The 70,863-nt window shown below is 38.8% G+C and overlaps 4 protein-coding genes across 7 annotated transcripts in view; 2 read left to right on the plus strand and 2 right to left on the minus strand.

Moving 5' to 3' along the window:
• Positions 1 to 341: 341 nt before the first annotated feature.
• Positions 342 to 21,735, minus strand: RAB22A (RAB22A, member RAS oncogene family). Of its 3 annotated transcripts, XM_082773546.1 has the most exons (8): positions 21,597 to 21,735; positions 19,690 to 19,769; positions 15,974 to 16,055; positions 11,825 to 11,896; positions 11,621 to 11,727; positions 9,661 to 9,770; positions 8,317 to 8,447; positions 342 to 1,194 (listed from the first exon to the last, which is right to left on the minus strand). In XM_082773546.1, exons 1-7 carry the CDS (start codon positions 21,630 to 21,632, stop codon positions 8,350 to 8,352), a joined length of 585 nt encoding a protein of 194 aa, XP_082629672.1. In that variant the 5' UTR covers positions 21,633 to 21,735; the 3' UTR covers positions 342 to 1,194; positions 8,317 to 8,349. The 3 variants fall into 3 exon arrangements, with proteins under 3 accessions (XP_082629672.1, XP_082629671.1, XP_082629673.1); XM_082773545.1 differs by having other exon boundaries at positions 342 to 8,447; XM_082773547.1 differs by lacking the exon at positions 342 to 1,194 and having other exon boundaries at positions 8,331 to 8,447; positions 9,645 to 9,770.
• Positions 21,736 to 21,947: 212 nt separating this feature from the next.
• LOC309884507 (serine/threonine-protein phosphatase 4 regulatory subunit 1-like) lies at positions 21,948 to 46,841 on the plus strand. 2 transcript variants are annotated; one of them, XM_082773543.1, is made up of 20 exons: positions 21,953 to 22,080; positions 22,213 to 22,257; positions 29,041 to 29,173; positions 29,531 to 29,637; positions 29,888 to 30,030; positions 30,520 to 30,666; positions 32,038 to 32,145; positions 33,292 to 33,357; positions 33,903 to 34,061; positions 34,555 to 34,748; positions 35,097 to 35,533; positions 36,957 to 37,189; positions 38,212 to 38,304; positions 38,848 to 39,033; positions 39,373 to 39,534; positions 39,622 to 39,722; positions 40,807 to 40,927; positions 41,613 to 41,747; positions 42,491 to 42,632; positions 43,616 to 46,841. In XM_082773543.1, exons 1-20 carry the CDS (start codon positions 22,074 to 22,076, stop codon positions 43,768 to 43,770), a joined length of 2,874 nt encoding a protein of 957 aa, XP_082629669.1. In that variant the 5' UTR covers positions 21,953 to 22,073; the 3' UTR covers positions 43,771 to 46,841. The 2 variants fall into 2 exon arrangements, with proteins under 2 accessions (XP_082629670.1, XP_082629669.1); XM_082773544.1 differs by lacking the exon at positions 22,213 to 22,257 and having other exon boundaries at positions 21,948 to 22,080.
• An 873-nt stretch (positions 46,842 to 47,714) lies between these two features.
• Positions 47,715 to 55,421, plus strand: ANKRD60 (ankyrin repeat domain 60). The gene is made up of 4 exons (XM_082773259.1): positions 47,715 to 48,310; positions 49,052 to 49,182; positions 50,705 to 50,870; positions 51,380 to 55,421. Exons 1-4 carry the CDS (start codon positions 48,130 to 48,132, stop codon positions 51,661 to 51,663), a joined length of 762 nt encoding a protein of 253 aa, XP_082629385.1. The 5' UTR covers positions 47,715 to 48,129; the 3' UTR covers positions 51,664 to 55,421.
• A 15,171-nt stretch (positions 55,422 to 70,592) lies between these two features.
• Positions 70,593 to 70,863, minus strand: part of CIMIP1 (ciliary microtubule inner protein 1) — a gene marked incomplete at both ends in the record, with an annotated part of 4,495 nt that continues 4,224 nt past the window's right edge. The window contains one exon of the mRNA XM_082773390.1: positions 70,593 to 70,748. Coding sequence (XP_082629516.1) covers positions 70,593 to 70,748 — 156 coding nt within the window. The remainder of the gene's footprint in view (positions 70,749 to 70,863) is intronic.

A 70,863-nucleotide genomic window follows, 5' to 3' on the forward strand; every position in this document is an offset into this window, starting at 1 on the left:
CTTGCACTGGCTGACAAGACTGTGTGTGGCCTGCAGTTTCTCAGACATCATGCTCCAAAGAAAGGAAGTGTAAGACAAAAGCTGCATTCTCCTTACTGTTTCTCCCCATCCTTTTTTTGTACAAGTTTGTCTGTTGTCTGTGTATACTTACGCCATGGAAAAGCTTCAGTTTCTGAATGACCAGCAGTCACTGCTTTTAGAAAACAGATATTTGAACTGTCACTTAGATTCACTTCTACTGTGGTATTGCTTAGCATTCCTCTTCTGGAACTCTATTACTATAGAGACTACTTTTGATGATGTTGAGAATTTTGGAACCACTTAAAAACAAGGCCAGCAGGTTTATAAACAAAGCTTTTTATTAATAAAATGTTTACACCTTTTTTTGCACAATACATCGGACTGGTAGTGATTTAGCACGTTATTACACTATAAAAGTTTATTATGGATGCTTAAGCTGAAAATGCTGTTTACATTATGCCAAACCAACATTTCTTTATTTTCAGTCTATGCACTATATGGGAGTGTAACAATACAAACAAAAAGGAGAGAACAAAAGTCTGGTTTTCCTCATTAGCATCTACAAACCAACAATACAGACAAACCTGTACACACCCTCGGGACCAGCCCAAGAGAAGACTATAAAAGTCTCAAAAACATTCATAAGCTTGAGAATTCATCACTATATTTCATCACTCGCAATCTGACTACATTTCATGCAGTGAAGCAATGGTTGTAAATTTGTGCAGTTTACAGTGCTGCAAATGCTCTGTAACTTTGAGCGGCTTTAGTTTGTCTTAATAAGAGATATTATAATAAGAAGGCACAGACCTTTCAATCTTTTTTAACAGGTTAACCCAATACTATAACAAAAAGACAGAACATTCTCAGGAGGGACAAGAACTGCTGATACAAAGGTTAACCTTCACGCTTAATTTTACAGGCACACATTTAGTACACTGCAAGAGCTATATGCATATCAGGTTATTTTTGTGCCCTGAATACACAAATGCAAATGCAAAGTTTTTGTTTTTTAACCTTCAGAATTATTTCCTTTTTTCTTCATTGGACTGGGGGCCAAGGAACACAAGGGGGAAAATTGCCAAGAAGTCTTAAGTGTCCTACAGCTACAGAAATATGATCCATTCATGTTTCGTATCAATTCATTCTGCCACAATTTCAATGCTGGATGCACTGTATTCAGAAATAGGAAGTACAGAAGTTAAAATACAGAAGAGTTCAAATTATGTTATTAGGGCTTTACTATAATTTACTTCCTTCAGGTGAATGTGCTTTTAGCCTCCTATCTAGTGTAATAAAATAGCGGTATGTGTCTCAGCTGCTATGATTTCTTAATTTCATAACGCTGTACTAATGAATTACCACTTTGTTAAAAAATATTTGCTGCTGTGACAGATACTTCTTGAACCTTTAAGGAGAAAAAAAGACACTTGCCACATCTTCTTGGCTAGATCCCATAAGGAAACAAAGAACAAATTCTCAAGAAAAGAGAACGGATTTAATAATAGGAAATACATACTGCAACGTGAGTAAAAGTAAGGCAAGAAAGTAGCAGTGAATCTGAACTGGACTGCAACAACTGGATGGAATATTACACCCACACAAATGAAGAGAATGACAGAAAAGGTTGTCTGTATCCTTCAACATCAGAAAAGGAGTAGCAGTTGGTTTGTTCAACAAAGCACGTGAAAATATTAACATGAATGAAACAAAGAAAACCCAACCTCCTTGAATAAAATTGTTAGTGTTTAAGAAAAAATTTAACCCCCCTCCCTCCCAACTTGCAGTATGATGCAATGGGAAAAACAAATTTCTTTCTTCTAGAAATTCTCTATTCTAGAATTAGAACAATTTCAGCAAATACTCTACTGAATTTTAACAGGACACATTCATCCTAGTGCCTTGATTTCCTATGTGAAATAGGAAGCATCAAATAACTCTAAGCCACTAGAAGTTTTGTAAGCATTTTTAAATAGCTCTTTATAGCACGCACACTCACAGTACTTAAAAATTCAGGCTTGGGTGGGGGGGAATTGAGAGGGGAAGGAAGAAAAAGTTGAGCCTAGAATTCCTTTGACATGTCAGAGGAAACCCATAAATATTCTTGGGTTGTAGGATAGTCTTATAGGCCTTGAATGACTTTTTAATTTTTTAAAATCTGTGACACTTCATGGATAAAGTTTGATAATGCTTGTTCAGCTTTTGCACATTGAGTGTTTTTGATCCTATCTGACTTTAAAGTTTGCATTCAAAAGTCCAGAAAGTGATATATATAATTTTTTTTTTTAAACAAGCATTGGTGTCAGAAGGCCTAACAATTAGAGAGAAATATGTTTTGGCACTTGAATTCTCGTACGAGAAACAAAGATGCAGTTTCAAGCTTATTTCTTTTGACAGGCTGGAGCCATACAACTCTGAAAAGGTCAGCTGACAAATCTTATATTAAACTTTTTTTTTTTTTTTTTTTTTTTTTTTTTTTTTTAATCTTAGATTGGTAATTCACACCTGGAATAATAAGTCTTCTGTTGCCAAACATTAGTATGGGTATGATCTACAAATAGAGATGCAATGTGAGCATAGAATAGTTCAGTTGAAAGGGACCTACAAAGCTGATCTAGTCCAACTGCCTGGCCACCCCAGGGCTAACCAGAAGCTAAAGCACAGTATGGGTGGCATTATCCCAAAGCCCCCTGAACACCAACAAGCACGAGGCATCAGCCACCTCCCTAGAAAGCCTGCTGCAGCATTTGACCACGCTCCCAGAACCTCCCTGGCACAGCTTTGTGCTGTTCCCTCATATTCCACCGTCAGTTACCAGGGAGCACAGACCAGCACCTCTCTCCCTGCTTCCCCTCCCCAGGATTTGTAGAGCACAATAAGGTCACCTCTTGGCCTTCTCTTCTCCAAACTAGACAACCCAAGTGTCCTCAACCTCTACTCACAGGACATGCCTCCCAGACCATTTACCATCAGCTTTGTTGTTTTCCTCTGGATCTTAACATCATTTCTATGTTGTGGGCACAGAACTGCACGTGATATTCAAGGAGAGGCTGCACCAGTGCAAAATACAGTGGAGAATCACCTCTTCTGACTGGCTGCCTATGCTGTGTTTAATGGACCCCAAAATATGGTTTGCTCTTTTGGCTGCCAGGGCACAGTGCTGGCTTGTGTTGCGCCTGCTGTCACCAGTACCCCTGGGGCCCTTTCTGCAGAGCCATTCTCCAGCCACTCATCTCCCAGGCTGTACCCGTGTCCAGAATTACTCCATCCCAGTGCAGTCCAGCATTTACCCTTGTCAAACTTGGCACTGATGATTGTCCATTGCTCCAATCTGCCTAGATCCCTCTGCAAGGCCCCTCACCCCTCCAGGGAGTCAACAGCACCTCCCAGTTTAGTGTCATCAGCAAACTTGCCCAGGATGCATTCCACTCCTGCACCCAGATCACTGATAAAAATGTTGAACATAACTGGCCCTACAATTGAGCCTTGGGAAACATTGCTAGGGACTTGCCACCAAGCAGACACAGCCCCATTTACTACCTTTTTTTGAGCTCTACTGTCAAGCCAGTTCATCACCCAGCGCAGTGTGAACCTGTTTAACTCAGCTAGACCATCTCTCCAGGATATTTTGAGGGACAGTATGAAAGACATTATTAAAATCCAGAAAGACTGCATGCACTGCCTTCCCTTCATCCATTAAGTGGTTGACCTTGTCACTGAAGGAGATCAAATGACTAAGGTAGGACCTTTCCTTCATGAATCCATGCTGACTACACCTGATCAAAGTTTTGTTCTTTTATTACCTTTCAGCAGCACTCAAGATAATCTTCTCCATAACTTTTCCTGGGACTGAGGTTAGACTGACACGTCTGTAACTTCCTGGGTCCCCTCTAGTGACCTTCTCGTAGATGGGTAAAACACTGGCCAGCTTCCAGTCAGCAGGGAACACCCTAGACTACCAAGACCTTTGGTAAATTGTTGAGAGAGGTTCAGACGTTACGAGTTATCTCTGAAGAATGTTATACAGATCTTTGAAAACCTTACTTCCACACACACAATTCTCATGCTTTGAGAAACCGACTCATCACATACAAACACAGTCTTGGGTCATTGTAAAACAACTTCCCATTAAGTTAAGAAAGTTCATCCCTGTCTCTTGTCCATGGGAAGACGAGCCTCTTTTTAGAGATTTGAAGTGTTTAAGAAAGATACCCGAAGTATTTTAGAAAATGAATAGGCAGTGTAGAAATTGATGTTGGTTGTATATTCAGAGTCTCCCCATGCTTGAGATATTTTTCTACTTTTATGCAGTTATTGCTGCTTATAAGCGAGGCTCCCTACAGGGTGACTAGCCACACAGTTTATACAGCTTCTGTCCTGTAAATCATCAATTCCCAAGATAGTCTTTGCAGACTGCTGACATAGCACGCCACAAATAGACTGCCTCATCCTTAATAAACACTAAAGAGTTTCACAAGAACATCATTCAATCATCACTAATAAAGTTTTCTTTTCCAACTAATACTCAATATGTTATATTGGAAATGAACACTAATGTTAAGGAACAATTTAGGATTAGCATCATAACAAAAAGCTTGTCAAGGCCAACTTTTTTAAACCATTCATGATATTGAAAATGGATTATTTTTTGATCTCTAAAATGAAGCTTTAACCATGAATGAAAGCAATTCCCAATGAATCTCACATCTCTCGACCAGGTTAAAGGAACAGAATTCAGGATCAGTGAGTAGGCATGGCTGCCTCTCCTATTATTCTCTTCCCAGGCATGTAAGTATTCTTTCCTGAGCATGCCGGTAGCATTAAATTGGTACTATGTATACACAAACGTCAAAGACAAGTCTGCATTGAACACCCCTCTGAACTGTTAGCTGTCTGATACTGTGGCACTTAAAGGAAAGGTCTCACTGATACCAGTAGGAATTTAAAGTGCAATGATTTTTGTTTCAACATGGATCTAATAATATACAGTCTTTACCTTCCTGGAAACAGCAAAAGTTGTTGGAATTCTCTTAGAACTTTTTAAAGCACCTATTACAATTTTCAGTAGTTTGGCCACTAAATGCCTTTGTATTTTATTAAACAGAAGCTTCCCCAACTCACCTATCTAGGCACTTAGCATGCCAGTTTCCAGCATGTATCTAAAATATGCTACAAAGCTACCCATATAGCATAGCAAGCCATTTAAGAAGCTTATATTTTATAGGGAATGATGAAGACACCCTCCAAAACTTGGGCAGCACATTTAAGTAACTCCAAAGCTTAGGAACAAACCATTTGTCAAGTACAATTTTTATAGACATCTACACTTTTGTACGAAAGAGTTGGCATTGTATAGAGGTGGAAATAGTAGCATTTTGTCAATTTAAAAATGCTCTAAATCAATTTTATGACATGCACCTCATTATCTTTTTACAAATTTGACACTTGTCCCTCTCAACTATTTTTTTTAAGCCATCAATTCCCTTTCAGATTATTTTAAAACCAAGTCTCTATGATGATCACAATTCATGAAAAAGAAAGGTGTAGCAGAATAAAACTCAAGTCCCAAGCTTTTTTCAGTAACTTCTTAACAAAGTTACTAAAAAGGTTATTGGAATGGTTGATAATCAATCCTTCAAACACTCAAAAGCTAATTTTTCTCCAAATAGAGAGGCTATGTTAGGGAAAAACATAATCAATTCCAGTAAGCCTAGTGCAAAATGATAGCAGGTGGCCTAAAAAAAATATTAGTACAGAAGAAACCATTTTTCTCCAACAAAAATGAGATCTCAAACATGCACATCTCATCCAGGCAAGACTGCATTTCAACTTTTAGTTAAGGCCAACTGATCAACAAGAAGTTATCTTGGCCCAAATGAACTGACATCTACAGGCTGTCATTTTCCATAGGCATGGTCTTAAAAAGCAGTCTCACTTCAGTGTTTCTAGTTTGGGCAAACCCTGGTCACTTCCATGTCTTCATTAACTGGAGTAATTCAAGATCAGGAGCGCAAAAAAGCTACGAAGTATGCTTGTATTCCACCCAGGTTAGTAACATGTACACAAAAGGAGTCTGAAGCATCAAGATTCAGCTACATCGGTGAAGAGCCAGGTTGATGCTGCTGCTTGCTTTTTTTGTTTGTTTTAAGACTAATTGTGGTATGCATCAAGTAAAAGAATAGCTCAGAATGTACTTTATAAAGATTTCCTAAGAGATACTATACAGGATCAGTGAGATAATAAAAGTGGTGTAATAGTACATGATGCAGTATAACTAGAGACAGCTACAATAATCTCAGTGTACTAACCTAGCTCTGTCCCACCTAGAATTCAGTATTTCTTCTCAAGTTAATAAATATTGGATAGGTAATATTACATGATTTTTATTATCTCATGGAAAAGAAGACAAACTTCATTTTTATTCCATGCTACAAGCAATAAACATAATTTAGCAAGTCCAAAAACCTTTTTCTACTAACCTGCATGGAAGATATTCCTGATATTTGGTATTTTCCTTTTCTTACTATATTTTCTAGTTCAAGAAAACTTCCAGATTTATTATTTAATAAATGAAATATTTTATATATGAAGCATGAAGCCTGTACAATGATTTTAAAAACGTAGTCAAATTTCATTAAAATATACTGATCCATTTAAAATTTCACCCTAACAGTTTAACTGTTCTGCTCCATAAGAGCTCTACAAGAATTCTGATTAATACAAACTAATCTGAATTGTAAATTCTTTCATTTTTAAAAAACTTTTCTCCCATTTCCTTAAGAGAAAATACTTGAGATGATAGAAAGCCAGATTATAGAGAACAAATATCTCACCATGACCTCATTTCAGTTGGAAAGCTTAACAGCACAGTAGTATATACTTGAGTATTTTATGATCTTTTTCTTCAAAAGTATAAAGTTCCTCACTACTGCTAGTAGGAAACAAAAAGCAAAAATAAATAAAAAAGCACAAAAGGGTATGGTCAATCTATAGTTTAATTGAGAACATACTAAAACCAACACAATATAAGCTAAACACTGATTTACTTAAAAGTCCTCACAGGTGAAAAAGCCCAGGAACCAAGAGGTAATGATCTACATTACCACATGTCTTAAGGTTACTTCCTATTTGTACTTTTGTGCCCAAAAGAGGAAAGACTGGGTGCACCACAGATGAAAACTTGTTCAACAGACAGACCTGACATTGCACCAACAGCAGCCTCTATTAATTGGTTCTTTCAAATGGGATTTAAAGAGTGAATTTCAGCCTGTCTCTGGATGAAGTCACCAACAGTGACAATAACATAAAATGCTGGAAAAAAAACAAACTGATAGATAACCCCAGAAGTTTATCCATAGGTGTGGAATGGAAGGAGTGAATAAGATTGCATTAAAAAAAAAATGTTTTTACATAATTTATAATACTTTAAACACTGGTCTCTTAAATATAATATGAACACTTTACACATGCTAAGCAACTGAAAGCTTTCCCCCCCAGCCTTTTAAGTCTTACCAGAACTATTGGCAGCATCTGTTTACAGCATCTGTTTTTAGTCAGTAATCACTTAATTTAGTCAGAACTACAGCTAGGTTTTCTTCAATCAACATCTTAATATTAAAAACCTTCTATGAACAAGAAGATGACTATAAAGCATATCAGTTTGCCTTAAAGTGATTAAAGTCAGCATGGAAAAAAAGATTGTCCATGGTTTAAGACCTCTCGTTTGTGTCCCCATCCCCGGTGTGTATCATCTTTAAATAAAAAGTGCAAATGGGTTCTGGGGAGTGGATGGACTGATTTGCCTATTATCTGTCTTCAGTTGCTTATTCTGTAGCCACCTCAAACCAACTGTCCCATTATACTTTGGATTAGCTACAGTTAAATCTCAAATAAGGCTCACTGAAGAAAAGGAAGAAATGACATCTGACTAACTTTCAAAGTTCAACAGACTCCTCCCACCCCCAAGTCCCACAAAAGTGCTCATTTCCCTTTTTACAAAAAAACCAAAATCTTGATTACAAAACTACTAAGCATTTCAGTTCTACCATCCATAGTCACCTTCCTTTTAAGCAAGGCCACAAAACTGATGATGGATTCCCTTTTAATACAAGAGATACTACACTTTTTGTAAGTAAACAGGCTGACATTATGATTGCAGTCTTTTCTGCGAGCATACAGATGTCAGATGAACTGGTCCGTTTTTGTAGGACCTTGGGCGTATGAACACCAGCAGATAGAGATCTAAGACTGATAATATAAACCCAACGTGAACTATTAACTTCCAAGACCACCTACTGTATAAACAAGTCTGATTTTCTAATGGATCAGTCAACAGCAGCTGCGCTTTGTCACCGATGGCTGTCTTCTAAGTTTGAATCCCTTACCACTAGTTGGGGGGTTCGTGTCAGTTGATGGAATTCTACGACCTGTAAGGAGGCAGAAAATAACATTTATTGCAAACATTATACTTGGAACTAATTGTATGCATTCAATGTATGTTTTGTCAGATGTTATTAATGACGATATTCCCGCATAACAGAAGGATGGCAGTTAACAGTTTATACAGTGCCCATAAGAGGTACAGTTCCACAAAAAAGAGCAGAGGCAGCTTTAAGCTAACTTTGCACTTCAGGCTAAATCAGTCTTAAGAGACCTAAGTTATGGAAGCACCCAGAGAATAAACTTTGCAGCACACAATACCATCTGGAATCTCTTTGTCGAGATCTATCATCTAGACCTGCATTTCCACAGCAGATCACCCGTGTCAGGCTTAACACTGAAGCGCTTGTAAAGGTAGCTACTTCAGTCATCTAGTCGGTGTTTGAAGTTGACCATTCATGGCTGAGAATTCTTTTTTGAGAGGTTTAAGATGTTTTTTCAATGTTTAAACTAGGCCATTTTTTAAGATTATAGAGAGCAACTATAAAGTCAGTAAACCATGAAGCTTAACTAAAGTGCATATTTTTGACATCAGCTTCAATATACTCATCTGCTTTCAAGAACTTTTTTTTCTAAAATATAACATTGTTGTAGTTACCCGAAGTTAAATAATAGTGCATACACACACAAATGGACTGTTGGTTCTAATTTCACAAGCAGACTGATATATCTGCATCTTGATGTTGCTGCTTGAAATACATCTTACAAACAAAAAAAACAAGATATCACAACAGTACTGGTGGAAAATCCACACACTAGTTGCTATCTCCCAGGCAGTAATCTAGCACTTCTGAATTCTTCTGTTTTTGAAAACACACTGTTCTAAACTAAGCACAAACATTAAGAGCAAGAATCAAATTCTTTTTCTCAGTTGTATAAAGTTTGGATAGTTCTCATGCCATTTGCTGTCCCTTCCATAACCTTGGATGTACCAGTTAAATCATTTAACAATGGATATAGTAAGATGACACTGACTTCTGACATCAGTGCCCTGCTTGCTATTTGTCCAGCAGCATCACAGTAGGCTTAAAATCCCTACAAGGAATCTTTAGAGGTCATTAGATGACCAAAAATTTACACACCTCAGTTAGCATTTACATCAGCATACTATCACCTAAATAGCACCCCCAAAAAATTACAGTAACCAAATTTCTACTTGAACGTCTTTCAGAAGAAAACATTACCTGTTTAAATACTTACTAATTTCTATAAAGAGTTCATTAATGTTTATTGCATTTTTCGCACTTGTCTCTACAAATATTGCATGAATGGAATCTGCATAGTCTTTAGCATCTTTTTCCATGACTTCTCTAAAAAAAAAAAAAAAAAAGAAAGAAAAAACTGAATGCAGAAAAAAAAACAGGATTCAGAATTTTAAGTGTCTCACTTAGCAAGTATTTCATATTACCCATTTCTCATCACCCTGCTCCCTCATCCTGAAGTTGATGCTCATTCTTTACTGTATGCTTTCTTCCAGAGGTACAAGCACCACTGAAGCACAATCAAACTAAATGACCTCAATCCATCTGACGTTACAATGGAGTTTGTTTCTTGAGTGCTTTAAGCACAGGTCTGCAATCAGTCATTTGGGGTACTTTGCTCTTCACACACACACGTTTTAGGGACTCTGAAAAGATCCTTAAGTTTTCATTCCGCTAATCCAGTGGATTTCCTACAACTGCTCCCCAAACTAGATCTCTCTGAACACTGCATGGATTATTAGTATACCATTTAGTTTATGTGAAGCAATGAGGACGTTGCTATGAACAGAAATGTATTTTGACTGTGCTAACAACAAGACAGCCAAGTAGTGAAAAAAACTATTTTCCACCCTTAAGTTGATAGGCAAGTTGATAATGCAATGTTTCCATAAACAACAAGAAAAAAAAACAAAACCCAACAGCTGAAGGGAAGGCTATATGACTATATCCCACACAGCTTTACATACCATTTCTAAGACACATCTCTCCTGTCAGTAATAACAGGCTTAGGACATCAAAACACGCAAAAGCAGAGACTTTAGGTCAATGACACAAACACTGTCTCTGTAGTAGAAGGAATCTTGGCCATTAGCTTGAATAGCAATGTTTACATGCTTTATGATGCCACCTAAGTACCAAGATGTAAGCACAAGTGGGAGATTTAATACTGCATGCCTTAAAATTTTCTTCTAAGGAATTTTATGCCATATTTACTCCAAGAGATATGTTGTTTCTGAGAAGAGTTATTAGAGCTCACTAGGTTACTAAAGTATACTAATGATTTGTAAAACCACACTAAGAATCAACTTCGCAGTGGTTTTTCAAACATAACCAACCATGCTGTTGCCTCTGGACAGCAACAGTGGTACCTTTTCCAATGAAATCTAAAAACAAGAAGTTTGCACACACCTTTCTGAATTTTGGCTTATTTAACCAGGACATCAATAAAAAAGGGCTTCTTTTGTTTTTAACACATGCTTTCTTGAGACTTTGGCTGTCCATAAAGTTTCTCAAGAGTTTTTCCCACTTCCTGCAACCATCTCAACTACAGCCAATTCCACCCTGGCATTTAAGCAGAAAGGGTAGGCACCTGAACAAGCAAGTCAGAAGAACCTACACAATGCTTTCCAACAGGCTCGATGTTTTTCATAACAGAATGAGGTGCTACAGACTGACAGGGTACTTGTTACAAATGAGGTAAACAGGTCATATTACACCGTAGTTTCACGGGCAGTTTAAGCTTGTATAACTTGGCACTGCCACCAGAAAAGGTAATCCCGTCTCCCTATAAACTGCTCGTTCCTAACCCTGCTACCCTACCTCTGTCATGCTAGCAAGTGATCATGTTGTGAACAAGATAAATACACTTGGATAGGTTTTCCCTTTTTTTAATTGGTTAGTTTTAATCTGGATGCATTTTACAGCCTGATTTGCTGCCCAACCACACATATACTTGCACCAAAGGGGAGGAAGTGGGCAAGAAAAACAAAGGCAGACTAACCAAATCTTTTGGCAGTAGAAAACTCAGACTCCTTGTGAAACTCCAAGTTTCACGAGACAGTGCAAAACTGCTCAAGTTTAACTGCTTAAGATTTCAGAGCTGGTGAAACATATTAAGTATTTAAAGGTCTATGAGATTATCTCCTGAAATTAAGATTGAACCATCAACAGTTATTTACCTTACATCATTAAGATCACACTTATTTCCCGCGATAGCTACAACAATGTTTGGAGGTCCATGTTGTCGAAGCTCTTTAACCCAATTCTTTAACGTTGAGAAAGTTTCCTGATGTGGAAGAAGAACAGAAGGAAATAAGAATCAGAACTGGCCCATGTCACAATAACCAGAAGTTGTAATGCTGAGTCAAAGTCCAATTTCTTACCTCTTTTGTGATGTCATAAACTATAATGGCTGCTGCTGACCCTCTGTAGTACATTGGGGCTAAAGCACGAAACTGAAAGAAAGAGACCGTACATCATGAATCTCATTTTCACTGACCTCCACAGCTTCCTTATTTAACAGTACAGTAAGAGATAACTAGCTTTAAATGTAACATTAGGGGAAAACTTTTCGTTGCAGAGAGCCCGCACAGCGGACTACATAAACTTCCATGAAAATATTGTTTTACACAGGCCAAACAATAAACAGTCTAGGAATCAGCAGCACACCTGTGGTAAAAAAAAGCACGCAGCTTACCTTGACCTTATTTTGACTAGATTAAAATCTCTCATTTAAGAAGAGGCTGGCGATACAGACACAAACCTGCAGCACACATGCTCAACTTCAAATACTGAGCAAGGGGGAAAAAAAGTCAAAACTGAACTTGTTTCTTCTTGCTGGTGTTTTTGGACAAAAAGTAGTTTAAAAAAAACTAGCATGTATTATTGCTGATTTGAAAAGTTCATAGGCTGGTGTCAAACTCTAGCCCTACTGAAAAATGAGTAACTCACCCCATTCATTTAATGCTAAAAATGCTGTTTTCTCCCTGATCTAATTTATAGCATTAGGGGTTTTGCTCAAGTTTTTCCTCAAAGCTCAAAAATTTGAAGGATGTTTATATCTTAAAAAAAAAAAAAAAAAGTCCAAAGCTATGTGATCCATTGCAAATAAAGCTTTAAGAAACATGTTGGATAATAAACGCCTACAGTAATTTTATTGCAATATTCAAAATTAAACCTGTAACAGGAATATTTGGTTGGTAGTGAGTTTGCAGGGTATAAACCAGGGCTGTAACTTTGCACAGACAGTGTTTTGAATCCAGGATTGGGGGGGGGGGGGGGAAGAACACAATTGAAGTCGCATCTAAAATATTATTAAAAATTTCTTAACAAAATAACAATATGATGTTCTAATTGAAAAAGCACCATACAACTGGTCCAGCAAACTAAACTCTCAGCTGAAGCAGAGAGTATGCTACATGTGCTGTTTTGATGTAAGCATGTGGTACTTCGGTACTTCAATCTTTCATGCATCTTGCTACTCATAGTAAAAACCATGAGTAGAATACAGATTTCCAGGAAGGCTGATATTTTATTAGAACCAAGCAAATTTCCTTTTGCTTAATACAGTGCAACTGAGAGCAATATTATGAATCATAAAAGTTTTGGTATAAAGGCAAATTCCAGACCATTTACATTTAGATCTCAAATTCTGTGTTGAAAACGGGGTTTTGAACACAAAGTTCAGAATATGAAAATATTTAATAGTGAGAAAGGGAAACACAGGCAGGTATTCAGTTCACATTGGGGCATAATCCCTCTCCTCCATATAAATACTAAAATGCAAAGGGAAGCATATTTGGTAAACCACTACTTGGACTCCTTGCAACCTGGCTTTTTGATTATTTGACTGTTTACATTGGGAATAAACCAACTTTCACTTGCTGATTTGGTATTACTCTCATTTCCTGCCTAACACTTAGATACGTGTTTTTTTTTTTCCACCTAAGAGCAGTCAGTAGGTAAAATACATTAACAAAACACATGCCACCAGAAACACTAATTTTTTGTTTTGCTGCTTTTTCTAAGACTTCAGCTTGCCCTCCTGTCTCTTGATTGACGTTTTGACAGAATTATTAACAACGTAATTATCCAGACAACTTTTCTCAATTCTTAGGTATGAATGCAGAAATCCTAGCTGCTGTAAGTAATCTTCTACCAACTTTATATAGTTCAGAAGAAATGAGAGAACAAATAAGACATGCAGGGAAGCCAGCTGTGTGAAGTGAATTAGCACACGTTTCTACCTTTGGAGCAAGGCTAGTTTGTCACTTCCTGAAGCCATTTCGAACACGAGGTTGCCTAGTATAACCTAGACCCATTTGCTGATGGGCTTTAGAAGTAGAAGATAGTAAACATTCCTCAAAAAGACCAGGAATTGTGTTTGTTACTATCATAGCTCGTAAGAGAAATCATAATCCCAAGAACAGTTTGGGCGTTTTTGGTGTTCCAGACCACCGCAGATGGGATCCCTTCCAAACACCCTGCCAAACATATTGCTTACTAGAAAACAGCGCTGCAGAGTTCAGCACAAGGCATGCATATGGACCAATTGTAACCAGCAGTAAGAGAGAGCGTCAGCTTGGTTTTGGAGAGAATGTGTCTATGAAGACACTGACACCCTATCAAAGAAAATATTCTTGCTCCCAATTTGCTGATTTCCTCGGATATATTGGGCCCCACAGTGATGACTTCTTGTGTGGAACAAGCTTTAGAGATATCACAGATCTTGGGTCAGGGGCCAGGTAAGCCATCTTTTCTGACTTTCACAAGCGTAACATGCAACTTGAACGGAAGAAAATAAAAAGATGTCACAGTCTAAAAACAGACAGGGAATGTGCTAGTCATGTACAGATACACTTCCTCAGATTGTAGCGTGCTGAATCCAAATTAGGGCGTTCTCCCATTGCCTGCAAACACAGTTAAAGTGAACAGGATGGAATGCTACTACGTAATAGATATTTCCTGCCAAGTTGTTGCAGGCACGTTTGTAAAGCTTTCTGTTTAAGAGTACCAGCCTCTTCAGTCATGCTCTACCCCTCAGAAGCCTGATTCAAGCATTAACATTTCAGAATGTGCTATGATGTTCACTTAACTGTTGACAGCAAATGCCAACTGAACTCTGGTAATGGAAGGGCTGGGATATTTCTGATAACCTACATAAATAGGACATATCCCTGGGACACATCCCCAGTGACCTAAGTTTGCCTTATATCATGCCGCTGGGAGGAAGTAAGTAGTCATTCAGAATCTAGAACGCTGAATGCAACACAAATATACTTGAGTAACTTTTCTAGCCATGAAGGCTGTTATCACATTAAAAAGCCACCAAGTCAGTTCCACCAGGACTTCCAAGAGTTTGAGTGACTGCACGAGGTTGACTGAGCCTTTACAATATTTTCCCTTTTTTTTTTCTTGAGCCAATCCTGAATATACTATAGTTGCATTTGCCAGTTACAGTCTTAAAATAACTCAACCTGATCAAACTGACTCTTCACAGGGAGCACTGTAGTATCTATCTTTGTTACAGTCAGCACACATCCTGAGTAAACTCATAGGTAACTGACAGTTGCCAGTAGCTAACAGTCAAGAATCTGAACTGCAAGAGTAGGCGCTGTTAAGGGGGTTCATTTCTATCATTGTTACTGGCAGACCAGAAACAAACAAGTTAACTAGCAAACCTTTCCTTTCCCAAAGTAAAACTGATGCAAAGTAATTAACTGTGATTTCATTTGACTAGTCAGTTTCTTGAATGTTTTTATTATCTCTGCTCAGAATGCATGCTGCATTTGGCCCTCTGCACACTGCAGATATCAAAGTCTCAAGCTATCTAATTAAAATGTGAATTTCAAAATAGATTTCTTGACGTAGCTTTTAACACTACCAGATTTGGGCAGATAACTCCATAAAGTAATAGAAGATCAGTTCTCATCCAAAATACTGCTTGAAACAATTTTTGATCACCTAAACCCACATCCTACAAACAAATTAAAAACCTTAGTAGCACCTTAATAAGGTGCTGAACCTTAATAAGCTGAACATTTAAGCTAACAGAATGTGTTAGCAGTTGTGTATTTTTCCAGAATCAGGAAAAATAGCCTTACCTGTACAATGAAACAAGAACATTCGTTTCACTCTGATGCTCATGTTAGCAGTCACAGTGAGTGTTTAAAACTCAAATAAAAATGGTACCAGAGACAGGTGCTGGCTTTTTGCCCTCCCTTGTTTTCTTTCATACACCACTTACTTTCAGTGAAAATAATCCCAATCTTTTGTTTTCTGTGCTACTATTAGGTAATCATCCTTAACTCCACTTTTCAGCTCTAATACCAGTAACGGAAAATATATTTATATGACCAGTATCTTGACAGAAACCTGCACAGAAACTAATATTCTAATAGAAGTTCATAAAACCAGATCACTTCGCAACTTTCAGGGGTGGGGTTGAAAAGCACCCCAAACTCTAACCAGAACCACCACCACAAGTCTGATGAAAGATATGTGATTAAAGATATGTATAAAACTCTACTCACCCGTTCCTGTCCAGCTGTATCCCAAATTAGGAATTTATGCAGCTCATTTTGATACTGTACAGTCTTGGTCATAAATGAGGCTCTGGAAAAGAAAATAGTTTACGATTTTCAGAATATTAATGCCAAAATATAAATGCCTTCTTCAAACATTAGTACCATGAACGTTTAAAGAAGTCTGTATTTCAGCAAAAGTGCTTCTCCACCCCACCCCGACAAAACCAAGTAAGATTTTCATATACAAATGTTGAAATTAATTTGAAGAAAAGGGTACTGTTACAGAAGGACAAAATAGCTACTTAAATTTAAAATAAAGGGGAGCAAATATTAAATGTTTTCCAATGTTAAGAATTAATCTCCTTCCCATTCCTTAAGCTCAGACGGCTGGCCAAATAGTATCACTGTCCAAAGTTGGGTGTTCTTTTAAGAAGCCAAATATAAGATGCAACATCCCTACAAACTAAGTCTAACTACAGTTTACTTAAATGCAGGTAACTCAATGTATTTTAGCAAGGAGTAAAAATAAATAAAGTGATAGGAGCATCTGTAGTAAAGCACAGAGACTTCAATTTCCTTAAGACTGATGAAAATCAGGCATTAATTCCTAAATTAGATTCTCACTGAAAACCAAACTACACCAGTACAGTCAATTCGAACAGCTGCACTAATCCACGTCACAACTAAACATCCCAAATGGTGGCTGACTCCACTTGAAATTCTTTGAGAAAACGAAGATTTCAATGACGAGTAAGCAAGAGCACGAGAGAGAGAGCACACAACTCAGAGACAAGTTGCTTTGGGAACACCTAAATTAGTTACCCTTGACTTATAGTAAGAAGACTGGCAGTATCTAACCTAAATTTCCTATCTGCTTCTTCCAGCCAACACCATAACTGCACGAACAACATCTATACACATTCAAGAAGCCTGTTTAATGGTATAAAGAAATACTGAAGACTCTGCAGGCCCTAGAGATGCAGGAGTGGAAAGCATCCTCAGCACTGAGTACAAAAGTTCTGAAGTTCTGACAGGGTTTCTACAAGTTACCTATATTCAAATTTGAATCATGAACTAATCGTGAACACTTACGATGAAGTGTGATTGCTCAAATATTCTAAGACAAATAGAAGTAGGACAGGAAATGTAAGATTGTATCTCATGAACTCAAAAAGTAAAAGGAGTAAAAGCTTTACTTCTCAGCTTTCGTTTTGTAAGATGCTCTAAAACCTCTCTCTAATCTTTTATCAATCTTTAATCAATTTACTCTTTCCACCTCCTAGTCTCAATCAGAAAATTAATGCAAAGTCTAGCAAAAGTTTCAAAAATGAATTTGCTTAGAATTTTTGGGCTGCTTCTTACTGGAACTTCACACAATTCCTGCGTTTGGACGAGTCTTGATCCATACTGCTATACCAAAGTACCAACAGTACGAGTTGTTGAACCTCTTAATCATTTTATTAATACAGCTGAAAGACAGATTTTAATCCATCACTTCAAGAACCCATATGAATTCCACAACTATCACTAAATTAATGAAAAACAAATTAACTCCTGCAAATTATCCTAATTACCGCAATGGTGGGCAACTTCTAAGAGCACTGTAAGATACTGCGTAGCATCTGTTACAGACATTTCACTGAGAAAGTGAGTCCAGGTCATATCTTTTGGTTCCTGCCTTCAAATATATATCCCCTCCCTACGCAAAAGGGAGGGGAAAAAAAGTAATAAAAAAATCAACCATCACAGAAACAGAAAACTACAAGATGAAAATAAACTGACTCTAGAAAGAAGACAACAACATTTTATGAAGTTCATTCTAGTCTCAGCCCTTTTACCAGGCAAAATAAAACAAAAACCACTTGAGGTTTCTCCAGAATATAGGAAATTCTACTTCGCCTAAATAGAAGCATCACAGATCACAGCCTTTGCTCCGCAGCGTTATGCAGTCTCACAGACATGCACGGCAACACAGTTTTCCAGAACTTAAAAACTGACAGCAAATTTGACAAGGCTGGAGTTCATGTGTGATGTGAGGACATAATGCAAATTCCATACTAGTTTACTCAGAGGTTTAACCCAGGTAGTTCAGATGTCTGGCCATATACATGTAACTATAGAAAAGAGCACCACAGCCAAATAAATAAGTACTCCTCACATTTTCAATGCTTACGTCTGTGGTACCATGGCAGGTCACTTACTGCTTAGACTTTTTTTTTTTTTTAAATGAAAAAACAGGCACTACATGCACAAGCACGAACGCTAACTTTGGGCTGCTGTAGATAACACTCATATTAGCCAACTATTTAACAGTATAAGTTAAAAAAATAAAAAATAAAACTTCTTTTTTTTTTTTTTTTTTTAAGTACTTGGATGATTAGGAATGAAGACAGATTACCAATTTCTCATTAACCTCAGGTAATAGAAAAAATAAATTGATCTTGCAGTACTGTCTGTCTCAACAAAGAGGTTTGCTTGTAGTTGTTATTACTGTGTGCAGTTACTCTTAGCCTTCTGAACAATTTATGTTTAAGTGTTTAGGACAGCCTGGTCCCTACTTAAGCAAATAGCAGTCTGGCTACTATCCCCACATCAGTTCCATTGTCCTCCAAAAAACAACATCTACTGTAGCTAATTTGACAGTAACTAAAGATGTTCAAGCCTTGAAGATCTAAGACAAACAATCTAGCAATCTGTCTTAAAGGCTACCTTTGTTAACAGGGAAATTAAAAAGCATGGTTCCTACAGAATATCTTGCAGTTCAATACCAATTTCTACACAGAAAAACTGGGGGGCGAGGGGGTCTTTGAGGGGGAGGGAAGGAGAGAGAGCGCAAGGAAACCACATTCTCTAGAAGGGCAGGATGAGACACAGCTAATCTTTATCAACAGAATCTTTTCAGTCAAAGCTGTAGTAGAGGCTGTATGGCACCTTAGACAGGAAATTCTATTGACCCCCCACGCTTCTCAGCATCAAGTAAAGTCATGTCCTCCTGTAAGTAAGGAATTGCTTCTGAGCCAAGCAGTGCATAAGAGACTTGGAAAACAAACAGGACAGCAAAGGAAATAAACAGAAGAACTTCCCAGCACTCCAAGAATTCCTGACGTTCTCCCTCTTATCTATTTGAAAATTTGAGCTCAGTAACACTGCTCTTCTGAGGCTCATCTTTCGAACATCCTTAGCTGTGTGGCTGATTGCATTAACAATTTCATCAGTTACTCGAGCGAGTGCGTAACATATTGACGTATAATAATAGATCGAACTAAAGAGAACCTACAACCTGAATTAGTATATTAGCTACCTTTGAAAACCTAGTAGACGTTGTTGTACTTGACTTGTCAAAAAAAAACAACCTTCAACAAATCATGCAGTCACATAATAATCATACTTTGAAACTCAAGAATAGTGCATGACAAAGGCATGTTGTTCTTTAACAGAAGCATCTATAGTAGAATACTTTTAAAAGGATTTTATTAGCCATGATTAGCAACACAAAATGGGTTCAGATCTTACATATGAAAATGGAAGCTGCAGTAGGGCCAAATACACTCCCAGGTTTCCTAAGGTAGCTCAGGGGCTAATTAAGACTACAGTCATATTTATTACCACATTTAGCTGCCACACACAGAAAAGCCTCATATGATCTTTTAAAGAGGTATATATACGTGCTCCTACAATTTAGTCTGATCTTTGAACGAGTCACGTTTACTTTAGTTTCTTACCCTATTGTTGGGTTAATGTTGGGATCAAAGCTATCTTCTACAAATCTCCACACAATACTTGATTTGCCCACACCAGTGTCCTAGAAAAAAACAAAACACAGAACAATTGAAAGAGATATTAGTTGCTGTAAACCTTTTATTCTTTTTGGTCTCACATCTATTTTTCATGAATAATATGTTCCTGCAGACAATCTCAGAGAACTTGGATTAGATTCTGAAATATTTTGGGTATTAGCATATTGTTTACTAGAAAAATGAAAGGTCTCTCTGCTAAGTTATAGTTCTCCAAATTGTTATAAAGAAATTTTTATGGAGAATAAAAATCTGCATTCCTGCTTTTTATCAGTTATTCAAGCTTTCCTCCCACAAAGTATACACAAACCAAACTTGAACTAGAGCAGAGAAAGACCTACCACATTTAGTAAAATATAGAGCAACTGAATATTGTACTCCACCTTTGCAAGGCAATCGAGCACATGAAATTATACAAGTGTGACACACACATTTCAACTTCTGACTAATGCTGTCCCACCCTGCATAATGAAAGGCCTGAAGTGTCTTCATGACACACCTGAAACATGTTTCAAATACAACTTTGCAGGTTTATAAATGGTAGAAGAGGAGACTCAACATAAAAATTTCAGGGCACACATGTATTTGTACCACCAAATCAACTGGGAAAAGAAAGCAAGCAGTAGTGGGCATATTTAGGAATGACATAACAGATTACTAGTACTAAGACCATTCTCAATAACAGTTGGACATTTTAAATAGTCACTTAACTAAGACAGGTGACAACAAACTTTTTGCTTTACATCTACAGAGCGAACAATTTTAAGGAAAACCAGCACAAGCGCTGTTGAAGTTTTACACCGTTCATGTATTATCTTTAATCTTCTATTATAATAAAACTGGGTACAGCACGTACACTTATGTTTATCTTTTCAAATTGTTGTCCTTGCGAAGAACGTGTATGACCTCAGTTTTGTATTTTAGAGTGTTTGCAGTCTCAATGAACAACACAAACCTCAAAAAGAGAAATTTAGATGCAGTTTCTGGCTCTGGGAGTTCAGGAATCAGTTTTCATAGGTGTTTACTCTCCTCTTCTTACAGGAGAAAATACTTTGCAGGCAGAGCCAACTGTAGCTCAGTTACCTCAAACGTTTTCATAACATGAAGAGCACAGAAACAATTTTCTCTCTGAAGGGCAATGGGGCCATTTACAGGCAGACCATTCTGCCTGTCACACTCTGTACAGCACAGGATTTAGATGTAGAAAACTCCACCTATTCAAAAGGAGATTCTCCAATGAAGTCCTCAGGGTGAACCCAACCCAAGCCAACACATGGCTTGTCCCTGGAATTCCAAAACTCCTACTTCACTTCGCTTGATGTCTCCTCCTTCCTCTACCTGCTCCACTTAATGCACTTTCAAAGGCTATGCATACTGTTAAAAAATAAAAATCACACACAGAAAAAAAAGAAAGAACAGTTCAGCTTCCCTGCCTCTCTCCAGTTTGATTTCAGATGCTTTTACTTATTCCTTTTACGAACTCCAAGGCCGAGGAAGAGGGAAGCACACACTGAGCCTTCGCGCTTCCTCTCTGCTTCTCCTCAGAGGCCAAGGCCGAACGAGGAGGATGAGGATGATGATGATGAGGAGGAGGAGGAGGACGTCTCCCCATGAAAACGCCTCTCCCCACAGGGAAAGGCCTGGCCGCCCCCCCGACCGCTCTCCTCCAGGGACCAGGGCCGGGGAGCCGGGGCCCAGCTCTGGGGGTGCAGGGCCCCAGGCTCAACCCCAGCAGCCACCACCAGCCCGGGGAGCCCCTCAGCAGGGTTGGCGAGGGCAGGCAGCCCCCCGCCCTGCCTCCTCCCCTCCCCTCCCCGCTGCCCCGCGCCACTTACCCCCAGCAGGCAAACTTTCAGCTCCCTCAGAGCCATGGTCGGGCGGGCTGCGCCTTCACCGAGCGCCGGAGACACGGCCCAGAACGATCATAGCCCCTTCCCCGCTCGGCAGACGGACACCCGGACAGGACACACGGACAGCCCGACGCCAGCGCGGGCAGTCCCCCGCTCCCCGCCCCTCAGCTACGGGCGGATCTCCCCCCTCAGCCGCCGCGGCCCGGCCGCCATTTTGGGCGGCCCGTCCGCCGTCACCTGACTGCAGCCCCGGCGGGGCGACCGCGCTTCTCCTCCCTCTGAGGAGAGGGACGGGGGGCGTTTAGGGGCGATTCTGTTCTCCCCCCCACCCCTTTCGGGAGCTGCTGTTTGCTCAGCCGCTCGGGTTCGCCTCCGTGCGAGGGGCAGGAAGCACCGGCGGCTCCTCCCTGCGCCCTCCTCCTCCGCCTCCTCCTCCTCCTCCTCGCCCATGTCCATTCCAAGATGGCCGGTAAGTGGGGCCGGCGGGCGGGGGGCGCCTCACCGGGGGCACCGCCACGGCCCAGCCCGGCCGCCCTCGCCGCTGCCCCTCCGAAGCCAACCCCCCCTCCCCGGTGTCTCTCTTTTTGTTTTCTGTTTGTAGGGATCCCTTTGTATTTTGTGGATTTGCAGGATGACTTAGATGATTGTGAGTAACTGTCGTTTTGTTTTGTGTGTTTTTTTTTTTTTTTTTTTTTGTATATTTTTTAATTTTTATTTTTCCGCTCGCTGCTTGGGCCCCCCAGTCGCTCTCTTTTCCCTCTCCGCCTTTTTAATTCGCGACAGGAGCGAGCCGGGGCCGTGCGGAGCCTCTCAGCGCGAGCTGAAGGCTCCTCCGTGGCTGTGGGGGCAGCTCGGGGGCTGACAGGGCCCTTCCTTCCCTCGCCTTTTCGGCCTCTCAGCCCTGACACCCGCAGCCGTGCCCGCTCTGAGGGCCGGGAACCGCTCGGTGCCCGCCGCCGTCCTGTGGGGAAGGAGGGCCCGAGGTGAGGGGCCGCTGGCTGTGGGGGCAGCTGGGGGCTGTGGCAGCAGCGCCTTGGGCAGCTGAACCTCAGGGAGAGGGAAATGGGCCCTGTCCAGACCCCCTCTGAGAGGATCAGCCCCGTCCTGAGGCCTCAGGGGTCTTGTGGCTGCCGGCTGGTGAGGCTCAAAGGGGCTTTGGGGGTGGTTCCAGGCTCTGGGGGTTCCGCTGGGCATGCACCGCTGAGGTGCAGGCGTTGTCGTGTGTGTGCCCTTCAGAAATGGGAAATAAATGGAAATAAACGCCTTTGTGCGCCAGCTGGCTGGCAGAAGCTAGTGGCTTTAGGTTAAGTACCCTGTTCTTGGTGCTAGGCGAGGCGGTTCAGCTGGTACAGTGTGGAGTTTTGTTAGGGGATTAGAGCTGAATGCGGCTCAGACAACTTGAAGGAGCTGTTGCTTAAGGAGGTAAATCTGTAGCCGCTAATCGCTGAAGTGGTGTTGCTTTGGGAACCAGCTAGGTGCAGGGGGTGGTTTCGTTTGCACTTGGGATGCTGGATTGACATTTCCATTAAAAGACAAACTGATGCTTGAATTTGGTGTTTGTGAGAGACTTGATTTGTTTACCACATAAATGTTTGAGGGGGCATCTTACTGTGAGGGTGACAGAGCACTGGAACGGGTTGCTCAGAGGTGTTGTGGAGTGTCCTTCTCTGGAGATGCATCTCCACCTGGATGTCATCCTGCACAGCGTGCTCTATGTGATCCTGCTCGGCAGGGGCTTGGGCCAGATGATCTTCAGAGCTCCCTTCTAACCTCAACCACTCTGTTACTGTGTAATAGTACTTGAAAATGCACAACAGAAGGCTTTTGCTTCCCTGTCTACTGTAAACATTCAAAATTAGGAAGAAGATGATCTTGAGCAACACCAGGAGAAACATGAGAGCATAATGGAAGCTAAAGCCTTCTTTTGGAAGGATGTGCAGGGACACTGCTTCTGCAGGCAGGGGATCACCCTGTGGAATTTTGTTAGTTGCTGTTAACTGTTTTTTGCTCTCAGTGCGTCAGGTTTCAGCATTTCACGAGTAGGTAGCAGAAAAACAAATGACAGTTCTATTTTTTTAGATGAAATTAATGGTTAAGTGGTGAGAGCTGTTGGTTCATTTTGTGTCTGTGTCTTTTTGCGTGTCGCAGAACATCTTTGATGTTTTTCTTAGAATTAAAGTGTAACTGTGTGTATCTTAATGATTTTAAAGCCATCATTAGAAAGCATTTTCCTTCCTTAATAGTATCTATTTGGAAAGCTAGAAATCTAAAAAGTAAATAAATCAAAATTTGCAAACCTTGGAGTATAATGCTTGAAATGCATGTTTTTAGCATGTAGGGATTTGAAATCATGATAACATTGGAGGAAGTTGCTTAATAATGGGTACTAAAAGATATTGCTTGCTGCAGTAAGTAAATGAAAGAAGTCCGTGTCAAGACCTTAAATGGCTAAAAGCATGCATATGTTGAACAGGATTGAAGTGACAAGGAAATTAGGAGATGCATTTCAATGTGCTTAGGCTGATTTGAAGGCTGTTCTGCAGAGCTCAGCACATCAATCTCACCTGAGCTCCTCTAATCACAGGAGAGCTGCAACAGTTGTTGCAGTACCTTAAGACTTGAAAATTCTTAATTCTCTCTGCCCTAATTAAAAAAAAAAAAACAACAAACAAACAAACAAAACACACACACAAAAATCCCCTTCATAGTGCCAACAAATGGTTAGTTCTTTGAACTGATCGTGTTTTTCTGAATTGCTCCCAATTCCCTTTATTTTTTTTTCTTTTTTTTTTTAATCCATGTAATAAAACAAAGATAGTATTGAATTCTGTTTGCTCAGTGTAAAGCACAAACAGAAATAAATGCAAATTTCCCATAATGTTTTATGGATCTTGGCATTGATCTGGGAGTAGACTTCAGTAGGAGTTAAGCGTTCATTCTCCGATATTTTTCGGTCTTTGGCTGTTTCTTTGAGACTGTTGGTTAAAAATTAGTATGATAAGCTGATGAATAAGTCTGTTGCTTGAATGCAAAACTCTGGTTTGAGTCATGAAGTTAATTTAAAAAAAAATAAAAGGTTCGGATTAAAAAAAGGTTTTGCCGTATGCAGTCATTAATAAGCATTTTACATGGGTCACTTAACATTTGTGTAAAAGGAATGATCACTTTTAGGATGGGCATGTAAATAAAGGGAAATATATTTGAAAGCATTATGCAAATCTTGTTTATGCTTTAAAAATAACCTTTGATTAAGTTCATGAATTTGGCAATATGGTTAGAATTGGGGCACTCAAGGCGGTTTTCAATTTCTGATACAGTGGAGTTCAGGAAATCCTGTCTAGATTGAGATACTGGGCTAATCCAATGACTAGTCTCTAGCAAAGAGTTCATGGCGCATTTCAGGAAAATTACAGTCAAATAAGTAACAAGGACTGGATTTTTACTTTCTTAAGTTGATGAAATAGTGTTATCCACAGTGAGGTTCAGCTCCATGGGAACAGACAGCTGGGGGGATTCCATTGAATAGGGGGCAAAGCTATCATAGAAGCTACCTAAATTAATAAACTACAGTTTGACATCTTGTTTTTGTAAGGTGAGAAAAATAATTAGCTCAAATATCTCCTTAATAGACTTAAGAATATATATTTTAAAATTGGTTTTACCTCTAAAAACTGTGGAAGAAAAAAAAATTAACTAGTTGAGCTCATGAAGTTGTTACATAGTGAACCAGTATTTAATGTTTTGTGTTGGAAAAAGTGGTTAGTGATACAGTGACGGTAGCTGGTGATGTGCTGTGTTGTTAAATTCGGTAATGCTGTAGGTGGTTCTTGTAGGCTCTAAGCAGCTTTTGAGTCTAGGTCAAACTGAGGCATGGCAAACTCAAACTCAGCAGTCTTCAAGTAGATAGAATAGACTAGAATAGAGTTCAGTCAGAAGGGACCTGCAGAGATCTTCAAATCCAACTGCCCGGCCACTTCAGGGCTGAGCAAAAGATCTTGTTTATAGATGGACAAATTACACACTTGTTTGGTACCATTAGAGGGAAAACGCTGAATGCGTGGTTCACCTCTGAAGGAGTATTATTAGATACAGTAGAAGTACAAGTTCAACATATTTCTGTAATTTATTTTCTGGTATTATGTATTTTAAAATTTGTAAGTACCTATAGCTTCTTGTTTTATGGAAGAAAAATTCTTGAGAGAAGGCAAAATGGATTGTTTCTAACTTATGTGTACTGAGTCTGTGTGGAAAAAATTTCAGGTATTTAACTCTCTTCATCCTCAGCATAAGTAGTTTGCTCTGTGTTCCCTCAAGTCCTAGAAGCACTAATGTGTGCTTAGCTAATATAAATTAAAAATAAAACTGCTTAGGTAGAGAAGTAAAGCATGTTTATCAAGTTTCGAAAATTAGTCCTTGGTGTAGTGTTGTAGCAAGATTTATAATTGAGATTTACTTTCTTGTTTTTTGACCTGGTAGGAATTCTGCTGAAATGTTTGAAGGGACTAATAGTAAAGTGAAACGAGTTCATTTTTAAACTGTTAATTCTGTAACAAGTGCATTTCAGAAATATATATTATAACTGCACAGGCATAAGTATGGTCAGAGTTAGGTTTTGGAGGTGGACAGAGTGTTGCAACCTCCAAAAGGAAATCTACAATCTTAGTCTGGCTTCCTGCGAGCTTTCGGTGCTGCAGTGGGTTACTTCTGGAGCAGAAGCACTGGGTGCTGCCTCTTCAGGTGCTGTGCTTGGTGGGAGCGTTAGCCCTGGGACAGGTGCATAGATGATCCCTATTAGGGCAGTGTAATGTAAGTTACCTACACTTGTGCAAATAAATGTTTTGACACTGACAACTTGAAAAGTATATTAAAAAAAAAGCCTTTAGAAATGATAACGGCCAATTGAATGGAAATAAGGGTGTCATAAGAATCCACAGTCATGCTAGTTACTCGTGTCTTAAAATACGTTGCTGATCACGTAGCTGTGGAGTCGCATGTTTGTGTAAACATTTTCAACAACAGCAACACAAAATCTAATCCCCCAGTTTTCTTCTGTTTGAGTCCTGTTGAATTTTTTGATTGGAGCTCACTGTCTGCAAGAGCGCAGAATTGCTGTTTTACTATTCAAGTAGGTTTCTTGGAAACTGTGTTGTCATAAGTATAGTCTGCTTTTTTTTTTTTATTTTTTTCCTCCTGAGGCCCCCAGGTATAACCTTTTGTCTCAAATATGTTCGATGTAGTTTATTTTTTAAGCGCTGTGTTTCTGTGGAAGATGTTTTGGCTTCAGTTTGTGTCCGATACTAGGAAACCATGTTTCAGTTGTCTTCATCTCAGGCCTGTAATTTGTCCCAGTAACTTTTGCTTTCTTATTCATTGAGGACAGCAGAATAATATGTGTGCTGATAAGTATTTCTTCATTAAGTTAATAATAACTTCTGTGAGTTTGGAAAACAGTGTCTTCTAGAGATTCAGTCTATTTAAGGATACAAAGCAAAAACAAAGTATTAAATAATGGGAAATCAATTACAGGCATATGAAATCAGATTCTCTTGTAGGGAAAAAAGCAGAGGCTTGGTACCTCTTGGTAATAGAGTATTTGTATATAAAAATAATTTATAATGGGTATTAACACAGTTCATTGTGCAGGTTTCAGATTAAGGAGTTCTTCAGAGAAGTGTCGGTGACATAAACCTGTAGATAGAATAAGAGGATAGAGTTGAAACTTAATTATTCTGATTAAGGTACAGCCACTTCAATCCTGAAGGAGCTGTTGTATCAGAGACCTTGCAATTACATACAGACACCATTAAACCCACTGGCAATTTCAGAGTGTATTATGAAATAATGAAGGCTTCTCTTTAAGATGTGCAAAAGCGTTGTAGTGATTGGGCTGGCGCATTGAGAAGGACTGTGAGTTTATTTACCCCGAATACTGGAGATGGGGACGCACAGCTCTTTACGCACACATTTGCTAATCTTCTGAGCGCGTCAAAGGGAGAGGGTGTTTCTGTTCTTCCCATTTTGCAAGCAGAGGAAACTGATGCTATAAATGAAACAAGATTTGGTTTGCTCATTTGTTTAGCCACATCTCTGCTGGTTTCTAATGTGGAAGCACAGTGTAACTTCCCCTCCCTGAGGACAAGAGGCCTGTAGAGCCCTGGCTTGGAGTGCCTGGGCTTCATTCCTACAGGCATTGTTCTTACAGCCCATTTGGCTTGTCATTGTGCTTGCAAATTACTGCCAGTGTTGTGCTTTCTTTACCAATTCAAATACCTAATATTTTGTCCTGCCAAGTCAGAAACTGGCGTGTTTTCTTCAGTGGCTGTCACTCTTAGCACATTTGCTGGCCTGAGAGAGATTACTTCTCGCATATGTGAAGCAGTGTGGCACCATTTGTACTTCAGGAAGGTCACGGGTGTTGTGTGATTTGTGTGAGCAAAGTGTGCTTGGTTGGGGAAGTTGCATGCCCAGAGCAGTGTCAGCTACTCCAGTGTAACTTTTTCCTGTAGTTTTAGTTACTGTACATGTTCCTGTATCTGTTGCAGAAATGAGAGAATTTGTCTGGAAGATTGAGTTGCAGACAGATTTCTTCAGTGCCTATGCTTTAAGAAATGAGCACAGGAAATAATTTGACAGCGAAGTTATCATTTTTCCTATCCCCCTCACAGCCTTATTTTTTTTGCCTGTAATCTATAATCAAGGGCGTGTTACTGGATTCAGTGCCTGTAAGATTTTGGTGGTATGGGGTTGGTATAGTAATACTTGGCTAAAAAGTTCACAAATAGAAAAAAGGTTTAGAAAACAGTAGTTTTGTTTGGGGAATCTCGGTAGTTAAGAACATCTGCAGTAGAAGTCACCCGGTATGTTCACAAATAAAGTTGTTTTCTCTCCAAAGCCACCTGTGTGGTGTGAATGTTTGGGAGTCTGTAATTGCGGTGAGAAAAATGTGCCTTGGTAACTTTGAAACAGACACAAGTTTGCTGTTTTAAAGCAATATGCTTTTGCATTTTCTATCACTGAAAATGTCATTTTCTTTTAATGGGACTTACTTTCCTTTTGAATTTGTCTGTCAGTTTGTGGCATGCAGTTCTGTCAGCTGAGCTCTCTTAATTTTGTAGTGTGGCTAGTTCTGTCAAATTGCAAAGTAAAATGTGTTAAAAGCCAAGGATATTGTGACAGCTGAAACAGGTTACATTTCAGTTCCATTTCAAGGCTTGAATTTACTGGTCTCTATGCAAGTATTGCCCTTGAGTTCATTGGGTGTAACTAAAGATTTCTTCTGGTAAGCAGTTTTCAGTGATACACAAATAGTTTTGCTTTGAAGAATAGCTCTAAAAATAGGTAGAGGTATTGGCATATTTTATATTCCAGCATCTTTTGCGGACTTTTGGGTGATTTTTCTTTTCTTTTGTTACTCTTCTTGTCTTTCAAGTTGGATTTGAAGATTATGGACCAGACTGTGATAGCATGAGGATAACAGCATTCTTGGACATTCCAGGACAGGATAATTTGACTCCGCTGGCTCGTCTAGAAAAATATGCCTTCAGCGATAACGTATTTAACAGGTACAGTTACAACAATCACACCTGATGGCGATACAAGTTTTACAGCATGGTGGGTTTGGGGGCATTGCTGTTACTTTCATTATTTTGCTAAATGCAAAATTTCTGTTTGAATAACTGTTATGTAAAATTTCCATTAATAGCTTTTCTTTCTTGTTCATCGAATATCTCTGGACTCAGTCTTCGTTTTTTTGGGGGTGTGGCAAAATTGTATAGCTAATACGACTGAATATTTAGAGAAGAGCTTGATGTGTGTGTTTTTTTTTTAAGTGTCCCTTTCCATTTATTAAGTTCCTCCTGCATCTCACCTGTATGTTGTTGACAAGATATCAAGGCAGTTAATCTGTTGTTCTTCCACAGGCAAATTATTGCCAGAGGTCTTTTGGATGTCTTTCGAGATTTCAGTAACAATGAGGAAGACTTCCTGACTGTAATGGAAATAGTAGTCAGACTCTCTGAAGATGCAGGTTTGAATGCATTTATTTTAATTTTTCTAACTCTGGACTGTGGTGATAACGTGTAAGGCTATTTTATTTGTGTTTCCTTTATGAACTGGCAGTCTTAGTGGTGATATTTCCTTATGTTTCTAGTCTTTTCATCTTTTTCTGTTGTGAAAGCTTTAAAGCAAAACAAAATCCTAGCTTTTTCGTAATGTACTTTCTTTTTTTTTTAATTTTCAATTTACTAATGTAGCTTTTACTTCTGATTTATTGGTAGAACCAACTGTACGTACAGAGCTGATGGAACAAATACCTCCAATTGCCATTTTTCTGCAAGAAAGTCGACCAAAATTCCCAACAGCATTTTTTGAATACCTTATGCCCATAGTAGTGAGGTATCTAACAGATGTTAACAATCAGGTAGGTAAAACAGACTGTGAGTTGAATAGTTGGAAAACATGCTGTGGTTTGAACTAGAGATATGAGGAAAAGAGAATAAATTTCCTGTTAATTGATACCTGGTTATTACATATTATTGGTATGTGTTGATTTCAGCACACTTTGCTAGGGAGGTCTGAATATACATATTTTTACCCTAGTGGGTAATGGGAAATGTGTAGGATTTTCCTAATGACATACTGACACAGTCTGTTATTGAAGTTGTAACATACAGGTCCTGACTTCTACTTCACATTTTGGTTTCTCAGGATTTGATTAAAGGGCATCTAACAATTACATTAAAATTTACTGTTTATTACTAATTCCTTTTATTGTTAAAGCTGAGGGATTTTTTTCTATTTTTTAACTTGTACCTCTGTGTTCAATGAAAACAAGCTTTCTGTAGTTCTCGTGTCACTAAATGATGTTTTTACAGTGATAGACTTCTGTTCTGTTCGTTCTTATTACTAGGTCAGAAAGGCAGGTCAAGAAGCACTGCTCATACTGCTGGAACAAGATCTTGTTGCTCAGAGTGACATAGAAAACAAGGTGTGTCCAATTCTGTTGGACCTCTCTGCTCCTGACAGTGATGATGAGTACAAGGTGGAAGCTGTGAATGTAAGTGAATTTGAAAAACTCAGTTTGAAAGAAAGCTTGTATCTTTACCTTTTAGGCTTTTTATTGCTTTTGTTCTTTATTTTTTAGCAGTGCTATTACAAAGCTTTTTTAGAATATATTTATAACAACTTTGTGCAAGCCTTGAATAAGCATAAGGAAGGGGAAATCAAAATTGTACGTACACTTGTATTGGCTTGAGAGCTTTACATTAATAATAGAACCTAAACTTTCTATACCATTATTTCAGTTTCCTGTATTCTTCTATTCGTTAGTTGCTCTGTTGAGAATTGAAACACTGATGTGATATAGTTGAAGCTTGGATCTATGTATGTTAAGCTGTTAAGAGCTGAATTGGTAGGTTTCTTAGTCATTTGTAATGTTGAGCACCATTGGAGAAAAAAAAAAAAAAAAGACAATTCTCAAAGAATTGGAACAGGGTCAGGACTTGATACATCATGTAACACATCGTGTAACACATGCTTATGTTGTGTAAGCATTAAACTCCCAGTGCTGCGGGCAGAATAGTTGAGGAGAAAGGTGCATGGGTGCCCCTTCCTTTTTACCACTTCAAAAGTAAAGATTACAGCATGTTATTCCAGAAAGTGCAAGGTGAAAGGAGACCTAAAGTCCAAAGAACCTGATTTTCACAGCAGTAAAACAGTTTGCTGTGGTAGGTGCAGTTGGCAGTTTCTCAGAGAAAGGAGCTAAATTAATGAATTTGTTACTAACTAATTATGGAATTAAGATGTTAATTCTTAAAAGTTCTGAGTGTGATTCCTGTAAAGTATGCGTTAGCTTACATATGTGACTAGTTTGTCTTATTCTCCCTTATCTCTCTTCTTGTATGGCAAACTTTTGCCTTATCATGTTGTCTGATCCTATATAGAACTAGGATGATGCTTGTTTTTAAGCATTTGAGCAGTCCTAAGTTTGAGATATTTGCCATATACTTAAAGATTGTGCCTTTACGTACTGGCTGGTGCCCTTGCGTACTGGCTGGAAGACTTTGTCTTCCATGTATAAAAATACCGCTGTATGTATGCCACACTGTAAATCATATTGAAAATGTATTTATTAATAAAAGCCAATTCACTGTCTTTTTAATCCAGTTAAATAATGTAAAGAAATATTATGTTCAGGAGTGACAGTACAGAATGATTTTAAATACAGTATGGAATGATTTTAAATAAAAACTACAGTTGTGCTTTACATAAACAAGTGTACAAAAATATGAATAATCTAGAGCACTGAAATCTATTTGATGGTAGTTGCTTTCTTGCTCTCAGAAGTAATTTCTAAGAGGAGGTTTGGGCCATGCTTATAAGTTGTATATTTTTTTTGTCCTTCCTCATATCCCCTTCTTGATTTTAGATAATCTGTAAAATGGCTTCTATGTTGAGCAGAACAACAGTTGAGCACATGCTGCTTCCTCGTTTTTGTGAACTTTGCAGTGATGGGAAATTGTTTCAAGTCCGAAAGGTAGGTGTGTTTTCAACTCTGAAATGCTTCAAAGGAATTTGTATGTACACAGCTATTCAAATGTCTTCTTGAGGAATTTAATCATGGCTTTCACTGATGAAATTTGAAAGGGTCTGGAAGAACAGTTTTAATTTATTAGCATGGCTTATAGATTCTGTATTTCACTAAATAATTAGATAACAGTCCTTGGGGAATAGTAGGTTTTGCACCATTTAATAGTATTTCACAACCTATTTTTAAGCCACAATATTTGGTTCTGTGATGCAAATCAATTACCTGCTCTGCTATCTTATTTCAAAACCAGAAATTCAAAAATAGGTATTAGACATTCTTCCTTTTTTAAAACCTGTTATTGTTCAAAGGAGAAATCTCTGAAGTGCAAGATTCCTTTTAAATCATGGTCAAGTACAAAGGGAAACTTACAGCATAAGAAGTCTTAAAATAATTCATCAGACTTAAGGGTCATGCTGAGCTGCAGCTTGGTCCTTAACACAAGCTGTTGGTGTTGGAATTTGACCTGTGTTACGGCATTATAATTCTGTTTTACATTAAATAAATAGTATGTTAACATAGGCTCATGTAAATTCATTTCAGATTTCAGCTGTTTGGTGTTGTGTGGTTTTTTTTTGGGCAACAAGGGAATGTGCCTTCTGCATTAATTACAGAATTTGAATATAATGCACTGTAAATGGGACTAACTTGAGATGTTGATTAAAGTTTGCTTCAGCAAAGTGCTTAAGCCAGTTTCAGCTATAGCAAAGATAATTCTGTCTGTACACCTAAGTCCTGACACTCATATCATATTTTAATCTGTTTTGTTTTGACAGCTGCTGTTCAAAGTCATTAAAGCTTCCAAGTAGGCTTATTAGTCCTTTTTAATTATTACTGAAGTAGAAGACTCTCTTCACAATGCAGAAGCCTTTTCTGCTTGATTTCAAAGGCATGTGGTTTATGGAAGCCTGCTCTAATGAGTATTTGTTCAGAATGAGTTAAGGTTACAGGATGTAGTTACATGGCTGAAATTTGAATAGTCAAATGTGCATTTATTACAGGGGTTAAATAATGCATGGTGAAGTTGATGATAAACCTAATGCACTTGAAAGTGTGTTAGCCAGAATATTATTCATGATGTTTTCTGTTTCTTAGATTTGTGCAGCTAATTTTGGTGACATTTGTAATGCAGTTGGACAAGAAGCCACAGAAAGACTTCTGGTAGGTAAAAAAAAATCAAAATCCATTTACAAGACATGTATTTATCAGTTCAAATGGTTTAATAATATTTCTTCTGTTGTCTTTTCTGTTATATAATCTGTTTATGTATTTTTTTGAAATGGCTTTATTGGAGGCTTTGAATGTACTTATATGGCAAAACTGGGATTGAGTAGAAATAGAAAATTCTTGTTATGCAAAGCATTTTTAAAATGTAATTGATGGTTCATATGCATACTTCAGAATTACTGACTTTCTCTTTTCCCTGAACTAGATGAGTTAAATTACAACTTCAGGAAAAATAAGCCATTAATTCTATTCTTTCCTAATGTGTGTAGTCAAACATGAAATCCCAGTGAGGGGAAGATAATTTTTTCCAGTTTCTTCAGTTAATGCATTTTTTTAACCTGTCCCTTTTTTATTATTTTTTTCACTCATTTTATTCTGAGTTCTCATTGTCTCCAGTTTCCAAACAAATACCTTGATAGTAAGTTGCTGCAGCCTTTGCTTAGTTTTTAATTAGTCTTGGTTTTGTTTATTTTTGGCAGATTCCCAAGTTCTTTGAACTTTGCTCTGATAGTGTTTGGGGAATGAGAAAAGCTTGTGCTGAATGCTTTATGGCAGTGTCTTACACTACATCCCCAGAAGTCCGCAGAAGCAAACTATCCCCACTCTTCATCAGTCTTATTAGTGACACTTGTAGATGGGTAAGCAACTCACTCTATAATTGATGTGTCTTCCCAGGCAGACACGATAATGGGCAAGGTTTTTTTTTTTTTTTTTTTTTTTTTTTTTTTTTTTTTTTTTTTTTTGCTGCGATTAGATTCTTATCTAGAAAAAGCTAATCTTACCTAAGAGATAAGCCTAAGAGAGAACCTTGTTTTTCTTCTCTTTTGTTATTTAGAATTCCTGTCAATGTTTTTTGTAAGTGTACTGCTCTTCTGAGAGTGTGTTGCTTGTGTTTAAGATACTAGTTGAAGTATACAATGATATCCTTCAAATTTGAAATTTTAAAAAAATCCATATGTTTCTTAATATTCTGACACCCTTTGTGTAGGTGTCACTTATTGGATAGTTGGTAAAATTTGGCATTAAATGAAGCTATTACAGTAACAAACAACTTGGGATCAAACTTTATTTTTTAGCATTAATTCTATGGGAGTTACGTGAATCCTGAATGTTGTCTTTATACTATCCCAGGTTCGTCAGGCAGCTTTTCAGTCTCTTGGCCCCTTTATTTCTACTTTTGCAAACCCTTCAAGTGCTGGTCTTTACATTCGAGAAGATGGGACGCTGAGTATCCGACCATCAACACAAGATGTAAATTCCAATTCCTGTCAACCAAGCAACAATATAACTTTAATTGCCTCTAGTACAAATGCTACATCATCCAGGTAAAATCATAGGAAAGATGTGGTATAGTGGAAGGGAGAAGCAAGAAGGTAATTCCTTTAGTTGCTGCTTAGGGCTGCAAATCTTAAGAAAAGAGTTCCAGAAATGGTATGAAAGGTGAGGTCGTACATGTACGTCTATTTGCATGTAGCCATGTTATTGAAGTGAAATTAACTTAGATGGCTTGACAGGAAGATAAAGGGAAAACTGTCGAAGTAAAGTGTAGCCCTAACATTGTCTTTCTGTGGAGAAAGTAAGCTTCTGTAGTTGATGCTACCTTTTATGAAGTATTTTACTTCAAAAGTACTGTTAGAGATATTTTATATGGATAATTGTGTGTCTGTTATTAGTTCAGAACAACCAATGGAAATCAAACCAGAGCCTTCAACTGAGGAGACTTCAGCTGAAGTGAATATGCCGCTCTCAGTTGAGAACCTGAATAAAGACACATGGGAAGCAAGTTCAGATTGTCGTACAAATCCTGGAGAAGATCTGTCTAGGTTGTCTCAGGATGATAAAGTTGTTGCTGGTATGGTTGAAGTCTCTACAGACAGCAGTTTTCCAGGAACGAACTCAAGGCTACAGTCTGCTGAGGATGTGTTTAATACATTTCTATACTGGCGCCCTCCTCTGCCTGATATAAGTCAGGACCTGGAGTTGCTTCAGTTCAAGACTGAGAAGCGCAAAGACAGCTGCTCTGTGCCATGTAATAACTGTGTTGCTAGCAGTGAAATAAAAAAAGTTCTAGAAAGCTTACAGGAGCACATAGATGATCCAGATGTTCAAGGTGAGACTCTGTAATAGAATAACGTTCTCCCCCAGAAAGGTTTCTCCTGGCTTTTATAGAAACCCTTGACTGTGTTTTAAATGGTTTGGTACTCATATGGTGCTAGGACTCACCTGACAAGCCTGTCATCCATAGTCAACTGTTTCTCATTCCGCTAAGTCTTGAGTAAATTATCAATTTTCATCTGTCTGTTTATTCATTCATTTTTTCTGCATGCAACTGGAGTTTTATTTGGCTTCTTTGCTATGCTGTGAGCAGTGGCAGAGTGGCAGTATGGCATATCTAGTTGGCTCCTCATGGCAAGCTAGAAAGGCATCAGGAGAGTTTTTCATGTCTGAGAATGGAAAGGGGAAGGCTTAGAGGTGAAATATTGAAAATTAAAGTCGTGAAAGAAAGCAGAAACTGAAGTGTATGAATGAAAAAAGAAAAAAAGTGTAAATGAGTTTTGGAAAGAAAAGGGAGATAGAAAAGAGCAGAAGTGTATTATGTTCAACTAAAGCAAATGGAAAGATGTTAGCTTGACAGTTATGCAGTGGGAAAATGAATGGTTTGGAGAGACATGGGAGAAAGCAAGAACATGTCCATACATCCCCTTTTCCTTCTGACTTTAGTTGAACAGTCATGCTTCAATTCTCAGAATAAGGAGATGTGGTTATTAATCTTTGTTTCCCTTCTGCTTTGACATCCAGAACAGTTATAAAACAGCAAAAGAACTGATAACAGGCATATTTATAAATTGTCCTATCCCCTCGTTTCCAAAGTATTCTAGTATTCTTCACCTTTAAATTATGCTCTAACGTCTCTATAGTCTTGAGACTATATTTTCTTTAGGCCTGTGGAGATATAACTACCTCAAGGTGTTTGCATTCTGACCTCTTAGTAACTTCATGTTCTTAGCAGCAAAGTTTCTCCGACGTTTATTGGTGACGTAGTGGTAAACCCAACCGCTAGTGTTCTGTCCACTTCTGCAGATAAGTTCAGAGGTGGTTTTACTAACTCCTTCCTCTAGCTAGATTGTTGTGGGTTTTTTGAGAAATGTTTTAAATGCACATTATTGCCTTTTCCAGGTAGATGAAGCAATTCAAGAATATTAATAAAGAATTTACATTAATATGTTTGACAATATGAAGAGTGAAATGTGAACCAGTATACTGTGATACCTTGGGGGGGTTATCATAAACATGTTTCAGTGGGAGAAGTTAGTAGAATGCTCCTGCTGAAAATGTTAATGTATTCATGTCATTTCTCTTAGTTTATGTGAAGATTTCGTGGAAGAGTAATAGGCCTTTCTAACAGTAAATGTTTGCTAATATGTTTTTGTGAAGCTTAGATCTGATTTCTTTTTATCCTTTCAAATTAAGTAACTAAGTTTAATGCTTTTAAGTGCAGAAGGGATACTAAATGGTCTCTTGCTTTATAACAGCTCAGGTCCAAGTGTTGTCTGCTGCTCTAAGAGCTGCTCAGTTTGATTCTGTTGGGAACTGTGAGACCAAAAAAATGGAAGAGAGCAGTGGCAAACTTCAGAACAAGACTATTTCAGGTGAAACAGCTGTTTCAGATACTACCTGCAACCAGCTGGAGGAAGACACCCTTTCATCCACTGCATCCCAAGATGATATCAGCGATGAGTCTGCCACCAGTATACTGAAAAGCACAGTAAGTGTGCATTGGGCTCCATGACTGAAGTGAATTCTTACCAACTGAAGTAATGTGTATGTTGGTGTAGTCCCTGACATAAGTGACCTGCTTCAGATCTGAAGCCATTACTACATTGTAACTACTGTATGCTACTTATTTTAAAAAACAAAATTGAGTGCTATTATTTCTGCTTGTGCACAGGCTACTTAAGAGTTATTTTTTGCAGTAGCCTTGTAGTAGTTTTCAGGGGAAACGTATCAAGTATGGTCTCACCTCTTCCTGCAATCGATCTAAAATTAGCCTGTGATCTTCAAGCAGGAGGCTGAATCAGGTGGTGATACCTACACAGTTCCTGGTTACTATTTCTTGACAGTAATGTACAGATAGGAGTAAAAAGAATCATTTGTGCAGTATTTAATGTTGTTAGAGCTAATTCTGAATGATTAAGAAAAAATGTCTACAAAGAAAAATTGCACATAAGACCTGTACAAATAATGTAAATAGCCAAAAACAAACAAACAAGAAAACCCTGTGATCTTTTAGACTTTCTGTGATTTTGGTCTTTTAAACCTTTAGAGTCTTTCAAAGGTTTCCATTGATACTTATTTGGGGAGAGGTGTGTGTGTGTGCTTCATGATTTGATAGGCTTGGAGCTTCCAGTGGTATTTTCCAAAATAAGTGATGCTTTTATCATGATATTGACCTGGAGTAACTGCTCAGCTGCCTTGTTTAATAGTTAAATTCATGCCAAGAATAAAAAATCTCTAAGAGTATAATAAAAGTAACTGCACAAAGTCTGAATGAATGATGGGTTTGTTGCATTAAATTCTGTTCTCGAAGCAAATCTATCTGTGATCTTAACAGTGTTTGTAGTGTACAACTGTTGTCTTTTTTGCACTTGTATAAACACAGTGAATAAGGCTTTGTCTCTAAAAGGCTATTTTGTAACTGAATTGCTTTGTTCTTACTGTGATGCTTTGAAATAATTGCAAACACTGCTAAGTCTAACTCATTTCACTAACTAGTATGTCCATTTACAGGATTCAGGGGAACAACACAGAGGAAACAGTGTATTTTTAAAGAAAGACCAGGAAAAGAATCCACCATTTGAAGATGACAAGTCAAAGTTACAGGTGATTAAAATAGCATCTACCTGCTTTAGTGGAGTACTAGACACAGTTCATCTCATCCTTCATACAGCAGTAGCTTTTGCAGTTGATCAGTTGCAGAAGGTGAAGAAATGCTCTGGGCATTTAAAGAGAACTATTTTAAATCAGAAAACTAGAAAAAATATGTTTTTGGTAAACAAGCCTACCTGTTGTCTTTTTGGTGCTTTAGAGGCAATTCACGCAACAGACTTTAGGAGCTGATGATACTGCTTTGTCATTGGATTTAATGTTTGTCTATAGTAAAGAATAAATCTTCAGTTTGATTTGACGTAGTCTGTTCAAGAAGTAATATTTACTGTTCATTGCTGACATCTCTGGCCTAATGGGAAGGCAAATAACTACTCATTTGCAGTTTGTAAAGCAAAACCACAAAATGGGTGTCTTGCCACTGTTCTTATTTTGCTCCCCACTGGTTGGTAGGAAGAGAATACTGCAGCACAGCAGGTGTATTTTCTTACTGGTCCTAAATTAATGGAAATGTGTGTTGTTGCTGTGCTCTCTCTTTAGGATATCATACCTCAACCTTTACTAGACCAGTACTTGTCAATGACTGACCCTGCTCGTGCCCAGACTGTTGATACTGAAATAGCCAAACACTGTGCATATAGTCTTCCTGGAGTGGCCTTAACGCTGGGCAGGCAGAACTGGCACTGCCTGAAAGATACGTATGAGACGCTGGCCTCAGATGTACAGGTAAAAAAAAACAACAAAAAACACCACCACCAAAACCAACAATAAAAAATTCTTACAGCTTTCTAATGATAAAGCATAATTTTGAGATTCTTGTAGCTTTTGTTCTATTTGCTTTGCTGAAGCTATAACATCATATTCTTTTTTGTAAGGGATTTAAATGTGGAGTAGGAGTTTAAAATTCAAGATTTAAATCAGTCATCATAAATGTAACTAACATTTTCTGCTTCTATGTAGCTTGCCCCATTTGTCAGTCCCTCACGTAGGTGGTGTTTAAAAGCTGTGAGTTTTTTTTTTCCACTTATGGTACCTAATATGTATCTCTTCTTAAACTGTTTGCAGTGGAAGGTACGCCGGACACTAGCTTTCTCAATCCATGAACTAGCAGTTATTTTGGGGGATCAGCTAACAGCTGCTGATCTGGTGCCAATTTTCAATGGATTCTTGAAAGATCTAGATGAAGTGCGCATTGGTGTCCTTAAACATCTCTATGACTTCCTAAAGGTAGGAAAGTGTAATTTAATTTCTGAAGATAGTATCTTCAGAGTTTTGAATTTGATCAGCTTTATGCTAGTAATGTTTTTCCTTTAGTTACTTCATGCAGACAAAAGGCGAGAGTATCTTTATCAACTTCAAGAATTTGTGGTGACTGATAACAGCAGGAACTGGAGGTTTCGTTATGAGCTGGCAGAGTACGTAATTTTCTTAATGTCTGATTTTCATGTATATCACTAACTTGGAAATAGAGAATTATATTCAGAAGTTAGTGCACCCTAATTCTGAGCTAAAAGATCACAACCATTCTTTATTAAGGAACTTAATCAGGGAACTTAGCTACTGGCAATTTTTTTTTAAATGCAAACTGTTGCGATCAACCACAATAGAAACTAAAACATCACATGCCAAAATGGAGATCTGGTTTGCATGTAGCTTTTGAAATATGACAGTCTGATAGGTACTATTCACTGAGAGTTCAGATTTTACTCAGTTCTGGACTGCATGTAAAATTAGGGAAATGTATATACAGAGTCATTTTTGTATTACATATCTGCAGGATAGAAAAGACTTCTTCAAAAATATATATGTATTTGTTTGGTATTTCCATATGGCTGGGTATATAATGGAGATAGTGACATCTCACAGTTCTTTTTCAACAAGCCCTGTTGATATTTAAAGAACCCGAGGAATGTTTTGTGGACGTGGTTTGCAGCTAAAATCTGACCTTCGTCTTTATCTCGTCGCTTTATTTGGGCTGTTGAGGATTTATTCTCCCTTTTGTTGTTTGGCTCAACAAACTGAATCTTACTCTGGTGCAGTGTTGTTGTACAGCAGTCCTCTGACATCTAGTGGAGAGTTAGGTAACTTTGTGTTGTTTGTTGATGTGACTGAAATGAGTCCTGTGCAGTTTTGTAGATTTAAATAATTTTTAAAATGTAGACTTGTAGACCAGAGCAAATCTCTGATTTTTACTTTGAGGGAAGGTACATGACACTGGTCTGAAGTTACAGAGAAACATCTCATTGTACTTCTGTTTGTAGGTTTTTTTGTTATTTTGATGCAACAAATGTGATGCTTTGTTGATACAGCTTGATTAAAAGTTTCTTGCATCTCTTGTGTCTTTTCTAATATGTGTTCTCACCTTTATAAAGAGAAGACCTAACCTCTCCAGGTGCTTCATAATAACCATGGCCTTTTCAAGGCTCCAAGTGATCGTTACTGAGTTTCAACAGTTGGTTAGTGCTGCACTTGGTTGAGTTAATAACTTCTTTGTTTCAGGCAGCTGATCCTGATACTGGAACTCTACAATCCTAATGATGTCTACGACTACTTAAGACATATTGCACTGACTCTCTGCTCCGATAAAGTTTCAGAAGTTCGGTGGATCTCCTTCAAACTGGTAGAGGATTTAGTTCACTTACTTGGAAGGACAGGAGGAATATTATTCTTGAGAGGGATATCTGAAATCACTTATTGTTATATCCTCAGGAGCTTCTGTCCATCTGTAGGCAGAAGTTACCGGCCTTTTGAACTTGCTCTGTTTTGATGCATGCGGTTAAAAGGAAACTGTATAAAATACATTGAGTTGTCTGACTTCTGCATGTCCTAAAGCCTTCCTCATTTGGCTGTATGTGAGTGATAAATGTTTTTAACTGGATAGAAACCAGGAAATAAGACTTTTCAGAAGAACTTTCCCTGAATTCTACCTTTAGAAACAACCAAAGAAACAAAACAAACAAAAAAAACCACAACTGACCTTTCCTCAAAGTTTGTTTAATCTATGGACTTCATGATAATGCCATCATCCCGTAGATGAATGAGTAGAAGGATTTCTTGTTTGTGGAACCATGGATAAAGGCATTATTTTAATGGTGGTTTTATTTTAATTTTGTTTGTTTAACTTGAACATCATCTTATGCTTTCTCTACAGAAGGCTTTTCTCCAATATAAATGTAATAATTCATTAAATTCTTCAGGCAGAGCTGGTTATACTGTATATGTTTGTTGTTTCTTTATAAGGTTCAAATACAACGATGCCTTTTCCTAAGGGCTAAAATTTAAATCTTTCTTCCTTTGCTTCACAGGTTGTAGCAATACTACAGAAGTTCTATGCAAACAATGCAAATGCACTGGGACTAAATTTCATTAATGAACTTATAGTGCGGTTTCGTCACTGTTCCAAGTGGGTTGGAAGACAAGCTTTTGCCTTCATTTGTCAGGTTGGAGCATTCTTTCTCTGAGGGTCTACATACATTTAATTTGGAGCCAGTTTGAGAATTTTCAGTAATGTAGGCAAAACTGAAATTCGGACTTGAGAATTTTTTTTAGTGATTCTGTGGGCTGGGCTGGTGTCAGTAGTAGCAAATGGTTATTCAGGTTTGAAGCTGTGGTGAATTTTGTGCTACGCCTCCTGCTGGTACAGCTGATCCTTGTTCCTTTCTACCATCCTAGTAGCCAAGTTAGGAAGTAAATCCTAAAGGGATAAACATTTTATAATACCTGTGTCGATGTGCTGGGATAAGGGTTTACAAGATCTCTTTGAGCTAACAATCGCTGCCGGATGCCAGGAACTACTTTGCTCTATTTTCATGCCTCCCATCCATCACACTTCAGCCCCCTACAAAGGTTTGCTCTAATAGGGATGGAGAAGAAGGGGAAGTGAGTTTAATACTGAAAGGCAAAGGAGTGATGACAGGCAAGAGAGCAGTATTTCCTAAAATAGAGCTGAAATTAAGTTATCTGCCCATGTTGGGTCATCTTCAGAATGGCAAGATGCATTTTTAGAATGTTTTTCAAAGGTTGCACTGCAATATAAGGTGTGGTTAAACTCTTAGTTAAGTTAAAGTTAAACTCTGTCTTTTCTAAATGGTCAGACAAAATTAAGGATAAGATAGAAAGGAATGGCAAATGCTGTAATTTTAACATAAATCTTGCTTTCTCATGTTCTGTCCTTATCCTGTAGGCTGTGGTGGAAGAAGAATGTATGCCTGTTGACCAATTTGTTGAACACTTACTCCCCAGTCTTTTAAGTCTTGCTTCAGATCCTGTGCCAAACGTAAGGGTTCTGCTCGCCAAGGCTCTAAGGCAGACGTTACTGGAGAAAGGTGTGGTCATTAATTTCCTCTGAAAGAATTAATGTCTTACAAATGCTGTCCTTCATCTGCCAGTGCAGTTCTTTATAAATTGGCTCACTCGACTAGTAAAAGCCTGTTTGGTTCTGCTTATACGGAGAACACAAATGTATGTTGTAATCTGGGATGCTGTATTTAAATTTAGATTGAGGGATATAGATTTAGAAATGCATAATACAGTGGCTGTTCAGTCTTGGCTTCTAATTGTTCATCATCATCATCCCTGAAGGGCCTGAAACTGACATGGATAATATATCCAATGTAATAATGCTTCATCCACTAGAGGGCAGCTACATACTTGTTTATAGCAGGAAGTAATGCAGTTCCTGCATGTTGCTGCCTATGTTTATATTTGGTGTCTGTAGTGCTTGTGGAAAATAGATTTTTATTGGGAAATTTTAAACATCACCTTAGATTGTATTGTTTTGTTTCAAAACTTTATTTTAATTAAGTCTTCTTTGTGGTCCGTCAAATGAAGTGTCATTCCTCTTTTGTGTGATGGAATTGTTAGCTGAAGCTAACACTTGTAGTAGGAAATAATATAATTTTGTGCGCTGCTACAATTTCCTTTATTACAATTCCTTAGAAAACAAAACTCTTATCATTTCTGAGTTAAAGTATGGAGAGTGTTTTGCGAAACACTGGACAAAGGCAGCTTCCTGAGCTTGCTTTTCCTTGTTGGCATGTTTCCATTTAGGGCTTATCAAAAATAATTTATTTTTATAAATACTTAAGTACCTTATAAGATGAGTAAAACGTAGCGTATTTCTTTCTCTGACAGTTTCCTCAGCTTGCTGTAGTTCCTCTAAGAAGTTCATTAATTGGATGAGCTATCCCAGATGTTTTTGGCATCCTCTATATTTAGGCATTGTGCATGCCCTGTAGCTTTAAAAAAAAAATGTTTAATTTCTTCTTTTGGCTTTGATTAAAATTGTCTTTTTCTCACCTTATTCTAGCTTATTTTAAAAGTGTTGGCAATCCTCATCTAGAAGCTGCAGAGGAGACCATTCTAGCTCTTCAATCTGACAGAGATCAAGATGTGGCCTTCTTTGCTACCATAAAACTAAAACAAAACAACATGGACAATACTCCCATTGAAAAACAAAACTAATGCGTTCTTCTGCAATAGCCCTGGATGCCAAAATGGTTATTTGCACAACATTCATGGTTAGTATGAATAAGATGAACAAATAAGAAAATTAAGTTTTTGGCACAAAGTGACAAAACAGCTAGAAAGGGCTTTTTGAGAAATACCATACTTCTTATTTCATGACCACCTTTCATCTACAGATGTTTCTACGTTTGTCTGATATGCATGAGCAATTTATTTCTTTTCCTAAATGTGGGTGGTAACTCTGATCTTACCTGCAGTTCAGTATTGTATGTAAATTCTTGCACATACTCAGTGTTTCAGTGTAATTGAAATTTATTTCTTTTTTAACAAAACAGTTCCTGTAGTAGTCTGCTATAAGCTTCTAATGTGTTTTGAATCTTTTTTTGATTATAGCAAACTTACATACAGATATTTTTCTCATTTGTTACTGTAGCTTTTGTATCATTTCAAATATTGTGTTTTATTTTGTCTGAAAGAAGTGTATGTATGTGAATAGCTCTTAAATTTCAACAAAAAAAAGGATGAAGAATTTAATTCTGTATCAGTGGGGAAAAAAGTTCAATCATTTCATTTTATAAAGTAGTTATTCTGCTAGAGCTAAGGCATGATTCGTTTTTACTTAATATAATGTGATAATTTTCAAAGCACAGAGTTTGACATTCTTTGTATATCGTGACTTTTCTATTTTATTTCTAAACTATACTCCTACAGGTGTTAACACTGTCTGTTTCTATTACTGCTGGTGCTGGTTAGTTGTAGATAGACCATTAATTTTCCAAACTGAAAATTACTCATTCTGCTCTGCTGAAGTTCCCTTCAACTAAAGGATTCAGTTCCTTCAGCGTGTGCTATTTCTTTAGAAGGGTGTTAGAGTTTTACAGACTTAAGCTTTTTTACAGGTCTCTTTCATTCCTACTTCATTTGAAAAGCACCTTTTAACTGGTCCAACATTCAGATCCCCATCAACCTGTTAATTTGTTTGTAAGACACGGGATATATAAATTCTGGAGAAACTTCCAGTAGTAAGTGTTCAGAAAGAAGGTGTTAATGCAGTTTATAACTTCTGTGGATTCTGTGGTCAGGGTTGGGGCAGACGACAAATGGAGGCTATTGAGATCTTTAAGCTTACATAGGACATGCCTTCTGTGTATTTAGATGACTGTTTCAGAAGAAGGATGGAGTTAGTATACAGGTAGAGCAAAATTCTGTTAATGAAATCTGAGAGCATCTGACTGGTTTGCAAAATTCCAAAACTAATATGTTTTGGTGGATCCTGTTTTCTGTCATGTCCCAAACCTGTTGTTAGAATGGGGCTTGAAAAAAAAAGAAAAAAAAACTCTCTTCAGATTTTGGATCGGTACTTAGTCCTGTTCAAAAACTAATGATTACTAAAGAAACGTTTTTATGTAATGATACTTACTTTCTCAGTGAACACAATTTGTCATAAATAGGCCTGTGGAACTGTTTCTTTTCCCCTTGTTTCACTGTTATTACTAGTAAGTAGTTCAAGTGGGTGAAGATTTTTGCAGAAATAACTTTTTTCCTTCTTTTGTTTTAAATCTGGCTTGTCTGTGATAGAGCAAGTAGGTTCCTCAGCTGGGCTCTACTTTCTGAGGGTTCAGTTATGCTGAAAAACTGAATGTTTGTCTAACTAGTCTTGTATTATAATGTACAGTATTTGTATTGAATTGTTTCCTTGTGAGCTCACAAAATGCTTTTGGAAGCAAAAGGCAGAAATGTACCACTGCTATCACTGCTCTTACAGTAAACAGTATAAGCTCTGTAAATTCTGCAACATTCTACATTTAATTTTTTACAATTTTTTATAATTTAAAATGGTTCTTCACTACAGACTTTTTATGATTGCGATTTCTTAACAAAAGACCCCTCAAGTTAATTTTTTCTAGTTCTAATATCTTTTTCTAATGCTGGCATTACACTAGTATTTTCTAACAGTTCAAATTTTCTAAGGCCTTTCTGACAAGGTTTTACTTCTGTTTTTCTATTATCAGTTCATTAAATTTCTCAGCACTGATAAATTTTTTAAGTGTGTGTGTGTATGTAAGTATGTTTGAAATGTACATATACTAGATACTTTGAACATTAACCCAACCCAGGTTTCTGTTTGTCAGATAATCTTTTAATAATTACCTTTTCTTGCAATAATCCACTGGAAAACACAAGCTTTTGTATGATTTAGTGTGTTTGATTAGTGTTCATTAAGGATTTTTTAATTAAAATATTTGTAAACAATAAGCCACCAGCTATAGAGGTTCACTAAAAGGCTAAACAAAGTTGCTTGTTTTTTAACAACATTTGGTACCTCTCTAGCTCCAGAAATCAAAATCATGTCTATTCCAGATGATAAGATTTCAGTAGAGCATTTAAAACCTTTTTCAGCTCTACAGTTGCATGCACTAACGGAGGGCACCATAGTTTTGGGGTATGTTTTTTTGTTTTGTTTTGTTGTTTTTTTTTTTGTTTTTTTTTGTAGGCAATGTGCAGGTCTGTTAAAACAGGTTTACCCTTTACAAGGTTTGCCCTTTTGTTTTAATTTTATACTAGAAGTGGTTTCAGCATGACTAAAGACCGCACTTTACGTCTTGTAATAGACAAATGTATGCAATGATGAGTAAAGCTGTGTGTTAACATACAATTCTCTGGGTTGTTTAAATTATGCAAAAATATGTATTTTAAAAGCCAGATGGAGCAAAGTTAGGTAGCTGATCCACTCTCACAAAAGCAGTAAGAATATCACTTCAAAGCATTTCTAGCTAAGGAACATGAGAATAACGTTAGTGGGTGCAATATTGCTTGAATGCTATAGGGAATTATCAAGCACTTGTAATCCAAAGCATGTTAGTCATGTTACTTAGAACTCGAATTCACTGGTAACTTATGTATGATGTACACTTGGCATCTGTGAGGATGCTGCCCTAGTGGCAGTTGTGACTGTACACAGTGTTGTTTAGAACCCAATTAAATGAGGACACTCTGGCAGTGTCATTCATTTGTCAGAATAGAGAATCTATGTAACTTTGTATTTATCTCAATAAATTCTGTGACTGTTTTATAAATCAATGTGTAGTAACTGGCTTTTGTTACAAGTGGGGTGTGAATGTATTCTTTTGGTTAGTGAAACTTCTCCCTAGCAAAATTAACTGCTTTCTTACACCAGGGTTGAGTGTGGAATTCATCATGCTGATGATGTGAGGGGGAGACTGGATGAGGGAATGAGTAATCAACACCTGGCTGGATGTTTTTTCCTCTCATATCGGAGTTTTCTGTTTCTTCTGCTGCCACAGTTGTCCTTTTGTTCCTTTCAGACATTGACTGGCTGCTCCACCCTGTGCTCTAAAACTTCTGCCAAGTGCTGCAAAAGAATAATGACCTTCCTTTCTTTTTCTTTGCATGATGCAAAAGTGGGGGGAATAAACAGCCCCCCCCCACCTCCTAGTGAAGCCTACCCACACACTTTGAGGTAGGACACAAGATCCCGGTGAATAAACTGGAAACACAAATGGAACAGCCATGTGCTCTTTTTATGACACATCAAACTAAACACGTTTATTGTGACCTAAACCTGAGCAAAGAAAACAGGAACATAAAATACGGACAGCTTGGGTATTTACTGGAGTTACTGTCTTGTTTGTCTACTGCTTTCCTTGCCTGAAAGGGACCTGCAAGGTATGGCTACCTGAAAGGAGGCTGCAGCAAGGTGGGTTTTGGTCTCTTGTCTCATGTGACAAGCGGTAGGATGCAAGGAAACAGCCTCAAGATGCAGCAGGGAAGGTTAAATTAGATGTCAGAAAGAATTTATTCATTGAAAGCGTGGCCAGGTATTGGAACGGGCTGCCCAGGGAGGTGGTGGGGTCACCATTCCTAGAGGTATTTAAGAGATGCATGGATGTGACACCTGGGGACATGGTTTAGTGGTGGACTTGTAGTGGTAGGTGACGGTTGGATTTGATCATCTTGTGGGGCTTTTCTAACCTAAATGATTCTGTGATTCTACATAAGCTTGTGTCATCCTAGTGAAAATCAAGAAGTGGTCAAGAACAAATCCTCTGTAATAATCCTGGTGCATTACTTTGTCATGTTCCTGGCTGTGTTCATATAGGCTCTTCCATCACACAGGCAGGTTGTTCTTCTGTGATGTCACTTGGTGCTGCCTGGATACTGTACAGTGCTAATGGTGTACAGGGGGTCTACCCTCAATGGCATGGAGGGTTCTGATGATAAGGGGAGTGTCCAGGGAAGAGAGGGATCACGACTGGATGTAGACTCTGTCCTTGTAACGACAGCAAGCTTTTTGTAAGAGGGAAGTCTTATAAACTTCTAGTCACAAACCACTTGATGACCATGTCTTCCTTGCCTCCAAGGACTTTCGGTGTCCGCCTTTGTCTGGCAGAAACTAATGAAATGTTTTCCCTGCCTCAGTGCCAGAATGACTTGACTCTGAAGAAGCTTAAGTCCCATTTAGAATTACTGACTGGGATCCCCCTTCATTTCCAGCGGCTTCAATACCTGGATGAAAGTGAGAACGTGTAACCTCTGGGGTTTTTTGGGGTTTTTCATTGTGTCTCTACCTGCTAGTTACACCTGTGTGTAACCCTGGGTGAGGGTTGGAGTTTTTTCCTCCTTTTTGCTGTACTGCAGTTGGAATTCAGCTCTTGACTTCACTTTGCTTCCTACTGCTGAGGGGTAATAGTCTAACTAACAGGGTCTTCTTAGATTAGGAATTGCAAAAACTGACCTCTAAATTCCTGCTTAGCCTTGTCAGTAGCCAACGCCAGTACCTGGCTGACCTCAGCCTGGCATAGCTCTAGCAAGGCTCTGGCTAACTTCACAGTTGGAGTTTTGTGGAACAGTGTTTGTGCCCACTGCATCAGAGACTGCATTGTGTTGGAGAACTTGGTTTTGGAGGTTGCAAGTGGGGAAGTTGCAAGCAGAAAGCTTATTTTAGAATAGAGACACCCTGTGTGCAGGGATATTTTCTCCTATGGTTTTGGTACTTAACGTGTTAACTATAGCTGTCTGTGTGTTACGACCATATTATCCCAACAGCGCTATACTCTAGCCTTTTCCAGGCTGGGAGGATGTCTGTTTTCATAGTTCTAGCACAGTGGGACCTAAGGTGTCCTTGATGCGTTATGACAGCAAAATCAGAGAACATGGACATTGTTAAAAAGAATTGTCACTTTTTTTTCTTTAAGATGGTCATCGTCATCTTCTCTGAGGATATGTTGACTGACTTTTATTGTGTTACTCCCTACAGTGGATCTGCTAGATGATTCTACATTTAAGGACAATGATATTATCCGTGGTGGAACAATTACGATGCGCATCTGGAGACAAGATGGCTGGGGGCATCTTGTAGCAGCTGCTGCAAAAGGAGACATTGTGAAGGTTGACTCCGTTACTTTGGTGAACGTGTGGGGTGTGCTGTCTGCAGAAATGCTGAAAGCACGTTGCTGAAGGGCTTACGTGCTTTTATAAAGGAAGAGTTCATAGAGAAAATAGCGGGGAAGTCTTTAACGGAAGAGACAAAAATTAAGTAGGTTACGTGTGCTTCTTGTAACAGTGAACAGTGAAAATCAAGGATCAGGAGCCATTCTGCATTTCTTGCACTTCACCTGCTGCAAGCTTACAGACCTTGATTTTGTAATACTGTCAAGTCTGATTAGTAAGACAGCTTTTTTTTCTGTGTGCGTGGAATGAATCGTTTCTGTGGTGCTTTTATAGAGGGCATGCTGCTTTCTCGATTTAGGACTGAAACGTTGTCTCAGCAGAAACACAAGGTACTCTGATTTGTACTGTAAACCTTCAGGCCTGAACAGATGTGATCATGAAATATCCTTTGGTGCCTTTCATAAAGAACCATTATCTCTGTTGCCCTGGCCAAATTCCAGCTTGGCTAATTACATTCTGTTCCTCTGCATTCCCCCAACCATTGCAAATGGATACCACAGGGTTCTTCACTTCCTATCGTTAACTGTTGTGTAGTGTTGCGGTTCGTTGGTAAGCAGCTGTTCTGCCTCGTGCCACAAATGGTTTGCATTTTGCTATTGGATGAAGTTTTGCTTTTTTCTCCATGTTTTGAGTTCCCTGTGTATTAGAGAATCTTCCTACTCAGTGTAGAGCAGGAAGCAGAAAGGTGTGCCACAAAGACAATAGTCTCCTTTGAAATGAAAGATGTATTGGAGACAAAAAAAAAAGTTTGACACTGACTTTCAACTGGAATAAAAAAAAAGAAAACTGTACAGCTGCTCTACCAATGTGCTTCCATTTACTAGATGAGGAAACCATGGTGCACTGTGGAAGATGTAGTCCAATGTGGAAATGACTTCTCAAGAAGAACAGCAGCGTAGCAGCATGAGGCAACTGAAAATTGTTCTGAAGAGGCCTCTCAGCATCCCTTAAAGCCAAACACATCAGTTCTAAACAAAACAAAAAAATCACAGAACTCCTCCTGGGAAAGAATACGACACAGGGCCAAGTCCTGAAGTAGTCTGAGCTGTCTGCTGGAATTAAGGCCTGAAGTCTTGCTTAGATCCTAAGGACCTTGTGCTTACATGGCCAATACTGTCTGTGTTCTTCCCCCAAAAGCTTGGAACCTGGCCAGTCTTCAATAAATTTGAGAGGGACAGGGACTGTGAAGACATGGTTTTGATAAGATTTTGTGGAGCTCAGTATCTATATAGAAAAGGAAAACCCAAATTAATATTCCAAGGGATGGCTGTGAATAAATGTCATTATATGTTATTCTGCTTTATCTTGATTCTCTAATACAAAACAAGCAGGTATTATTTAGGTGATCATAGAATGATTTATGCCGTGTGCTAGCATACCTGATGTGCAGATACAAGACTTCATAAAGAATCAGGTTACACTTCTGAAAGAGGCTAAAAGGTTTCTGTTTGTTCTGCAGCTGGCCCATCTGGGAGTTACAGAGGATTTTGCTGGCACCACACCATATGCAGAGATACTGGGACCAGAGCAGAAAAAGGAATGGGTGGCGCACCGAGCTTTTGTGGCGCTGTTTGTTGCCAGCCACAGAGGTCATGTTAGAACTGCCACGTTTCTCCTGAGACATGGTAATGTTGTTAGATAGAATGATTCTTCTCTGGCTGTACCTGCATAGCATACCATGCCTTTCTGCTCATCAAGATCGTAAAATAGGGATTAATTGGGTAAAATTCTGTATTTGAGGTAGGGAATGTATTAAGCCCATCAATCCTAATGTAAACATTAAAACAATGAAAACTGTTCTTGCTAGATGTGATGAGTTTGCTCTTAAAGTAGGTAAATTCATAATGCAAAACAGGAGTTACGTTTTCTTACTTCCCTCCTTGAGTATCATTTATTGGCATGCTTGTTTTTTATCACTCCCATGCAATATTTTATCAGCTTTTTAAGAAATAATAGAAGTGCTCAGAAATACAAGAGTTGCAAGCTCTAGTTCTATAGCTCTGACACTTGAGTTTTTTGATGCTTTGCAACTTGCCTTTCCCTCAGATCTGCGTTTGCACGACAGGCAGTCCTTTCCATCAGTTACCTCCTTTTTGTGAGCCTTGTCACACTCAGACTACGTGTCTCTTTGCAGGTGCAGATGTGCATTCCAAAACCCCACTAGGAAGGACCGCCCTTCATGTAGCTGCTGTCATGGGCCGCTGTGACTGCATTGAGCTGCTCCTTAGCTGTGGAGCACGAGCCCTCGACCCGGATAGCGAGGGACAAACGGCAGTGAGCCTCGCCCGCCTGTGGGGCCAGCAGCAGAGCAAGCGCACGATGATTCGCTTCAAGTGGCAGAAGAAGTCGGCTGCTGCTGTGCTGCCCTCCAGTTCTGAGAGTCTGGCCATGCTGGAGACGTCTGGCCACACATCCTAAAATACATATGGCATAACTTGGTTCTGGCAGGCCTCAAGGGACAGTGACTTTCCCAAAGACACACGCTTCAAAGATAGGTCACTAGGTGGGGTTTGTAGGGTTTAGTTATGAAATAGGGTCATGTACTGGTGATGCTGCAGTGAAGATGACAGCTAGCTTGACAGCAACGCTTGCAAACACGGTCCTAATTTATAGCTTAACTTTTTATAAAATTGTTCCATGGCCAGAATGGTCATTTGGTTAATAACAGCTTGTAGGAGAGCTCAAGGCTGTCTACAAGTTCTTTGGAGTGCTTCTTGCTAGGGTAATTTCCTAATAGTTGGCAACAGACCAGAGTGATGTAGTGTAATGGGTATTTCAGGGGACTGGAAATCCCTAGATCTTTAATTCACTTCTGGCCCTGACTGGCTTTATTGCCTCTAGCAGATCAGTTAAGGGTTTTGTAAATAGAGCAGTTGGTCTACCGAGGGAGGGTGCAGGCAAACTTAATGTGCATGGAAGTGGCTAATTATGATTGCTCAGAGTCAAAATTGGTGCTTTCTTAGAACCTCCAACATATTAAGCCTCAGGAACTTGAAGACTGGGATTTCTTCAAGTCAGTGACTTGCCGTCCATCTGCTTTCAAGTATCCCATGTTCCTGAAATGCTTAAGTAAAAATAGACCTCATGGTCTTGTTACGTCTCTATGATGAGTAGAAGGAAGCTGAGCTTCTGGTCTGTTTCTTGAGGGCTTATTAGTGTCTCAGTGCTCCATCTTGAGCAGTTTCCATTGTTTTGCTTAGAGAGACTTGGGTGGATTTATTTTATTTTATTTTTTTTCCTGAAGAGCTCAGCACTTGACTTTCACTTAACCGTAGAAGAGGCAGTTCTCAGTGGGACAAGCACTTGTGAGAACTTGGCCCACTCAGTTTTTTGCTTGCAAAGCCCAGTGCACAGCCCGGAGACTCTATAAATAACTAATGTAAGGGTTTTTTGTTTGTTTGTTTGTTTCTTTGTGTCAGAGGTTTTTTTGTTGTTTTTTGACTTCAGTGCCCGGCCATTGGACTACACACTGAACCAGGAATGGAGACAGAGCAATGAAAACCATAGATTCAACTTCTAGACCAATCTGGGAAAAAAAAAAATACACGTTTACTGCAGCTTTCTTTTGTAAACTAAAAGGGCTTTGGGGTGGTGGCTGTGCTTTTTTGTTGGTGTTGCTTTCCTTGAGTTTAAAAGGCTGCAGCCGCGAGGGAAAGCAAACCCGTGGCTGCTTCTTACCGTGCCTGGAGTCGCGCTGCGCCTGCAGAGCCAAAGCGCCGCAGCAGCCGGCAGAGGGAGCCCGGGCACCGGGCACCTGGGGCTGCGCCTCCCGCTGCTGCTCCCCTGCTCCTGCAGCTCGGCGTCCGTTCGCAGTCCAGCTCTCAAGTTTAAGATGACAAATAGCACAGAATATCCCAGTTGGGAGGGAACCACAAGGATCATCGAATTCAGCTCCAGGGTCACCAAAGGACCACCCAAAAATCAGACCGTGTGTCCGAGAGCGTTGTCCATGTGCTGCTTGAACTCCGGCAGGCTCAGTCCCGTGACCGCTTCCTTTAATTCCTTCTTTTAATAAAGTCCTAAAGCAAGGTTGGGAGCTTCAGGCTGTGCCAAGTGCTGCTTTGGAAGGCAGTTCCTGTGGGAGGCCGTGCGGCGATGCTTATACGTGCTGACATCAATCGCAGCAAACGAACGGAGGTTTCCTGCTGTGTGAGGGGAGACTTGCAGGGGATCATCCAAAGGAAGTTCACTTAAACAGGCCTTATGTTGATTAATAATTCTATGTGATTCAAATAGATGGTTGATATATAACTGCCTAGGAGAATGACAAGATCACAATTTCTATCGGGGTAACCAGCAGACAAGATACAAACAATGCTGTTTCTGGTATTCTGCTGAGCCTTTGAATATTGCAAGCAGGATTATAGAGAAAAGTCTACAGAAATCCTTTATTCTTTTTTTTCTGTTGTCTGTCTAGACTGTGTAATCCATACCCAAGCTTCTAGAAATGGGGAGAGGTTTTGTAGTTGCTTTTAGACATAATGCAGCATGCCGCATAATTCTAGGAAAAAACAGACACAGTGTCAGACAGAGAGAACTGGGTGACCTCAGGAGAAGGATGCCAGAAATGGTAGAAAATTGTGTAGTATATGAGCACGTAGTGAGGGACAAATAGCAAGTATTTTTTACTGGTAGCTGGAGACTCACCCTTTGGAAAGAACAGAACAGAAGTCACCAGTGCATTGTGTCTGGGAAATGGGAATGCACCAGTCCAAAACTGTACTGGGGCAAGTTAGAAGAGAGTGAATGGCTGGGCGAGTCCAGCACTGGAGCAGTGCATGCAGTTCTTATTCAAGAAAGGTGAATTCAAGCTATGTGAGACCCCTGAATTAGCCAGGGGAAATGAGAGTTCCTCCTCCTGAGAGGGCTGGCAGTGTAGGGCAGAGCCAACAACAAAAAAGCATGCAAGAGATAATATTACTCATTACCTAAGATAGCATGCTTGGGAGATTTAAAATAATAAAAATAAAAGGTATTTATACTGAAGGGAACTGCTGGGATAGTGAGACCAGAAATCAGAATGCATTGTGTAGCTCTTGGTCCGGAGGAGGAGCAGGGCAGAGAGACCTAACTAAATGTGTGTCCCTTAAGAACGCTGCTGTGTGTTCGAGTGCTGTGCCACGCTGTTTGGACTGGATGGCTGCATTGTCAGATGCTGATTTTATTTGCCGCAGCACTGTGTTTGCTTAAAGCTTCTATTCCAAAGATATAGATGAAGCAAATAATATTGTCTTAGAGTAACCAGCTACGCTGTAGTGTGCAGCAGAATCAGGGAGACAGCACACTGCGAGACAGACCTCACTCAGACTGAAGTGGGGTGTTGAAGAGACTGAGGCTCTGAATCCTGAAGTGCATACTCAGTTCTGGAAGTACTTCATAGATGAGCTTGAGAATTTGAGTTCTGATTTATATAGTATCAGGAACCCTTGTGAATGTTAAGTTTCTGTATTGTACTGGTGTTCAAAAGCCTGCTTCTAGAAGAGAAGCTGTAATAACCTGTTCAAAGAAAGGAAACAGACAAGAAACAAAAGGGTTGTGCATTTAGTGCAGCAGTCATTGCTTTCTCTTCTCCATGCTACAGCAGAGGGAAAGGATCAGTCTCCAGAAGACTTGAGTGAGGATTCGTTAATGAGCTTTGGGATCCTCACATGAAGGAACAGGGAGGTCATTGTGAAGAAGAAAAGGCATCAAAAATGCCTTGAGTCTAATTAGGCCCAGAGCAGGACAAATGTCACAACTGTCTCCTAATATTAAGAAATCCAAAGCAACTCTTTTGGAAGGACTGTGATTCCCCTGGATGCAAAAGGCAGTAAGTTAAATAAAGATGACAAGCGCAACAATAATTCATCACACTTTCTTACTGTTATCAGCTTACCCCCTTTCCTTGCCTGGGCAGACCCCCAATGTTGCTCACAGCCATTGTGATGGCTGCTGTTCCCCCAGAGCCCTGAGCAAGCTAATGCTCAGCAAGCCTGAAACAGTGACTGCTGCTACTTAGAAACAGGCACCGTAGCCAGGGACAGCCTTAGATGTCTGTAATTTCAAATATCATTGAAATATTCCCTAAATGCTTCCCCTTTCTCCAGAAATGTTTCCAACTTTACCTGATTTATCTGAGTTACATCCCAATTTGCTTTGCTTATGTTTAATTTATTCCTCGGAGCTCCTCGTAGATGGCTGCTGCAGAAGAGAAAGGCTTGTGCTGTTGCCCCAAGTGATGCGCTATGAGGACATGCCTACTGGTGAAGGGATGCACCTATGGAGGAGCAGTACTGCAGTGCCTGTGTTGCTGCTTTGTATCCTGAGGCTGCCAGGTGAATGTTGTCTCCCTGTGTAATGGGGAGGATCCCACTCATTTGGTCATGAGCTGTGCTTTGCTTTAGGCAGCAGGCAATCATCTCTCTCTGCTCCCAGTTCATGGCCCTGAAACCTCCTTGGTGTTAAAGTTCCTTTCAAGGAAGACAGAGGCCACTCCTTTTAAAATCTGTCCTTCTCTGATGGAACTTCCATACTGGTATTGGTGTGGGTCCCTCTAGACTCGAGCAATACCTGAGTAGGCTTTGTGTGCTCGTGTGGTATCAGCACTCCTGGAAGCCTAATGCCACTGTTGATCTAGTCTTACTTCCGAAATATCACCTACAGCGGACCTCCCTGTGGAGGCTGGATACTGAATCCTGAGTGTAAAAACCTGTGATTACTTTGGCGTTGCACAAATAATTTGTTAGCTCAGTGAATTTTTAAATAGAAAAAAGAGCGAGTTTGTTGTTATACCTGTTCCAAATTTATCTATAGACAACAGTAACGCAGAATGCTGTGGCAATCACGACATTCATTTCTCAAAGTGACTCAAATGAATAGAAACTGTTAAAAGCTAGAGTACAATATAGTACGTAAAACCCAACAGACATCAGGAAACTTGTACTGATTGGTCTCTTAGATGTTGTTTTCCTCTTGCTTGGGAAAGAGAATTGTAGTCAGCTTGCAATCTCCCTGACATTGTTCATGGAGGAAGCAGACAAAAAGTACCAATGAAATAGAAGGCCTGCAATTTAGTTAATTTTATGCAAAACACAATCAGCATTCAGACTGGGAATTACCAAGCAGAAATGTATTGATAGAGAAACCAAAATATTCTCTGTGCCTAAATGGTGAGATATTAAAATAAAATCTCAAGGAGACTCCTGGAGCTCATGTAGCTGTAGGCCAGAGAAGATGCAAAGGTGAAGTCTGACACTGCCAAAGTCATCAGGAGTTCAGTAAGGCCATGATTTAATCCCTGACACCTTAGGCCATGCATCTACATGGTATGAATCAGGGCAACACTGGTGTGACAGAACCTTGTTATCAGTAAGAACAAAGAGAAGAAAACTTTTTAGAAATGTGATTAGAAGATTTAGAAGTTATTGCTTATGAAAATGGTTGTAAAGAGTCTAGCATAAGGAGGTGGCAGAGGGGGAAAGAGCAGTAAGGAGGGTGGTAAAGGACAGAGAAATGGAAAGAACTGCAGGTCGGCGGGGGAATGTGATTATGAAGGGGACAGTTTTTCAAGGATTTGTTTCTAATCTTGGAGACCTGAATTGCCGATGGTGGACACTGATGTTTCATCTTCCATTTTACTTAGTTAACTGTAATGCTAAAATGCTAAGTGGACACCAAATGTTTGTATAGAACAATGTATGCTTCTCTTTCCCAAACTTCATGCATCTCACTGTAATTTTTTAATTAATCAGTCTTTGTACCTCTAACACCGAAAGTTAGAGGTACTAACGCCTGAAAGTCCAGTGTGCATAGTCCCTCTCTGTAGCACCTCTGCCTGTAGCAGAACCTATGTATGAACGCTTTCTCTGCCTTCAGTTTTTCAATTTGCAGTGTTCCTTGCATTTTAACCACCAACTGCGTTCAAAGACGACCAGAAGTTCATTGTGAACTCTGCCTGAGGATCATGTTGACCATTAATATTTAGAAAGGATAGTGGTTTACACAGGGGAGCCAAAAGCTATAAGCTTTCTAGTACGCTTTCAACATCTAGCATGCTTCCAATACCGTTTAGGTTGGTTTAGTGCCTAACCTACGCTGCAATTGAGGTTAGTGCTTTGGTTTTCTTTCAAGTTCCAGTTCCCCATATGCTGTTCTGTTTGCAAGATTTTCTTGACATAACCGTCTGGAATGGTTTGCTGGTGTTTTGCTAGGATTCCTGTGTGTTCAGAAGCTAATAGAGGAACTGTCAACTTGAAGGCCCATCTTAAAATATGGCCCTACTGGCTTGGGATAAGAAACACAGAGATTGCTTGTCCAAGCCTCTTCCGTGGAATTCGTGACGCTATTTCAATTCCTTTGGTTTCCAGTAACCAAACAATTATTGGGGTCAAGCAGAAGTCAAGGTATAAAGATTCATCACTATGAGCTTCCTTACTTATAAGCTGGGCCATATGTTAGAGGAATGATCTGGACTGTAACAGTCGTCTTCTATCTCTTGATGAGTGTTAGTATGCATAATTCAAATGTACATGTGTTTGAATTCCAGCTTATATTGATTGAATTGCTCTATGATAATAAACAGGATAAATAAATCAGATGGAAGTAAAAGCATTGATGTGCTCTGTGGTGATGGGGGGGATTAAATTCAGTGCTGTGCCCTTGAGCGGGATGTAATTTCAAAAGTGCCTCAAATATGATGATGACATAAAATAAGGCTAAGGAAGCTGTAGGGGCAGAAGGACGGGACAGAGGAACAAAACAAACTCATTCAAAATGATTTGGATTTATTAGGTTTACAGGCTGATAAGTGGCTTATGCAGTTTATTGTTGGGAAGTGTAAGGTAATGAGGCCAGGGGACTGCAGGTAATCAGACTCCAGTCAGAGTGAGAGCAACGTGGAATACAGATTAGAGCATGGCAAAAAGGGCACGCGGCACTGAGGGAAATCGTTTCTAAGGTGAATAGCTGTCTTGATGCCTCTTTTCTTCCAAAGCTCAGCTCTACAGCTGTGCTTGCTGCATGACTGAGAAACTGCTGGCCCTGCTAAAGAAGCTTCTGTTCAGCCTTGTCAACACATGAGCTCGCTTGTAAATGAGAGATGGGTTTGAAACGCTTTTTTCTCTTTGAGGATCTCCAAATACAGTTGTACCTTGTTCTGGGAGCCAAGTAAGTAAAGCAAAGAGGAAGATGGAGGGAATATAGCCATGTCAGCATGAATTAGAATGACAGTCAGGCCTTGTCTAGTAGTGTAAAAGCAGCCAGTAATCCTTTCATGCTGGTTTGGCCAAGAAAATTTTCTCCAAGGGCTATGAGATGGGTGCTTGCTAATTGCAGGTGAATAGAGGAGAATCTAGCTTTTGATGTTACAGGAAAAGTGAACTGCGACCGAGCTGCTTAATATTAAGTTGATCACACTGACTTTAGAAAAACAGAAAAAATGTAGTTTCAGACTAATGAGCACCTTGCTGGGCAATAGTAAAGCAAGGAGAAATTGGTGAATCTTTTCTGTGGCTGCTCATCTCGAGGTAGATTCCATGGTTTTGAAAGTACTTGTGCTATTCTGGTTTCCATTCCTTATCTTTAGTTCTAACATCTGTCTTCATCTTAAAATGTTTCTTTTGTCTCCTAAGTTGCAAGCTTTGGATTTTTCTCACTTGTGGCCAAATAGCTTTTGAAACCCAATTAAAGGCAGAAAAAATAAATGTCTTCATTCTGTTAGATAACACATTAGCCACTCCTGCGTAAAAGTGCTTTCTCAGATTTGACCCATATCTCTAACCATCAATGTTACACTTAATACCTAGAGCACACCAGTAGCACATAGAACTCTCTAAGTCCTCCTTGCTTGATGCTCTATCAGGTGGAAATCCATTTTTGTCTAGAAGGGTTATGTTTGCAGCAGTTGACTAAGGCAGTGAGGAGCTACAGGGAAAACTGAACTGGGAGGAACAGAAGCTAAGGTAAGTCATGAATGAGAACTTAATCACAAATCCCAATGCTTATATCATATCAGAATTGAGCCATGAATGTAGAGTGGTGAAAGATTACTTGGGGAGTAAAGAGATGCACTTGGAATTTTTCCTTTTCTGAGTCTCTTCAGACTTTGGTGGCCTCCAATTAACATGCTGTCCCATTCAGCGTCCCTGTCTGGGATACCAGAAGCATACTGGATGAGCTCTAACGTGCACTCCACACCCATCCAGAGAAGTACATCTTGCTGTGACTCCTTAGATTGTTATTATAATAGTAATGAAAGAATGGAGGCCTCTCTGTATTTATGCTTCACGTTTCTTTTATCCACTGGTTCTCCACAGCAAATGGCCAATGTTAGAATCTGCATCCTTGGAGTTCTGTTGTCGGGTTGGGCTGTCATCACACGCTTAGCTAATACCCTCTAGTAATTTTCTTATTCACATGCACACTTAATGTCCTTAGTCATTAGACTGAAAAATGTTAGCCTTGTCATAGTTAGTGACTGGAAGCAGAAAAGTCCATTTAGTTCTCAGGGGAATGAATTCTAATTTTCTGCTTGTCAGAAAGTGACATTTTACATATTTTTCTCTCTCCCCCCTGTCCCCCCCACCAATTTAGTGCTAAATTTAAATGTGTGTGTCATAGGAATAGACTTTTTGTCTGTGCTAGACACCCCAAAAGACTTGGCTGGTGTCCAGCGTGTGAGACTCTTGACCAATAGCTACTGCTAGAGCTCATTTCATGCACTGAAGAGAATGGGAGGTGAGAGTGAAAAGTTAGAAATAAGAGGTCACTGCGGAGGGCACATTAACATTGCATGTCAGAATGCATATTTTTCCCCCTGGAAAATATGGATGAAAAGCAGCTCATCTGGAATAAAATATCCAATGAAGAAACAAATTATGCTCATCAGGCAGGCTCATACTAATATTTGTCATTAAGATGTGACACCTTCTATGTAATGTCACAAACTACTGGGAGCCTTTGAAAAGTGTACTGCTTGGAAGGCAACTTGTCTGCAGATATTGAGTTCACTGTTCTATGAAAGGGAAATAACTTGTGTCTTGAAAAATGGATGGCGTTTATGGCAAAGAGAAATAATCCTCCCACAGATTACAGCTGTTCTTTGCATTGTGCTGGTGGTCTTAGCTCATCAGTGGATATTTTATAAGTGTTCTTTTTTTTTTTTTTTTTTTTTTGATACATTTCCATAAAGCTGTTTTGAGAAGGACATTGTGTGCTGGGAGCTGGATGTATTTTGTGGAAGAGACGCCACTACAAAGAACTTAGAGTCTAAATTGAAAAAATGGGTGAAGTGAAAATAAGGAATGGTTATTCTGCTTTTTACAGATGGGAACTGAAGCAGGAGAGAGTGACTGTTGTGGCCAAAGTCACACTGGGAGTTCATGGAATTGCATCCTGATCTTTGAAGTCCAATTCCAGTATCTTTACCATATATTGTCTTTCTGTTCCCTTGCTGCCGAATGTAGGTTTGATATGCACATGTGTAATGAGCCAAACATGTTCTGCATATGTTTAGCCATTTTCTGACCTTAGGAACACGTACCAAGCTTTTCCTGATATAGCTAGGAGTGCTTTCATGAGTGGGCTTAACCAAAGAGTGCAAAATAGTATTGGCATTTAGTTTAGGAAACATCTCATGGGCTTTTGATGGAACTGGTAACACTATTTTTTTTTTTTTTGTTAGTGTTGTGATAATTTATAGATTACAGGTAATAATGCCTGTGTAATAACTAGAGATTCAGATAAAATTCAGAGATGGTTTCTGAATCTACACAAACATTTCCAAATCCTTTGTGTGTGGGGGAACTAAATTCCTCATTGTCCTGACTGATTTTTCCATTCTCCTTACTTAGGAAATATGTATTTCCTGTGCAGTTCTTTGGGCATGATTTATACATTATAATACATGACAAGTATATGCGTGCATAGTTAGAAGGGATAATGAAGAAAAGTAGTTGATGAAATTGAATTATGCACAATAAAATTGTAATTTTATAGAGAAGTTTGTAGTCATCAAGAGAGAATGAAGCTTGCTTGTTTACTTCATGTTGTGAGAGACCTCAGCTGGAACTACAGTCTTACATGCTGTAATACTTTATGATGTCTCACTGTAATTAGAAATTCTTTTCTAACTTTATTTGATCTGTTTATGGGCATACCCTGCCCTGCACTCTCTTCTTAATAACTTCCTATCCTTTTATGCTATTCTGGACCTGTAGGCACTACATCAACTGTTATCAAGGCTTTATTTAAGGAGCAATTGTGATTAAACATGGCTGTAAATCCATTCTCTGCAGTTTGGACAGATACGGCCCTGCCTGCAAGTAGCAGCTTGATTACAGGACCTGGGAGCCAGCTGAAGTCTACATACAGAGCTCTTAGAAGCACGGACTCGGGGAGGCTCACAATGGAGTCCAGTTCTGCCAGACAGTAGGTCCAACATATTTTATGTCAGATATCCAAGAGCCACCAGATTTAGGTGAGAGCAGAAAAACAACCTCTTGGAACCTGAGCTATTGGGCAAACGCTGTAAACTGGATGTCACCTCACCATCTGGGGATCATTCGGTAGGCACAGGCTGATGAGGCAATACTGTGTACTTATCCACTTTTTCTACATTAAAATTTTTGAAAATCACCAGTAGAGAGTCCCTTTTCAACACAGCAAGAGATTTGGCTCATTGGCTACGATGACCCTTTCTCATATGTGGATGCTTTTGTTATACCATGAACACTGTCTGCATGTGCATTATAGCTCCAAAACAACCCTAGCAATACTGCCAAACACACACATGAAATGAATATAAAACACATTCCAAATAATTGCAGTATTTATGTAATTTTGCCTTCAGTGTTTCATGAAACCTCATCAGATTTTTAACTCCAGCAGACCCAGTAAGCTGATAGGTGTACACAGCAGTGCAGAGCGAGGCAGAGCCAGCCTGGTAATGCCTGTCGCTATTGACAGTGACTGATTAGCAATGACTCCAAGGGTATAAATGAAAGGAGAATTAAAAGCAGATTTAGGGAATCCTTTTTCATTCTTGAGTCCTTTAAGTACAATACTGCACAACTACAACTGAACTGTTCTGAGCCATGGTGAGAGCTGTTGAAATTGGTCTTTTCTCATTTGCATACAAGTCAAACGATTGAGGGCATAGCTCCTAGGACAACAAACATCAGTGCTTCCTGAGAGCAGCACCACTGCTGCACACACTCACCTCTCCTGTGACAGAAGCAGCACAGCCAGCCTGGTTTCTCAGCACTTGGGATTAAGCAAAAAAGGGCTATTTGGTTGTTGCTAGTAATGTGTCCTTGCACAGAACTAACAACAGCCAGAAAGGAAATGAGGTGGGGGACATCTGTCTGCTCAAGTGAAGGAATAACCGGTGTCCCTCTCCAGCCTGAGAGCCCTGCAACACTGACACTACTTGGTAACTATCTTGGCTTCTGCTAAGAGAAAGTAAATGTGTGGGGATTGTTCTTTAAGCAAGTGTTATGCTAAGATGGAAGCTGCACTGCACATAATGGGGAGCACAAGAAATCACTTTAGGTTTCATTTAAATAAAAAGGATATGGCTGTGCTCTCGCAATAAGACCATAATGGCTGCGTAGTTTTTCCAGACAAGGACTGTAGCTTGCTGTTTTTTTGGGGGCTCTTGTTTTGTTTTTGTTTTCACTCCAGCTTTTAAGGATGAGAATGTTGTGTCTGACGCATGTCAGCAAGCAAAGGAGATTCACTAGCTTAGCTGGGTTCGTCTTGCTCCCCTGTGAGGAATAAAAGCGTTAACTGTCTCTCACTTCAGGAGGAGAAGGGGGAGTGTTTTCAGCCTGCGAGAAGTGAGAAGGCATTGCCAGGTTTAGGTCAGGCTGGAGCAGGGGGCTGTGTGGCACTCTCAGCAGGACAGATTAGCTGGGTGTCACACGGCAGCCTGGAGGCATCACGCGGAAAAGGCAAGAGACAGAAGCGTGTGTGCGCGCGTGCAGGGTGTGGGGGGTGAAGGCTGCCATGTCTTGTTTTGGTGCAAGGCTGTTCCCTACAACAATGATCCTTCTGGAAAGCAGACTTGGAAGATGGTTTGCATAAAGAGCCTTTGTCAAGGAAGCAGAGAAAGAAAATGGCCACTACTACAGTTCCTGCATTAGAGCTATTTACAATGCTGTTGTCTGAGCTGTTAAAAACCTTACTTAACAAGGCTCCTGAGCAGTCATATTTAATCCCAGTCTGGTGGCTACAAGGCCTGATCCTGCAGTCAATTGCACCCAGTGAAGCTGGAGTCATATATCTGTAAAGGACTGGGGGAAGACAAAGGGTTCTTTCTGTTCTGTTTATTTCTACATGGTTGCATCTATTTTTATGCTTTGAAGTTCTTAGGTTTATTTCAATCACAGGTTTTTCAGTGAATCATATGAAGCACAGCAGGGGAAATATGCGGGAAAGTGCCAAATTCAAAGCTGAGTCAAATGGGTAACACACACACCCTGGGACCACAAGGTGTAGTTTACGTTAATAAAAACACATCATATTGATTCATCATTTCAGACTTCAATATAGCTGTGTATCTGTTGCGTCTCCTGTCACCAGTCTGTCACCAAAACAGGCTGTATAAGGGTAGCAATTAATAAAGAAACAGTAGAGCTTAGAATAGAGACCTGGTTGGCTGGCTCACAATAAAATTTATAAAAATGTATCTCCATTATTATTGTTCATTTTCTAGCTTAGCAATACAATTCCTTCTCTCCATTCCAAAACAGTTAAATGAATAGATACAAATTTGACAATTCCTAAAATTGTAGCTTGCCTCATTATCGCAATGTGTGCAATGACCACAGGTTTAAAGATCTTTTAAGACTGAGTGAATTCAGACCAAGCCCTAGCTTCTTCAGTTGAGTAAATTTAGTTTTTGCCTGTGCCCGATCTAGAGTTTAGGACAGGCATCCAAGTATTCAAAGATTGTGATGCCACAGGGCTTTAGATATGCTTCAGTATGGTTTGTATTGCAACACAGAAAATGTCTGAGGAACATGTATGGAACCATGAGACGCTGTTTTCTGGGTCTTACAGAGACATTGGAAAGTGGCACCAGAAGGAATTTCAAACGATCTTTCCTTGTAGCCCTCTGCCTGCGGTAACAGCAGCTTACCCCTCTATCATGTTATAGTTTTTTTGTGGATTATTTAAGGAGTAAATCTAGTATTTGAAATTCTGCTATTTATTATTGTTCATTTCAAATTGTGGAGAAATGAAGCAAGAAATTGGATAGAGTTTTCTTAGTTTGTTACTAGGAAGTGCAGTACTTTTATACATTTTTTACTGAAATGAAAAAAGAAATTCACCACTCCTGAGTGAAAAATGATTACCTTTTTCTCAGCTATCCTTGAAATCCTTAGCTTTTTGTTACTGATGCAAGTCAGGAGTAATAAACTTAAAAGATATAAAAGATATGACAGGTAATTATCCTCAGAGATACTCTTTTTAAAAAAAAGCTATTTTAATGTATTGTACCATAATGTACCTAGCATGCTGTAAAATGTAACCTCTATCATGCATTTCCAAAGAGCAGGAAGTCTGCTTATTCTAAGCTCAGTTTTTTTTTCAGATGCTCCCATCTCTTACAAAAGAAAAAAAAAATGCACCAAGAAGTAACAAGCAGCCTTTGATCTATAATTTCCTGTGCTGTTGCTAAACACAGTGAATTTTTGTACTTGTAGAAGGTTTACTAAGGTTGTGTAATGTTACTTTTGAGATCAATGTACTGATTTAAGAATAAATAAATCATTAAAGGCTGGAAAAATCTTACACTGGGGATCAGACATAATGATGCTTTTTGCTAACCTGCCTTAGAACCTTTTGAAGCTGCAGTGTTCTGAAGAACACATTGCTTTGTGTGTCCAGCCTGAACTTTGTATGCTATGGTAAATACAGCTGCATCTGCTTAAATGAATAGGAATTAAAATTAACCTGCCGTGTTTACTTTTATGTCTGATTCCATCTGATCCTTCTTCTCTGAACATCTGGTGAGCTGCCTCCCCGAATGCTGAGATGCTGTCCGTAAGATAGTGTGTGATGGCCAGCTGAAGCCGTGGCAGTTTGTGGATGGAGGAAAGGTAAAGACAAGTGTTTCACAACTCTCTTCATGGATACAACCCCCAGCTTCTCTGCAAAACTTGTCATAGGTGACCAGTGGCTTGCCACCACTGAATGGTTTTAAACGTTTCAGACTCTGTAAGGGCCTGTAAAACCCAGTGTTTGGACTCATAAGCATGTCTTTAAAGGTGGCAACATCAAAGTCTTTAAATTGAGATTAAAAGCAACCCTGTGGTACCGTTCAGGTTATATCACAGAGTTTACCAAAAGAAACCTTAATGAAAATAAGCCCACTACTGAGACAGACAAGGAATAGTCTTTTAATTTCATTGCCCTGTTCTCTGTGTAACAGAGCAAGCGTTGATGTGTGAACAGTCTGAAACCCTAAGGTCAAAAATATCTCCAAATCATCTGACTTGGACAATGGACATTGGACTTGGACAATTTGACAATGTCCATTTCCCGTGTTGTGTTTCACTGGTGCAACATGAATCAGATTTTAGCAATTTCTGTGCTGTTTTTGCAAAGTTTCTGGTTTTGTTTTGAGTATTGCTTTACTGCTGGTCTTTTCCATGTCTGACAGAGTAGACCGAATTGGTACAGTTTTTTTTCACTGGACCTGATCAGTTTCACAGCATAACGGTATCATTTTCCAGAACAGTTCAATTTATGACACCATAGTCCTATGAAATGGTTTGACATGCTTTCAACTAACAACTTTTCAAATAACAACTTGATGGGATGTGAAAACCACAGGAGTCAGGAAGGAGGTAACAGTCAGCAAACGGGCCTTATCTATCTTGCTACATGGACACTTATGCTTGCAAGGGGAACTAAATACAACACATTTAGGAACATAACGCAAGGAGTGACCTGGACTGGGCTTCACATGGGAGTAGAGATTTTGTTCTGGTTGACAATGACTGTGTTTGGCTAGTATTTGTTGCTTTGGGACTTTAGAAAATGTGGAAGAAACCACAAAGAATCCTTCGCTAAAGGAAACGATGTGTGTGAATGCCTTAGATCTCCAAAAAGGAAAAAAAAATCCACCTCCCCTGTTTTGCAAGGCAAACAATCTCAGAATGAAAGTTACTTCAGGCTGACAGAGCAGCCACTGCAGGAACCGGAGCCAGTAATTTCTGCACAAATTTAGGACTGTAGTAGGTATCCATTAGGGTAGTCAGAGCATGTACCTTTGTAGCAATGTCTCACGTAGAATAGCAATTAGAGTCATTCTCTAAGTGGCCACATTTTACAGCAGCTAAATCAATTGGCCGTCCACATGCTGTGTGTGATTTTCCTTTTGCGTGTCTCAAGACTTACAGCAACATTACTATGGTGACTGCAATTTGACCAGTGCTACTTACACAGAATCACTATTTTACTATCATCTGATCAAAAATCTTTACTCTCTGCTGCAAATGCATTTTAAATAAATTTAAATCTTTCAAATCTGAGCTCCCTGTAAAATATCTTGTATTAATTGAATTATAAATAGCAAGTGCTTGTTCTATGCCAGTTCTAAAAACACAGAAAAGAACACATTGTGAAGTGTTGGGTTTTTTTTTGCTACCCAATTATGTTGTTGATAAAGTAAGTGCTTATGAGAAAGATAATTCTGATTTCGTAGTTCTTCAAGTTAAATGCAATTGTCATTTAAGACTCTATTATTTTTTCATCACACTCCCAGAAAGGTATAACCAAGCGAAAATCCACAGTAGCAAAAATGCATGGCTGACCTGCTTTAATGTCTTGCTGTGCTGGTTTGTATCAAATACACATTTTTTTTTTTTTTTTTTTTGCATATGCAATTCTGAAAGCGTACTCCATAGTTTTTCTCTGAAAACAGCCTGTTACAACAAACTAGTTTATCTGGAACCAATAGTCAAAAGATAAGATGGCCTTAGTTCTCTGAAAAATTTGAGTCAACTGTGGAGGAATTGATAAGTCACTTTGTTAATATGAATCATAGGCCACCAAAAACATCATAAATGACTACACCAAATGAAGCTTGCACTGGAGCGTAGAAGACATCTAAATACACTATCATCCTGTTTTCAAATTCCGGTGAAAAATAAAGCACATAACTTTTTATATATGTTTAGAAACACCTAATTCTGCTCTGCCTTGTACAGAAGCAGAAGCCTAAGACACTTACGTAGAATTACAATTCTCTTGACTTTTGCTGCATTTTTGAAGTGATTTAATTTTGTTTTGAAGCATTTTGCCAGTGTGTGCACTGAGTTCACTAACAGTGTCCTGACCTTGGAGATAGCATGATATTTTACAGTGTGCAGTGACATTTATGTGCCCAGCTTGGCTTCAATAATTAGGTTAATTTCCACAAATTAGATGCCAGGTTTGAAACATTACAAGGTGATTTAATAAACCTGTATCAGCTATTTGGATTCGCAGCTGAGGCAGTTGACTGGGCAGTCCTTTGTCAGTTGCAAATCCAAACCAGCTTTTTGGGCTGGGAAAAGAAATAGGTTTATAGTACCAAAACCCCAAATATATGGATCAGCAATTGATTGATTTATTTTATAGGAAGTTTAAATTGTAAGTAATACTCCTTACACATTCCCCCTTTATATTACTTATATAAACAAGTATAGAAACCTAGTAATGAAAATAAAGCATTTAAAATTTAAATAAAATATAGTTCTTATAATTATCTTGCTTGTTCAGTGAACAGTTTACATATGTTATAGTTAGTAACTAAACTGCAATTTAGTTTAGATTTGCAGAGTCTGATTCCAAGTAATTCTTTATTCTGATTTTAAAGTAATGTGACTGAAGTTAGTTCTGCTATGTATTCTCATTCTTTGGTAATCTTTCCAAAGGATATGAGTCATTTCTCTATTATTTGTAAAGAATATGGAAAAAGTAAAATATTATTTTGTGGGCATTTGGAACTGGATATAAAAAAATATAGGCGGGATGTTGATAACTGTGAGTCATTTCTTGGGAAGAAGGAAAGAGCAAACACTAGCTGCTGACCTACTGCTATGAAAGCCATGGACACTGCTGACTCAAGAAACAGATATTGATTACTGCAGAGAACAATGGAGATCTTGTAGCAGGATTAAAGAGAAAAGCCTTTCCCCTTTAAGCAATAAGGAGTATTAAGGAACTGCCTGTGTTAATTTCTTGGAGGCTGCTATTTGTTTCAACAATCTTCTATTTTAAATGTTAGCCAGCTAGAACTAGAACCAAATAGCTGCTACAACTAAAGAGGCTTCTTCTGAGTTTTTAGAAGTCCTGGCAAACCTTCAGGTAGGTAATGAAGAGCAAGACTGAACTCTACAACAAGCTATACCAGTAACTCGCAGCGCAATCCTCTACTGTTATCAGATATGTAAATGTAAATATGTTTAATGTAAAAGGTACCTTGTGACACATGAGAGAATACTGCACATTTCTGAAACAAATAGTTGGCACATACATCACATCATCCATTTCACTTAAACAGATATTCCAGTGCTTTGCTGATAATGCATTCCTCTTATGTCCATTTGCTTTGCTAACATCGTACTAATAAATGTCTATTGTCTTCTTTATTAGTATCCAAGGGAACTATGTGCTTATTGTAAACCAAAAATCTCGGATCTCTCATCACTGACAGGAGGAAACAATTCATAAAGGTTTATCAGACACTGAGAGACAAGATTGATCTAATGCTCATTCCAATGCTCATTCAGCTGATATTTTGATTGATTTTAATGGTAGCTTATCCCTGAAAGTTTCATTAAGCGTATCATTTATGCAGTATGGAAAAGTATTTAATTTTATCTCTCTCCATCATTATATTATCGATATAGTATTATTATATTGTAATGTGCTGTGTGGTGTGGTATGTCTGGTAAACATGATACAAGCGAGATTCTACAAGCTTGCCAAATCTAAATGCTATGTAACAGACCTTTCAAACAAAGAGTGAGTAGTTGATAGCCTGAAGAATGTCTCGTAGGTTACTCAAGAAACTACTGGTACTGTTACTGTCAGTTGTTTTTTCTTTTGATGTCTACACAAATATTTCTGAAAATAAGCTTGCCATAAGAAATTATTTGATAACATGTTGTTGTTTTTATGTAGAATGTGTTAAATGATGCATGACGATGGATGGATTTAGAAATTTTCAATGCAAGAAAATATTTGTAGTAGGCCAATTTAGCTTCTATCTTTTTTTTTTTTCTTTTTGTAACTTAGTTTTGCTTAGAAATTTATGCTTAGAAACTTGCATTTTGATCAATTAATTGAACAACTAAAAAAACTGCTTTGATACCAAAACTGTTTTTTGAAAGTGACTCCATTTTGCTGAATGGCTTTTGTATGATTTACTTAAACCAATCAGGCAACTCCACTGGAAAGAATTTAATTACTTACCTAAGTACACAAACTGCCTGTAAAGCATGCACAACGTAAAAGACAATGCATTTAATAATTATGACTTAACTAAACTTATGATTTGCCTGTTTGTTTTGTGTGTTGTTTTTTCTTCAAGCTACAGTGGATATGCTATAATGAAACCTGATAATTATCTTTTCTGGAGGTGGTTGTTTGGGATTTTATTTTATTTATTTATTTATTTATTAACGAGGAAAGCTTCTTTCCAAACATAAGGGTGCAGTTTCATGGCAACTTGAGACAATTTAAGTTATGCCTGCTACTGTCCTCTGCACCTTCCCATCCCTTTCTTTTATAAAGGAGTCTCTTTTATGCTAGCTCAGGCATGTGAGCAACTCTGTAGTGAGCTCATTCAAAGTGCTGATCTAACTGAAAACCAATTCTACAACACAGATTCCAATACTGGTAAGTGATGGAATAAGCAGCAGTGTAGGAACATATCAAGAGTATGGCAGTCTGTATCTATGTTTGAATAAGCTGCTGTGAAACTGAGTCTGAGTGGAGGCTTTCACAGAGAAACAATTGAAAAAAAAAAAAGTGCTCTGCCATTTCAAAACACGTTTTTTAAAAACTTTCAATAAATATTTTAAAATCATACAGTTACTAACACTAACAAAAGAAGTACCTGCTCTCTTACATTTACATGAATTTATTGATTGTTGCTTCTAAATGAATCTGAAGCAGTATTAACAGCTTGAATGCTACAGATTTCAAAAAAATGAGCAACAAGTAAAATGCTACATTAAGATGTTCACACGTTACCAAAATGACTGTGGATGTTTAGGTAGATTTCAAAGGACAAATTTTTAACAGTCCAGTAGAGAACGTTAATTTAGGAACACAAATGGATCTATGTGCCTAATTGTTATTTCTTCATGTCAGTCAGAGGGTTCACATGGCCATTTCAAGTCCTTGAAAAAGGTACCTTTGCTGCTTTGGATTTCAAAACAACGTTCGAGTTCCAGCCCAGGAACAGATGATCTCCAGCCAATAAATCCCTGGGTAGTCTTAGGTACTGGAGGAGATGGATTCACCTAGAATAAAAGTAACATATAGAATTCAATAATTAAAAGATTTTTGATTGTTATTTCTGTCATGTAACATCTTTTCTGCTTGAGTGGATGGAAATGAGAGCTTGTTAAAAATAGT

This window comes from Aythya marila (genome assembly GCF_965140915.1).
Source record: "Aythya marila genome assembly, chromosome: 16".
NCBI classification, from domain to species: Eukaryota; Metazoa; Chordata; class Aves; order Anseriformes; family Anatidae; genus Aythya; species Aythya marila.

What these genes read in the sequence shown, in the direction of transcription:
- RAB22A (XM_082773546.1), bottom strand. Translation starts at nt 21,632, where the DNA reads ATGGCTCTGAGGGAGCTGAAAGTTTGCCTGCTGGGG. An exon ending in TGTGATCTTAATGATGTAAG is followed by an intron (nt 9,771 to 11,620) that starts GTAAATAACTGT and finishes TTTTTTTTTTAG; the next exon opens with AGAAGTCATGGAAAAAGATG. An exon ending in TGAACTCTTTATAGAAATTA is followed by an intron (nt 8,448 to 9,660) that starts GTAAGTATTTAA and finishes GCCTCCTTACAG; the next exon opens with GTCGTAGAATTCCATCAACT.
- ANKRD60 (XM_082773259.1), top strand. Translation starts at nt 48,130, where the DNA reads ATGACCATGTCTTCCTTGCCTCCAAGGACTTTCGGTGTCCGCCTTTGT. An exon ending in GCTTCAATACCTGGATGAAA is followed by an intron (nt 48,311 to 49,051) that starts GTGAGAACGTGT and finishes TACTCCCTACAG; the next exon opens with TGGATCTGCTAGATGATTCT. An exon ending in CAAAAGGAGACATTGTGAAG is followed by an intron (nt 49,183 to 50,704) that starts GTTGACTCCGTT and finishes TTTGTTCTGCAG; the next exon opens with CTGGCCCATCTGGGAGTTAC.
- LOC309884507 (XM_082773543.1), top strand. An exon ending in GCAGGATGACTTAGATGATT is followed by an intron (nt 22,258 to 29,040) that starts GTGAGTAACTGT and finishes TTGTCTTTCAAG; the next exon opens with TTGGATTTGAAGATTATGGA. An exon ending in CGCTGGCCTCAGATGTACAG is followed by an intron (nt 39,034 to 39,372) that starts GTAAAAAAAAAC and finishes AACTGTTTGCAG; the next exon opens with TGGAAGGTACGCCGGACACT.